This window comes from Ambystoma mexicanum, chromosome 2q, assembly GCF_040938575.1.
Source record: "Ambystoma mexicanum isolate Mex_15411 chromosome 2q, UKY_AmexF1_1, whole genome shotgun sequence".
Lineage (NCBI taxonomy): Eukaryota > Metazoa > Chordata > Amphibia > Caudata > Ambystomatidae > Ambystoma > Ambystoma mexicanum.
The window spans coordinates 1,245,905,577-1,245,977,665 of NC_090924.1; positions in this window are offsets into that span (position 1 = coordinate 1,245,905,577).

Genomic DNA, 72,089 nt, shown 5'->3' on the forward strand with positions numbered 1-72,089 from the left:
TGTCAAGCTATCAGAATGGCTTTTAAAGTTATCTTGACAATGGACTGGGCAAAAACACCAAATCTGGTCAAAATTGCTAAAATTATTATAAATTTGTATGGGAGCCGCTTTGGATAGTTGCACACAGACAGAAGCAATTATTTAATCCCAAGAAAACATTTGAAATCTTAAAATTCAAGTCGGAAGCAATCAAAAGCTGTTTTACACATGTAAAAAATGTCCAATACGAAACTTTTGTGGCAAACTTTCCAATACGATAACAGGAGAATCGCATTGATTTTAGGTGCGATGGATAGATATGAATTGTTAGCTACAAGCAAAAGTTTTGTTTCTTGCACAAAAACAGAGGGCGTTATAAACGTTTTAGTAGAGGTTGTTTTTTCGAGATAGGCACAAGAAAGGAAAACAGGAATGCGCTTTTAAAATGACAGATAGGTTGCTTACACTAACGTATGACTATGAACAAAACAAATACCCCACAGGAACACAGTCACTTCATCAGGGTGACTGCCTGCTAAGGAACTCGCCCTCTTTAGATGAGAAAAAGATCAGTGCAGAGATAGTTTTAACACTACTGGTTATGGAGAAAAGATAGGTTGGGTCTAAGATAGGGCTAAGACTATGCAAAGTACACATGCTAGTGACACAATTCTTGCTATTTATACTCAGTGGATAAGTTAGTTTAAATGGAACCATCAATTTTGGTCAGGGGATGGGATCTGGCTTAGGAAAGACGGCTGGGCACATTGGACGGGCAACAGCAGCAAGGCGCTCTGGTCACAGCACAGCACAGGACTAGATTTGATCTGCCCTTCTTGGTTCTGAGGATATTTGTTTTCGGCAGGCAAGCAGTACAGCACAGCCCGGCTGTAGTTTGATGCTTCCCCTTTTGGCTTGTAAGGTTCTGTTTTGGAATTTGAGGCCTAGTTGAGAATGGACATTTTGCTTTGCCAAGTTTCTGTAGTCTGGAGCAAGGAAGATGTAGAGTTCTGCAGCAGGGTGCTCTGCCAGCATCGGGATAGTGAGTGAATCTCTCTGTTTTATGTGTGGTGAGCTGTCTCTATTTATGCTATGATAAAGGGGGAGTGTGGACAGGGTTAGCCTAAGCTTCCCCTTTGAAAGGTGATTGGGTCAGAGTCTACTCTCCACCTACATAGGAGGAGAGAAACAGAGAGTCACCTTTATGGTGTCATTTTATGAGGCTGAATATCCACCCCTAGCCGCTGCAACACAAAATCTACTTTCGGCAAGATACATATTTCCACATGTGAAAGTTCTATAAAAATCACATATACAGATTACATATTTTACCTAGCCGCTAATTCTCAAAACCCTATAACTGTGGGATCTTGTCTCCGCTTTTCACAGAATTTTGCCATTTTCACTCGGAACACAATGTCCAATTTTTAAGCAAATTTCTGCAAGTGTGCGTGTTTAACATGGGCATAAGTGTATACATTTTCACAGTTTAGCGGAGATACATTTTGCGTAAAATCATATTTCTTGTCATTTTTGCCTAGAACATGTCACAGGGTTCTGGCGCCTCTTCACCCGTGCAGCCGCAAATGACATTAACACTTCTATTTTTTTATATTTTTCACAATTTTAAATAGTAAGTGATCAGTCTTTTTAAAATGTGTTGCTTTGTCCTTCTTAAGCAACACATGGTCGTTTAGCTCCACCCCTTTGGCATCTCCCTAGAAGCCCAGGAGCCAACCCCCTGTTTGCTCCTTGCAGAGGTCATTTACAACTGTCTTCGCACTTCGCATTTCCAGAGCTGGAGCTGGTCATTGTTCCCTTTTGCCTCTGTAGACCAGGTTCTTACATGCCCTGTAATTACCACTTCTCTGTGATTTCCTGCTGGGGGGGAAAGACCTTCCTTCTGTGAGAAACCTGCTATTCCAGTTTGGCAGCTTCAGCCAGGTTTACTTTAATTGTTAAATTCTGTTGAATTTTCCTTAGCACAAAACAACTGGTTGTATCAAAACACAGCTAGAATTCTCATTCAAGATTTTAAACCATGGAATCAAAACAATTACAATATGGGTTATTATCAGTAACAGACTGCTTGGATTGCAAACATTTGATTTTCAGTTCATACATGTTAAAGTTTCTCAGGCAGGCCCCTGACAGCTGTCATCCCAGCAGCCCTCTGCTACACAGAGATTTTTGACAGATCCACAGACAGGCCGCTCTCTGCTGTGGACATCTCTTTATGCTTTCAGCCTTTCAGGGCCTGGTAGGTTCACAATGATTTCTTAAACTAAGTGAATTGTAGCACCCAGCAAGAATTTTGAGTATTTGGAAAGGTGTTCTGTACCGGCATTCTTAAGTTTCAGCACAAAGAAAAGGTGATTTAAAGCAAGATTTGGGGTTTCATTTAGCAAAGCACTGCTTTTTCCTTCTGCACTCCACTTTTAATTGTTTTGGGGCCCAGTCAAACATTCTGGTTGTGAGAGCTCTTTTCCACCACAGACCACATGCGTGGCAGATTGGGCAGCCACCTTTTGTGCATTGTGAAGCGTGAATTTCGGGGATTTTGGTGCGCACAAGGGTTTCACTGCCATTTTGGTATTTCTGGCACCATCATAGCAGAGTGATGCGGCATAGCAGAGCAAAAGTGGGTCAAAACATCCCACAGCACAACCAGGGAGATTGCCTGATGTACATGATCCAGAAATGTTGGGACAACCTCAAGGCCCATAGCCATTCCAATGTGGTGACAGCCCTCATAAAAAGAGCCCACAGTGGAGGTGTACTGTGCGGGTTGCCACTGGATCCAGGTAGAACTGCAGGTCCTTGATAGGTTCTATCCGGACCTTCACATACAGATCTGTGCATGGAGAAGTCATCTGCTGGTGAGTACCCATATGGAGCAATACTCCACAGCATATGTGTGGCATGAAAATGCCACATTCTTATTGCAGCTTGTGTGTGGTGTGACATGCAACAGCTTGCTGCTTCATGCCAATGCTGGGTGTACGTGGCATCAGACATTGTATACTGGCATATGCATGGCTATTGGCAGAATGTTCCTCACTGACTTGTTGGACTCGGGAACATGCTGTGCTGTTATGCTCACCTGGTCTCTGCGGAGGTGTTGGGGCAAGGTTTCAGCCCTCCTGGGGTAAGGTCAATTGGGTTTGACTACACCCTCTGTGCTTATGTGGTGACTGGTGGTAATAAGTGATGCTGCTCGGGACTGCTCCTGCGTGGAGAATAGGGGGTGTGAGTATGTCAGCTTGTGTGCCTTATCCCCTTCCAGACCCCTTCTCCCAAACCGTGGTACCCGTTGGATGTGCTGTCCCTGGAAAGCTCACCTGTACATTTGTTTTGGCGTGCACTCCATCCTGCTGCTTCTGGCAGGGGTGCTTGTATGATATGAAACCGAGTTCCTTCACCAGTCCCTTGCACGTGGTAGTACAGTCCTTCTGCGACTAAGCCACTATACTTCAGGTAAGTGTTCGTGTTTGTCTTTGTCTTTCCTCGTCTGTTTTTGTTGTATTGTAAAGTTAGTTGTCTTGTATTGCTGTCCGTCCCACTTTTGATGTTTGCTCTTTTGCTTTCTTCTCTTGGAGGTGATGTTGTCAGCCCGGAAGAAGCTGCGGAGCTCGAGGCGACAGCCGGAGGGAATGAGGAACGAAGCTGCAGTGGTGCAGTAGCTTGTAAGTTGTAACTAGGGGACGCGCAGGGTTCAAATGTGGCACGGCGCTAGGCGAATGTTCTAACCTTGTCTTTCTTCTTCTTCACAGGGTCCGAATTCGTGGATGTAGAATGTGGTGCTGCAACTTCGGGCTCAAGATCACTGGATGTAAGCAGATGAGTTTGCAGATGAAGCGATGAAGCACCGGTTTCCTGGAGGTGAGTATGCAGGAGAACGCCTGGTTTCAAAAGTAACTAAACTGGTCCAAGTGGCGGTGAGCGTCACGTTGCATGCAAGTGCACAGTAACGCGAAGCACCGGCCTTAAGGCTGGAGCAGGTTATATAGCTGAGCTTCAGCCTGCCTGCCACACCCTGCCACACCCGATGAGTCAGCACATGAAGACCAGGCCTAGGGAGCCACACCCGATGAATCAGCACATGAAGATGTTTTCTGGAATCAAGGCTTTCAGCTCCTGGAAAGTTCTTGTAAAATAAAAGCACTCCTGCACTGAAATAAAGTAAAAGCACCACTGCACTGAAATAAAGTGTTCCTGCTCACATCTCTATATGAGCCTGGCGCCAAGGCACTAGGACTTAGTCCAGTGAGGGCCCCTGTGTTTATAGGTCCCAAAGGGACATGAGTGAGCCCAGTGACCCATTGCCCCCATCACTAGATGGTGTGGCTTTTGTGTTCTGGGGCCTGTGGCCATGACATGTGCGAGATCATGGAGCAAGTGCAGGCACAGTATGGATTTGAGCATGCTTTGTTGTGGTAGTGTGAGGGACATGCATGATGGATTCCTCCATGTGTAAGTGCATCCATACGGACACATCTGCTGCCAGTGACACATGTGCATGGATGTCTGTGAATGGAAAGTTGTTGCAGTGACATCTCCGGGATAGGAATGTGATGTCTCATCCCACTGCATTAGGAGCACAAGTGTACGTGTGTATATGCAATATGTGTATGCTTGGCCACGCAACATCAGCAATTGATTCCCAGATATATGTGGTGGTAAATGTTCATTGCTTGCAGGCCATGCTGTCACATATGCATGTTGCTGTTTGTGTTTGGGTATGCAGGTGCCCTGGTGCAGTTCCCATGCCGCTGGCTGCATGTCATACTTGTGCTGGTTGGCAAATGGTATGGTGGTGTTGCAATTTTTTGGTGATGTGTTGATGGCCGCACAACACTGTGTGCTATGCTGACATGTGCATGTGTCATGACTGTGATTCATCCTTCACACTAGACTCATGCACCAGTTGACATGCAGCTTGCATGGGCATGTACATGTCTGTGTGCATTGTGTGCCAGTTCCTGATTGCAACATGCTGCATGATTGTTGATGTTAATGCTGTTTGTTTGTTTGTTTATTTATTTATTTATTTATAGTGTGCACCAGACCATGGGGCATCAGGGCGCAAGACATAAGATACATTCATCTTAGTTACATAGGTACATGAAATACATCAGAGATAATGACAGTGTAATTTACATGAGAGACTCGAAACAAAGTAATAAAAGTGAAATACAGAGTAGGTGTCCAATGTGGACTAAAAGATAGTAATCAAATCAATATACAGAGGAGTATACCGTGAGGAAGAGTATTAACAGTCAGGTAAATGGTTAGCAGGATACTAGGACTGGTATCTACGTAGTAGAGGCAGCTGTGATATGGCTAAATCAAGTCAATTTACTTGTCATTTTCTATCAGCCAGTCAGTCGTGTTCTGTCTAACTTTAGTGAAGGATTGAAATTCTCTTAGGCAGGGAGGCAGGGAGTTCCACAGTTGAGCTGCCTTAACTGGGAAGCTGTGTCCCCGATGGTGGATAATTTGAAGCGTGGTACTAGGAGGCAGTTGGAGTTGGCTGATCTGGTAGGTCTGTGGGATGTTTTTCTGATAATATTATCAGTTAGGTATGGCAGTGCTTTAATCTGTAGGCATTTATAGGTAAGGGTGGTGATTTTAAGTTGAATTTTGTCGAAAGTAGATAGCCATTTGTATTTTCTCCCGGTGGAGGAAATATGTTCCTTTCTATTAATCTTGAGTGATGCTCTTAAGGCGTTATTCTGGAGTACTTGTATTTTCTGGATAATCTGTTTGCTCTCACCAATTTAAAGGGCATTACAATAATCCAATTTAGAGAGTATGAGGGCTCTAGAGAGAATTAGACAACTGTTAGTAGAGAGAAATTGTTTACTTGTTCTGATTAATTTACACGTATATGCATTAGCAGATGCCAGGGCATTGACTTGTTTAGTAAAGTTAAGGGTGGCATCTAGGTAGAAACCTAGGGTCTTCACCTCCTCAGCTACTTTGATGTCATTACCATCAATGGTGAAGTAGGCATAGTCCGTGCTTAGTTTAGATAGGTGAGCCGTAGTGCCTGGGATGATAAGCTCAGCTTTATCATCATTGAGGCATAGTCCATGGGTGTCCATCCATGCATGAACAATGCCATACATTCTATTCACCAAAGCCAGGTCCAGGGAGTACTCTCCAGTAAGAGGTAGGAGGATTTGGGTATCGTCTGCATAGTTTGTGTAGACAATACCCAAATGGTCCATTTCATCAAAGAGGGGCTTGGTGAATACAATATAAAGAGTCGGTGACACACAGGATCCATGAGGAACACCACAGGTTATAGGGATAGGCTCTGCTGATGCTGAAGGTGAAAAGACTCTCATAGTCCTATTGCTCAAAAATGACGTGATCCATATTATAGCCTCCTTAGAGAAGTGTGCTGCAAAGTCTAGGTGGCTACATAGGATGTTATGGTCTACCAAGTCAAATGCAGCCGAGAGGTCTAGGAGGAGGAGTAAGGCTGATTGGCCCTTGTCTCTAAGTTCATCTATTTGGGCCGTGAGATCAATTAGAGCTGTTTCCGTACCATGTTGGGGACGGAAGCCAGATTGGCGAGATCCTAGTAAGAGATTGGATTCCAGGAAGTTTTTGATCTGAATGTAAGCCACTTTATCTAGAACTTTTAAGAGAAATGGCACAGTTGTGATAGGTCTCGAGTTTGTGGGTATGTTAGGGTCAAGGGTTTGCTTTTTGAAGAGTGGTAGTACCCACGATTCTTTCAGATTATTAGGGACAGTGCCAGATGTGAATGAGGAATTAATACGTTTAGATATGATGAGCGCGAGTTCTCTAGCAGCGTCCTTGATAAGTTGTGCAGGGCCTTGGTCACCCTTACAGTTGGAGGGTTGGAGTCCAAGTATGACCTTCTCCACCTCAATAACAGAGACTTTTGAGAAGCTGAAACGTGTTTCTTGTTTGCAGTATGGCAACGGTACTATGCTAGGAGTAGTTCGAGGTGCTAGTGAGGCTTTCTTATGGGCAATTTGGGTTTGTAAGTTAGAATCTGTGTTGGTTAGTGCGTGCTGAATGCTGGAGCACCATATTTTGTCTTTGATACAGTTTTCTTGTGGTGAGATAGGTGTTTCCAGTTCTTTTAGAATAGTGAACAGTTCTTTAGTGCTAGATTTAGATTGTGATATTCCGTTATTGTACGTCTCCTGTTTGGCTAGGAGGGTGTCTTTCTTGTATTGGGTTGAGATAATGGTAAGGTTTATTTTATTTTCTGCTGAAGGTGAGAGTCTCCAGGCAGTTTCACATTTTCTTTTGAGTAGTCTTAGATTCTTTAAGTGAGGGGTGAACCAAGTGTTGAGGTGTTTTTTAGGTTTACTCTTCCTTAGTTTGAGAGGGGCAATATTGTCGAGGGCAGTGTTCATGACTTTGTTACAATGTTCAACTAGAGAGTTACGGTCCAAGTTATCAGGTAAGGAATTAAGATTGGGTAGTATGTAAGAAAGTAGTTTGTCCGCTGTCATATTTCTTTTGTTCCTCGTTGTGTGTGCCACTCATGCATTGACGACGATTACTGATGTCAATGTATTTTGACCCATTTTTCACAGTTTCTGCAGATCGTGAAGAGGGCAGAGGCATAGTTGAGGAGCAGAAGGGCAGGGACCAGACTACCAGGCTGAAGCGCACACACCGGCCAGCCACCATTGAGCCCAACTCTTCTGAGGGAGCATTGGTTGCGTGAGAGCAAGTAACATCGGGCAGAGCTGCTGGGGGTACCTCTCAGGAGGTTGTGGTGGGGGTGCTCCTAAGTGGCTGCGGGCCAGGGTGCAGAAATAGAGGGGCCATCAAGGGAGGAAGGATGTCTGGAGCCATCCAGGGCAATAGAGGGGCTGGTGGAGGAGGAGGCAAGTGAAGGCCATCACACAGGGTCTGATGGGGCATCCAGGATGGTGTTTAGACTGCACCCCTGGGCCAGGGACGTGAGGATGTGCAGTGCACTGTGGAGGTAGCTTCACAACCTACTGTCACTGTTCCATCTGCTGCAGCACTGCCCAGCTTTGTGGATGCCTCCACCCAGACGGAGCCCCCACTTGTGCCTGAGGAGACCAGCCCTGAGTGGTGCACAACCTGCTGGCTGGTCTGGCAAGGCGGACAGGCACGATTTGTGATGCTGTGACAGCTACTCATGATGAGCTGTCACAGCATCACTATTCAATGTACCTCTACCTTGACCATCTGCCACATGCACTACTCTCAGGTGGTCTATGTGCGCTGACACATTCATTGGCCCACTCTTCCACTGACTCCTCGCTGCCCCAGTCATCTCCGGGGAACCTTACTTGCAAGTTAAAATCAAAGCCCCCTCTTCACCAACTCCACCCACACCACCCAGTCTGGTGGTAAGCACGTTCTTGCTTCCAGTGGAAGTCCCACCTACTACTGATGGGGTGGTCACTGTGCCTGCCCAGGCACCAACACAGGGGCAGGCAGCAGTGGGACAGCCAGCACCACTGGACAGTGCTGGCACTCTACCCCCCAATGTTTAGCATCCAGACAGCGGGATACCTGAACAGCGTTCACTCAGCCAGGCAGCAGCAGATAAGGAGTGCCCGATGCAATCCTAGCACGGCCATTCAAAATCGAGATGGCAAGTCGGGCAGGACAGTTCTGACACCTGGCAGGAGGAACAGAGGAGACTTCTGGAGTTCAGAAGTTAGCTGATGGCAGAGAGGCAGCAGGCTAGGGAGGCGAGGATTGCTAGGGCCAGGGCAGAGGTGGTGGACAGATGTTCTCTGTGGCAGCCTGCCATTCTGGAGGAGGCTTGCAGTGATTCAGAGGGGGAGGGGTGGAGGATATTAGGGGCCTGCAAGCTGTCCAGGAAAAAACAGAGGCCTGCTTCCATGCCAAGGCTGAGGAATATGAGCCCACCATAGATAACGTGATGAGAGACAATTGTGCCCGCTCGTTGCCTTTGTACATAGTTATTTGCTTTGATTTTCTTTATTGCCTTTTGCTCATTTTTAATCCCTCGCAATTTCCCCCTTCAACATTGTTGTTTCTGTAGAGTACATATTTTGAATACAGAATTAGTTGATTGATCAGACAGTTGTTTCTGTCTCTTTGTTCATGTGCTGAATTTGGTTTACTATGGTTTTGGAATGCATTTGTTCTGTGACTGTCATGTGGGTTGGGGGTCTCACTGTGCATGTGTCGGAAATGCTCATCACTTGTACAGTCACTATTTGGTAGGTGTGTCCCTCCCAATGCATGGTCACCCACCTCTACACATCAGCTATCACCCAGTAGATGCTCTCATATCATGCTGTATATCTGCCACTCAAATGCTACATCTCACATTAGATTTTCTTTTTTAGGTCTGGCTGTACACATCTTCCCTCTCCTTGGATCCCACACTCTCAGACAACCTTCACATCACCCAAACACATGCCTGTTCAACTTGTGTTACTTCAGGGGCTTTGACTGCTAAGCTTTCCTACCTGACTCCCTTCATTCATTGATTTGTACATGCTACTATGCACACACACATTGCATGTGACCCTTTGCTATCAGTGATTTCTTTGATTTGTGACCTCCTAAGTCATTCACCTACAGCACTTTGAGTGGCTCATGGGCGCAATGATATGTTACATTGCATTATATTGCTTTACTATGTCAAATGTACATGGTGCGTTCAAAGTGTAGCTTGGGCTACATTATGCTGTCCTGTTGCTGTGCAACTGGTTGTGATGTACCAGGGAGTCCTGGGATGAGCTGCGGACATGGATTCTGCAGCAGTGCCCCCAGTTGCTCAGGCTAGGGGTGGATATGTGTCTGTTGTGCTTCATGTTGGAGGCAGGCCAATGGAGTTGAGGTAAATTGTTGGTCAACATTGAACTAATAGATGTAATGTTTAATGGACAGGATTTGGTTTTGTCGGAGGTGAGGGTTCTGGTGGGTGGTGTCATGACCTGAGGGGCTGCCTGGGGTGCTGTTGCAGGTGAGAGGGGCTGGTGGGTGGTGTCAGGGCTGCCTAGGGGTAGTGTCAGAGGTGAAGGGGCTCGTGGGTGGTGTCAGGACCTGAGGGGCTGTATGGGGGAGGTGTTAGAGATGAGGGGGCTGGCGGGTGGTGTCTGGGCTATCTAGCGTAGTGTCAGAGGTGAAGGGGCTGGTGGGTGGTGTCAGGACCTGAGGGGCTGTATGGGGGAGGTGTTAGAGATGAGGGGGGCTGGTGGGTGGTGTCAGAACCTGACGGGCTGTCTGGAGGTAGTGTCAGCGGTGAGAAGGACTGGCGGTAGGTGGGTGGGCTTGATGGGGCTGCTGTGCAGTAGGGGTATATGCCAGCAGTTTAGGTGTGTTGGGAGTGGAGTGGATGGGACGCAGTTTTGCAGGGTACAGCGGTTACTTAGATTAGACCTTGAGCAGAATTGCATGGGTACAGCTGCTACTTAGGTGGGACCGCGTGCAGATTTGCAGGGGTGCAGCCATTACTTACGTGGGACCTCATCCAGATTTACAGGGGTGCAGCCGTTTCTTATGGGGAACTTGTGCAGTTCCCCGGGGTGTAGCCTTAGTTACAAGGGGACCATGCGCAGTGTCACCAGGGTGCTGGCTGTTGGGTCAGAGGTGGATGCAGAGGTTTGGAGAAAGGTTGGTCTAGGGGTATGGTTTTGGTTTGTGTGTTGGCACGATGTGGGCATTCCTTGCACAGGTCGGTTTTCTTTGCAGATCAGGGTGCTTTGCGATTTGGATTCCATGAACATGCGGTATTGTGATTTTTGTGTTGGAAGTGTCCTTTAGTAGGTGCGGCTTTACAGATTGTTGGAGATGCTAGTAGGTCCTTTCCTCAAAGGCGACGTCTGCAGCAGTGGTGCTAGCTCAGGAGTAGGAGGAAAGGAGACACTCGGTGACCGACACGACACAGTGTCCTGGGAGCCAAAGTGAGGACTCTAGGCCGGGCTGCCTGAGTCTAGATACACTCCTGCTGAAGGTTAGCGGTGAGAGTGCTCATTGGGTTGGAAAACCGCGTTCGCAAAGTTCCAATTTTTGGTTAACTTTGCCGCCATTTTAAGACTCATCCGCCATTTTGATTTCAACACATGTTCCATGTTCTAAAATGGTGGACTGTGTTTTCGACTTGCAATCGTGCCGAACGACCTTTGAGTTTTGTTAATGTTTAGGTTGACCGAGAGCCGACTGTTTAACCTATGTAAAGAAACCTTGCGCTTTATACGAACTGCCATTTAAGTGTTGTCTGCGCTCACAAGCCTCATCCTCGTATAAACACCGAAACAATGAAGAGTAAACGTCGATCGTATGCTTTAGCTGAACTGCATTGTAGTGACTCTTGGAATAAGGCTTACTGTGGATTCGAGAACCAACAGTACCATTGAATGCTCATGGACATGTATACCTGTTTAATCCTTTGCATAATATTGTAACATCTGTCATGTGAAGTAGGCACAAACTCTAGCCCCCGAAATTATTAACTTAGAGAGAGCCTGGACAATATTGCTAAAATCATATAAATATGTCTGTGTTTAGATGTCCAGCACTCTCACTCCTGACGGTGTCTGCTGGTACACACTGTTAGGTTTTGGGAGCCAGATAGCTATCTGTTTTGCTTTGTAAACTGTACAGTAATAAAACACTGTGATTGGTGTATTTCATTTGTGTTACTAAGCGTCGATATTTCTTTGGTCTTTCAGAAGGCGCCCGAATAGGGACCCCCAAGATTGATGCCACCTCGTTGAAGAGAAGACGCGGCCATCGAACCGGGATCAGACGGTGAGAAAAAGGGGACCCCTTTGTATGAGATGCGACACCTCGACAGTACTGCACGATCCGATCCCTGGACGGTGAGCACGCAGTCCGAGAAGGCATCTTGACATGAGTCCACATATCGAGGTCGACAGTTTTGCTGAAATCACCAACCACGAGGGTCCTTTGTCCTTTGTAATCCGATCGGACCTCCTCAGTCCTTTGTAATCAGGTGAGTCGTGCCCCGATTCCTACATTTCCTGATATTTGGTCGCAGTTTTGTCCTCATGAACACAAATGACGACAGGTAACACCAGTGATCTGATATGCCTGGGAAAATGTCTGCCTGTTTCAGGGTTTTTTTCTGTAGAGAAAGACAATCTTTGGAATTTGGCAGACCGGCACCACAGGAGGGGTCACCGGAATGTACTATATACGGTAAGTACAGCATTGGTAGTATAGTATTCAACAATATTTGGCACAGACAAACTAGACATGCTTCCGAATTTCAGTGGCCAGTCAATGGTAGTTTTGAGATTGCCCGTATATAGTAGTTAGAGTCCATATTGTTAAAGAAAAAAGCTAGACCTGCAGCATTTGATGTAATTCAGAATTCGAAAGAAGACGCTATGCAGCAACTTAAGAGTAAAGAGACGCATGCACCTCATCATATGTCTAATTTAGAAAAGGCATTATTGTATGATCAACAGAAACAGTCAGAGTCTGTTAGAAACATGGATAGGGCTTTTCAACTTGGTGTACAGAAAATATATCTGTCTAAAGATGTTCATGTCTCAGATGAACTAATTGATAAACCTTTAAATGAACATAGGCCTGGTGCCACTGCACCACCTCCTTATGTACCTCTTCCTGCTGTTTTACCTCTTCCTGTTGTTGCACCTCCTCCCATAGCTGTCGCTGTTCTTCCCGATGTTCCTCCGCTGCCAGCTGTTGCTGCCCTTCCTATTGTTGCTTCTCCTTCCATACCTCTTTACCGACTATTACTGTTCCTGTAATTCCGTCTTTGTTGCCAGCGGTAGCAAATGAAGGGGCGAGTGCTGAATCAAAAGTAGTGACTCGTAGTACAGTGTCTAAAGATAAGAAGGGAGAATTGTATGCGTGCGCTAAGAAAAGTATAGAGAAAGGTGAAAAATCAGCTGTTTTGGCTACACTTCTCGATCTAGAAAGTATTCCCGAGCAGAATGTTTTTAATGAGAGGATGGGAATACACTTGGCCATAATGTGTAATAATTTGACGGACATGGATGTCCGACAAGGGTTGAGAGATTTCAATGTCTTAGCTTATTCAAGGGATACTTTGGAGAAAGTAAATGAGCATGTCGATTGGGTTTTTGAGTTAAGAGGGGAATTAGAATGGTTACAGAATGATGAAGTAGATGGTGATAGATTGGACGCTCTGTATGTGTAGAAGCGGTTCCTTCCTCCTTGTAAATCAACGAGTGAAGAGACGCGATTTTGCACAAGGGATGTGCTTAGATGGATTTGTCAGTCTAGAAAAATGGATACTTCTCATATGTGACAGCAAACGTATTTTGGTGGCCGTGGGCCAACCGTCTCATGCACGATATGACAGACATATAGGTTTCCGAGTTTGCCAATGAACGGTCATTTTGATGTAACAAGGATCGCCATTTTGTTTTCTAACCATTGCTCATTGCTTTCTGTTCTTATTGCTTCCCAGTACATTTTCTGGTTACACTGCTCGACTGTAAAACATTGTTGTCTGCACGTGAAAGGACAAGCCCGAAGGACCGCAAGGATAACAAGAGTTTGTTGAAACACAACATAGGCAGTGCCAGGAAAGAATGCCCGGCTCCCTCCCGAATGCAGCCTTGAAGCAGAGCTGCAGGGTATTTAATCATTTCGCAGCTGCCACCTAGTCTCGGTATATGGTAGAATATGTTTAGATTAAAGCAGCTAAAGGCTTGAATTATGCTCTTTTTACCGCCCCCCTTTACTGAGCCCTGTTAGAGCGTGTCGGCTCCCAGGACACGAATAGCACCTCATAGATAGAAAGGTCTGGAATGCGACTCTTCCCCTGTATGTAGCTCGCTTCCAAGAACAGCAGCACTGTGTTCTGTTCAACAACTCAAAGATGCCTCCGCACTTGCAAATTGCATATTGTTACTAGAATAGATATTTGAAGGTGTCATAATTGTCTAAAGTGTCCATCATCACACCGAGTTCAAAGAAACCCAATAAAGGGGGGTGTTAAACATGTCATAGCTGATTGTTGGATATGCATTTTGTATATATGTAACTGATGTACGTAATTCACTCTATTGCGTCCCTCGAGGTCTAGAGATACACGTCGCGGGGCGTGAGACCGAGATGGCCAACTGAGACTATTTGCTTTGCAATAAACCGTAGCTTTGGGAATACAACCTTGTGTCTGGCGTATGTGTGTGTTGACTTGCCTTGTTTCCACAGACGTAAGGGACCCCTAAGGGCCCCTTTCAAGATGGCGCCCGAATAATGACCCTCCCCCACGTGTTCCATCGCATACGTTGTAATTGAGTCAAGGCGGAGAACGGCGAGGACGGGATGATCGAGCCGGGATCAAGAGGTGTTCGGGACGCCCTGTAGAAGTGAAGAGAGATTCGTTTGCAGATCTGCACACATCTTATCCCTGATCGACGTGCCTTGCTAGAGAACAAGGAGGCGAGGGTCCCGAAACGAGGCGGAAGCCAAGAAATGCAGACACAACGTCATTGGTTGCTTCAGTATACAAACGACTTGTGTGATTTATCAGGTGAGTCATTCACCTATTCAAAGTAATCCTGATATTGGTTGAGAGTTGACTTTGCAAAATCAAACGCCCTAGGTAAGGTTGATTAACCAGGGGGAAGGTTGAAACATGCCTGGGGTATTGTCCACCCTAGCGGGGTTTTTCCGCTGTGGTAGACAATCTTTGGAAGATGGCCAAATTGCATCACCTGGGGGAACGCCGGCATATGAGATATATGTGAAGCATGGAGTGGGTGCAATAATATTCTGTGAGACTTGGCATAGGCAAACCAGAAAGCAACAAGACCATCAGTGGCCGATTAATGGTAGTTTTGAGATAGCGAGAATAGATAACTTGGAAAGGTTGTTGATAAGAAAGAAAGCGCGTCGTGCAGCATTTGATATCGTTAAGGACTGGAGAAGGGAAGCAATGCTCCGATTTAGAAGTAGAGCGAAGCATGCGCGCAGGCATAAATCAAAAGCTGAAGAAGCGGAAGAAAAGGAAGAGGAGGAGTGGACTGAGCGTCTAAGGAGGTCAGGTAGATGTGACCAGTTGAATATAGAAAAAATATACCCACAACGAGAATTACACATAACAGATGAATTGATAGAAAACATATTGACCCATACAAAACAAGGCCCAAGATCAGAAGTGAGGCCAAACACGTCAGTAATTAGTGCCCAAACCCCGCCCACAGCCCAAACTCTCCCTCCTGTAGCTCAAGCCCTCCCACAGCTACAGACCGTGCACGTAACACTTCCTATTAGCCAACCAGGCCCACAGCAGACACTCCCTGTTCCCATTGTCCCATCCGCACCTCCCGCCTTAGACACAGACTCGGTACCATCCGTTCCTCCCAGGGTTGAAGTTGAAACCACGGGGGCGAGAAGCGGGGCTGAACAACGGGGATGCACGAGGGTAACTCGCAGTGCGATCAGCAAAGAAAGGAAGGTGGAATTGCAGCAACATGCAGAGATGTATATAGACGGGAATGATGGGAACGACAACATTGGCTTCGATATATGGCTTCCGAAGAAGCAACGAAAGACAGGTAGTGTTGGAATGCATGGGTGAATATTTGGTGGAGAAATGGAAACAGTTAATTGGGAAATTACCACCGCAGCGATTGTTAGATTTGAATGCATTAGCATGCTTTAGGGAGAGGGATGAAGAAGTGAGAGAACATGTATATGGACTTTTTGAACTTAAAGATGAATTAGATAACGATTATACCGACATGTTTACTACACCTGGGTACAGGGGTAAGGATATCGGGAGACATAGGAAGGAAGCTGTAGAGCTGTATATACAACAATGACATTCAATGTCGTCAGTGCAGAGGGGCGACAAGTTGAAAGTATGTATACGAGAAGCGTTTAGATGGATGTCGGATCCCAGTATCCCCACAATGGAGATACATGAGATATTTGATGAATATTCCATGCCCATGAAAAGAAAAGCACTGCAGTCGATGGCTGAACATTTACTAGACAAAGATATAAAAAACGATAAGGCCAGCCCACCCGAAATAATGGCAGTATATAAGAGAGCACTAGAGCGAGGGACAGGAGAAACAGCCCTACCGCTTGATCTGGGAATATTGTTACACATGAGAGAAGGGAGAGGGACAGTAAGTGGGGCATTTCCTATGAGAGAGGTCCCACCTACCTTTGTGCCCAAAGTAGAGGTTCCCGCAGCAGGCAATGTAGCGGCGCAGGTAACACCAGCCCATTATACCGCCCAATATGTGCATGTCCCCTTTTCGAAACAGGAGGTGAACAACATAAAGCAGATAATTCCTGATATAAGAAAGAATCCTGCAGGGTTTTACAAGGAAGTAGAGTCCTGCCTGCAATCATCCGTGCTTACCATGGGTGACATAGACCTAATATTCCCAGTGATCCTGCCAACAGACAGACACATGGAAGCAAATAAGAAAGGTGGATGACATAACGACCTTTGGCGCCACATGGGCGGACTTGATAATAGAAGACAGGAATAAAGCGGTTGGAGGAACACCGGGACCGAACCTGGTAGCATTACCAGCACGCATAGTACAGAAATTAAAAGAAATTGTCCCAGAGAAAAGAATTCAATGGGACAAATTGACTGCATGTGTACAAGGCAAGGATGAGTTAGCTACAGATTATTTTAACAGGTTTGAAGAAGTATTTACAGACTTCAGTGGGCAGAATGTGAGCTCGGAAGCGGGAAAGAGGATATTTTTTGACAAATATGTGAGAGGGTTAAAACTTCCAATCAGAACCTAATAATGACATCAGAGAGTGCATGGAAAGCAAAAACGCTGGGCGAAGTATTACACATGGCCCAATATTATTAGAACAGAGTGACTGCGGAGAAAGAAAAAGAGGAGAAGGATAGGGTAAATCTAAAAACACGGGTGCTATTGCAGCAAGTAGCAGGACACAATAGAGGGAGAGGGAATGCACAAGGGAGGAGTAATTCAAATATGCATGGGGGAGCAGTGGGACCAAATCAGTGTGCGTATTGTAAGGAGGAAGGACACTGGCGAGCGCAATGTCCGCATCTGCAGAATAGAAATGGGTCTGGTCAGAGGAGACAGCATAGAGGGCACCAAGGAGCGAATGGACCAACTAGGAATAGTATGCAGCAGCAACACAATAATGGAGGTATCAAAACCAAGACTAAAACCAAAGTGCCCCTACCAGAGTCTGGGACAGCAAAACCAACAGTATGGAAACGAGAGTGGGGAAATAGAGGAAAGAGTGGGAACGTTTTCGATACACATCCAAACACGTATTACAGTAACAGTAATGATTACACATCGGACGATGTGTTATTTCCCCAATAGGACAGCCCAGGACAGGGGTCGGAACCAGTGTCTATTCCTGTGAATCATAGAGGACCCTACGTAGAAATGAGAGTCGGGAATGAGGAGCACCGCTTTCTTGTAGATACAGGAGCGCAAAAGTGTTCAATAGACCATCACTTGGTTCCGGATATACCACTGTCAGGGCAAAATAATGCTTCCGTAAGGTTCGTAGGTACACCAGTCATAAACCCAGTGTCCCAACCAGTCCCAGTTACTATAGGACCATTCACTGAACATTGTCCTTTCCTTTTAACAGAAAATTGTGGGGAGAACCTGTTGGGATTAAATTTGTTGAAAAAATTAGGTTCCGTTATACATTGCACGGCAGACAGGGTGTTCCTAGCGATTTGGCCACAAGATGCCCCTGTGTCAGAATTCATGTCTGAAACTTTACCAGGAGAACTAAGTAAAGTGCCAACCTGTATATGGGCAGTGCATGACAACGATGTAGGATGCTTGAAAATAGAGCCAGTAAAGATCATTTTGAAAGAGGGTGTTACCCTACCGCGAATTCCCCAATACAGAATTTCAACTGAAGGTGAGAAAGGATTGAAGAGTATTGTTACAGATTTGGTGAAATTACGGGTAATTGAAGAAATTACAGGCAGTACATGCAACAGCCTGATTCTTCCAGTTTATAAAAAAGGAGGCAATGAAGTACCATACCGTTTCATAATTGATTTGCGCGCGCTAAACAAAGTAGTAGATCCACAATTTACCTTAGTGCCAGATGTCACTACAATATTGACAATGATACCTGTTTCAGCAGAATACTTTAGTGTAGTTGATCTAAAAAATGCGCTCTTTAGCATTCCTGTGGACAAGGACAGCAGATATTTGTTCGCGTTCACATTAGGAGGACGATCATTTACATTCACGCGGATTCCACAAGGTTACACGGAAAGTCAGAGTATTTACAGTAGAGCATTGAAAGAGCAGCTAGACATGCTAGACTTACCAGTGGGTTGCGTACTCTTGCAATACATAGACGATCTATTATTAGCTGCTGACACAGAGGAGATTTGTAAAGAAAGCACTGTATTACTACTGTCACACCTAGCGGCACATGGCCATAAAGCTAGTTTGAAGAAATTTCAATATAATCGAAAGGAGGTGGCTTATTTTGGCTACCTACTTTCGAAAGAAGGGAGAAGGCTAACGCCAGAATGTATAGAAATTATTTCTTGTATGCCTATTCCAAAGACACTGACTGGAGTCAGAGCCATAATAGGCATGGCTTCATATTGCCGACAATGGATCGGTAATTTTGCGTTAATTGTGAAACCGATGGTGAATTTGACTAGAAAGGATGCGGTTATGCCTTTACAGTGGGATGAGGAATGTCAGAAAGTATTTGATCAATTGAAAACTGCATTATGTTTGGCTCCAGTTTTGGGCACACCAAATTATGAGAAGGTTTTCAGACTGTTTGTGTGTGAAAGTGAAGGATGTGCATTGGCGGTTTTGACACAGGAACAAGGTGGAAGAAATAGGCCATGTGGCTATTTTTCTTCTGCGCTGGACCCTGTAGCGAGTGCACTACCACGATGTTTGCGATCTGTCGCGTTGACTGCTGTGTAAGTGAAACAAACGGAAGGGATGGTATTGGGGCATACTTTAATTCTTATGGTGCCACATGCCATAGACGTTCTATTAAATAGAACACAGACGCAACACCTTACCTCTGCTAGATTGACAAGATATGAGATTATCTTGTTTGCGCCCCATATCCAAATTATGAGGTTTAGCGCTTTAAATCCTGCCGAATTAATGCCACTAACCATAAAAGAAGTGGGGTGAATGAATCACCCCCCCCCATGATTGCTTAATGGTCACTGAGAAAGAAACTAAGGGGAGAGTTGATTTAAGTGCTACCCCACAGAAAGAGCCAGATGGAGAGTTATTTTGTGACGGCTCTTGTTTTAAATTACCTGATGGCACTACAACTGCCCCGTGTGCTATCACTACCCTAGAGAGAGTTGTAGAAAGCAAAATAATCCCCTACAACTCGGCACAAGCCGCAGATATAATAGCATTGACCAGAGCCTGCGAGATTTCTGAAAATTTGAATGTGAAAATATAGTTACTGATAGTCAATATGCTTTTGGGGTGGTTCATAACTTTGGTCGACTCTGGGCTGAGAGAGGGTTTTTGACATCACATGGTGCCAGAATTCAACATGGCCCTTTGATTGTACGATTGCTGTCTGCCCTCACGCTTCCAAAGCTCCTAGCAATAGTGAAATGCGAGGCACACAAAAAGGTAACATGCAAAGTAGGAGAGGGAAACGCGTTTGCAGACAGAATTGCGAAACAAACTGCCACTGATTTAAATACCAAAATGATGACGGTTCAGACTGAGGAAGTACCCTGTATGATAGAAAAGTGAGTTGCCATTGTCAAAGAAATGCAGGCTGAAGCTACGGCCGATGAAATACAAGGGTGGGCAGAGGGGTCTTCTGAGTTAGATCTGGAGGGTTGTTGGGTGGACAAGGGAACTAGAAACTGGATGTTGCCAAATTCGTATGTGACTGCAATGGTCACAATGGCCCACAGCCCTACTCACATCTGTGCGAAAAAGATAATACAGCACCTATCTACAGTATGGCAGAATGTAAACATAAAGAAGAATGCAGAGAGGTTGGTGCAGAACTGTATCACGTGTTTACAACACAATGTAGGAAAGGGAACAGTGACTCCAATAGGCAGTTTTGGCCCGCCCTTTATGCCTTTTGAGGTGATCTATTTTGATTTCATAGAGATGGAGAGATGCCAAAATGTGAAATATGTCTTAGTGGTGATCTGTGCATTCAGCAAGTGGGTGGAGGCATATCCCTTAAAAGACTTAACAGCAATGAGCATGGCAAAAATAATGCTTAAAGAATATTTTTCCTGTTTTGGCTTGCCCCGTGTCCTATGGTCAGATAATGGCCCACATTTTGTGGGCGCAGTGGTGTTACAGATATGTGCGGGTCTTCAGATTGATAAGATATTCCATAGTTCAAGGCATCCGAGTTCGGCCGGTCTTGTGGAGAGGCACAACGGGATTCTCAAGTCAAAAATCAGCAAGATATGTGCAGGAAGCAAGTTGAGTTGGGTGGATGCATTACCAATAGCGCTATTATACATGCGTACGTCTGAACAGGCTAAAACTGGGCTCTCCCAGTACAAAATCATAATGGGGAGGCTGGCAAATGTTTGCTGCGCACCTCAGCCAAAACGACTTAGAGAGGTAGAACATCTTGTGCTTAGTACTTATTGTGGCCTTTTAATGCAGAAATTGCGTTTGATTCATCAGCAGGTGCAGGAGGCTTTACCAGTGAGATACACCGGTCGGGGGCACACACTGGAGCCAGGCGACTGGGTGCTGCTTAAACATTTTGAAAGAAAGTCATCGTTAGCACCCAGGTGGCGCGGCCCCTGTCAAGTACTCTTGGCAACTCATACGGCGATACGGGTGGATGGACGGAAGTCGTGGATCCATGCCACCCATGCCAAAAAGATTCCAACTTCACTGAAAGACTTGACTGACCCAGATGACCGGAAAGAGACAGCGGTCCCAGAAACGGAAGAAACTGTTGCCAGTAAGCCGCCACCAAATCTGCCCAAGTGAGAAGTGAAACTCGAAACAAAGCCTGAGACGATTGCCAAAAAGGGGGAAGGGTAAAGAGTGCCCCAATGTTGCCCAGCAGAATCTACATCACTGTTGGCCGACACAAAATCTGCCTCGCAAATACCAGCAGAAACTAAACGTGTACCCCTTTGGCGCCCACCAGCACTTGCCAGCACGCCAAAGACCGAATCTGATCACTGGCGCGGCGCACACCAGTACCTGCAATAGCGCCACAGGCTGACTCTGAGCCTGAATCTGGAAGTGCACCGGCACTGTTCACGGATCACACAATACCAGGAGTGAGGCAATACAATTTGCGACCTCGAAAGACAAAGTGATCCACAGTTCTTTGGTGTTTATGTCAACCTCTGGTTCTGCTCATGGACAGAGAAGGAACTAGAGGTGTGGAGGAGAGAAGCGTGAGAATTGTGCAAGTCGGAAAATTCAAGACTCGTGACTCCTCTGTGCGATCATAAAAAGTACATGTGTCTGGAACCAGAGCGGACAAGCTGAGCGCACATGGTACTAAGGCAATAGATAACTGATCAAAAGTCCTCTGAGCAGTATGAGAAAGGACTAGTGATCTTGCCTAAAAACAAAATAAGCAAATCCAGGCTACAAAGGACTCGCAGAACTGAACTGTGACAATTCCGTTGAACTTATTGACATCAGAACAAGTGCAACAAAGAGTGAAATCCACACAAACTCTAATAAGGAAGAAGAAGGACAATGAGAAACATGTCGGGACCGGTTCCAGCCTTCTCCTGCACCACGAGAATTAGTCAATTGTAAAGACTGTAAGCTTAAGAAAAACGCATGGTAAAAAGAATTGTATGCTGGCACTGACAATATGAGCGTGGTAGCACCAATAACGACAGCCCTAGTATTATGGTATGTGGAATCGATACACCCATTGGGAATGTTTTTACCAATAGTTAATATATCCACTACTGAAAGCCCGGTTCAGGTGATTACTTTTACCCTGTCCCCAATGGAAGAAAGACACAGGGAAGGGTTTGGGAACAACACGTTTTTATTAATTATGAATATGACACATGCATTCTGAAGAAAACAAATTGCTGGTTATGTGCCCATTTACCGCAGCATGCTGGGAAAGGAATAGGTTGGTATGTACAGTCATTACCATTAAGTTCTGCATGTAGTGCATCTTTAAGTAAATTAACAAGGGGGTCCTGGGAGTCCCTCTGCCAGACATTAGTCCTGGTTACGAGAGACTTACCCAGAGTATTTAGCTCACCATCTTTCACAGAGAAGAAATATCCCAAACATATCAGTCTTTGTCCTGCCCTGGGGCAGACCAGCACCGAAATGCTAGGCAATTCTCCTCTGGACAAGAGTACCAACAGAAACCCCAGACACATGTTTCGGTCTGGTTGGACCTCATCAGCAGGGTGGATCTGTGCCTCTCTAAGAATAGTGAGCAAGGGGTGCATGTCTGGATTCCCCTAGTAACTTAGGGTGAGACCCAAAGTTACTTAAATATGCAAATTAACAAGGGGGTCCTGGGAGTCCCTCTGCCAGACATTAGTCCTGGTTACGAGAGACTTACCCAGAATCTTTAGCTCACCATCTTTCACAGAGAAGAAATATCCCAAACATATCAGTCTTTGTCCTGCCCTGGGGCAGTCCAGCACCGAAATGCTAGGCAATTCTCCTCTGAACAAAAGTACCAACAGAAACACCAGACACGTGTTTTGGTCTGGTTGGACCTCATCAGTAGGGTGGATCTGTGCCTCTCTAAGAATAGTGAGCAAGGGGTCCACGTCTGGATTCCCCTAGTAACTTAGGGTGAGACCCAAAGTTACTTAAATATGCAAATTAACAAGGGGGTCCTGGGAGTCCCTCTGCCAGACATTAGTCCTGGTTACGAGAGACTTACCCAGAGTCTTTAGCTCACCATCTTTCACAGAGAAGAAATATCCCAAACATATCAGTCTTTGTCCTGCCCTGGGGCAGTCCAGCACCGAAATGCTAGGCAATTCTCCTCTGAACAAGATTACCAACAGAGACCCCAGACACGTTTTTCGGTCTGGTTGGACCTCATCAGTAGGGTGCATCCGTGCCTCTCTAAGAATAGTGAGCAAGGGGTCCATGTCTGGATTCCCCTAGTGACTTAGGGTGAGACCCAAAGTTACTTAAATATGCAAATTAACAAGTGGGTTCTGGGAGTCCCTCTGCCAGACATTAGTCCTGGTTACGAGAGACTTACCTAGAGTCTTTAGCTCACCATCTTTCACAAAGAAGAAATATCCCAAACATATCAGTCTTTGTCCTGCCCTGGGGCAGTCCAGCAACGAAATGCTAGGCAAGTCTCCTCTGAACAAGAGTACCAACAGAAACCCCAGACACGTGTTTCGGTCTGGTTGGACCTCATCAGTAGGGTGGATCTGTGCCTCTCTAAGAATAGTGAGCAAGGGGTCCACGTCTGGATTCCCCTAGTAACTTAGGGTGAGACCCAAAGTTACTTAAATATGCAGATTAACAAGGGAGTCCTGGGAGTCCCTCTGCCAGACATTAGTCCTGGTTACGAGAGACTTACCCAGAGTCTTTAGCTCACCATCTTTCACAGAGAAGAAATATCCCAAACATATCAGTCTTTGTCCTGCCCTGGGGCAGTCCAGCACCGAAATGCTAGGCAATTCTCCTCTGAACAAGAGTACCAACAGAAACCCCAGACACGTGTTTCAGTCTGGTTGGACCTCATCAGTAGGGTGGGCCTAGAGACCAAAGCTACTTCTCACTGATGACGCCCAACAAGGTTGAAACATGTCTGGGGATGCCTGTGGTCTTGTGCAAAAGGGATGTGACCTAGCAGTTTGGGCTGGACTACACCTTTGGGGGTGGGACCAAGCCTGATTTACATATGGTCTTTCCCCTTTTGTAATGGCTTGGCAGGCGAAGAACGATGGTCTGGAGGGTTGCCCAGAGCAATGCCAGAGGTTAAGATTTATTCTAAACCTTCCAACCATCACCTCTTTTGTTTTGCTTTTGTCACCCCAAGTGGGACGGGTATGCCCAGGTGTGGGTCCCGTGCCTGCTGGGCCTAGAGACCAAAGATACTCCTCACTGATGATGCCCAACAAGGTTGAAACATGTCTGGGGATGCTTGTGGTCTTGTGCAAAAGGGATGTGACCTAGCAGTTTGGGCTGGACTACGCCTTTGGGGGTGGGACCAAGCCTGATTTGCATATGGTCTTTCCCATTTGTAATGGCTTGGCAGGCGAAGAACGATGGTCTGGATCGTTGCCCAGAGCAATGCCAGAGGTTAAGATTTATTCTAAACCTTCCAACCATCACCTCTTTTGTTTTGCTTTTGTCACCCTGAGTGGGACAGGTATGCCCAGACGTGAGTCCCGTGCCTGTTGGGCCTAGAGACCAAAGCTACTCCTCACTGATGATGCCCAACAAGGTTGAAACATGTCTGGGGATGCTTGTGGTCTTGTGCAAAAGGGATGTGACCTAGCAGTTTGGGCTGAACTACGCCTTTGGGGGTGGGACCAAGCCTGATTTGCATATGGTCTTTCCCCTTTTGTAATGGCTTGGCAGGTGAAGAATGATGGACTGGAGGGTTGCCCAGAGCAATGCCAGAGGTTAAGATTTATTCTAAACCTTCCAACCATCACCTCGTTTGTTTTGCGTGCATCTTTAAGTGCAATGTTCTATGGGAAATGGAATAAGAGTAGTACAGGTCAATTAGACAAACATGAATGAGTTTGAGTAAATAATAATGAGGCCTGTGGGTTGTTCCATATTCCATAAAGCACAAGTAATGACCCCAGAGCCCACGAGGAAAAGTATGCGAAAGATAACACGACAAAATAGACAAGATAGAGTGTCCCCACCAGTTAAAACATCTGTGATGACGTTTCGTGTAAGAACAGACGGGAACAAAGATACAGTTCCCCCTTCTTACACAGTGAATTCTAACCCAAGAACTGTCCCTTTTTGTCTAAAAAAGAAATGCTCCTTTTCATTCGGTACATTTACTGGATGCATGAATACAGTGGTATTGAAATTGGAAATAGAACCAGTGTATGTGGGAGATCCAGTTTATTTTATATGTGGAGAGAAAGCATATCCTTGGTTGCCCAGAAACTGGGGAGGTACATGTTACCTAGGTCTACTGTTCCCAGGAGTGTTCCTCTTAGAAACAGCAGATATGGCCAGACTATCCAGATCTAGAGCCAAAAGGAGTAGCGAAGGTGTTTGGATAGCGACTGACGTAACAAAATCATTCATTCCATTCTTGTCCCAGATAGTGAACTCCTATAATATAAGGCAGCTGTCCAGAATACTAAAAAATACCATAAACACAACGACAGATATACTATTTAACAACACGTTGGAAGAAAAAGGAATCAGGTTAATGATGCTGCAAAATAGAATGGCTCACGATGTGATCCTGGTTGATCGTGGGGGAATTTGCAAAATAGTGGGATCAGCGTGTTGTGTATTTGTAGATGACTATTCCCCTGCAATCTTTGAAGCAATAAAGAAAATGCATGTCCTAAGTTCCAAACTCCCTACTGGAGAAGGAGGCTGGGGAATAGAGTCCTGGTTTTGGTGAATACTGCGTTCTTGGGGATGGAAGTTGATTTCAATATTAGTAGTGGTGTTTGGAATATTCATAATGTGCTGTTTTTGCATACACTGCCTACCAATAGTTTGCACTGAGGTAACTGAGGGATGTACTAAGGGATGTATGCATATGATGACAAAAAGAAAACAAACTCATGGTCGGGCTGACCAAGACACAAATGAGATGAAAACAGTAAAAGAATTGATGGCTATAGATATTAATGAAGATGATGATGCTTACAATAGCATGCAAAATTCAGATATAAGTACTTCAGACTTATCGTCATTAGAGGAGGATACAATGAATGGGTGAGACGTTTGGTATACGGCCAAAGGAGTGTTTGTCAGTCTAGAAAAATGGATACCTCTCATATGTGACGGCAAATGTATTTTGGTGGCTGTGGGCCAACCGTCTCATGCACGATATGACAGACATATAGGTTTCCGAGTTTGCCAATGAACGGCCATTTTGATGTAACAAGGATCGCCATTTTGTTTTCTAACCATTGCTCATTGCTGAGATTGAGGGAAATCAATTCCTGGTGTCCATCCTGGCACAGCAGGGTTATTCCTGCCGTACATCGGGTTACTGGTCCAAAAGCAATTTGAGTCCCATCTACTGTGGTCACCTTTTCTGTGTTTGGCTTAAAACTTAAGGGAAGCCCCATCCGTGCGGCCAAATCTTGATCAATATAATTCCCAACTGCCCTGCTGTCTATGTAAGCTTCAATGGAATGCATCCTTGAAGGTTGTTGGTAATTGATTAGGATTACTGGTATTGCAAAATGTGAGGTTGGTTGCTCATTCTTCTCACTCGACAAACTGACCTCTACTTTTGTGAGCTAGGCAGTTTTCCGACTCCTTACTCTCATCCTTTTCTGTTGCTCCTACAATTCGCTTGGGAGGTTTTATTGGACAATCTTTTAAGAAGTGCCCCGATTGTGCGCAGTACAAACATAACTGCTGTTGCCTTCTCTTGTCTATTGCGGCTTTTGTTAACGGTGGTCGTATGCCTCCAATTTGCATTGGCTCTGTGGTATTCTCTGACGTGCGTGGAGTAGCATCTTTGGTTCATAGATACACGGCCCGTGTGTCGGATTTGGACTGATCTACTTTCCGATCTTGTAATCGATGATCTAATTGCACCATCAGATTGATGAATTCACCACAGTCTCTAGGTGGATCAACTACCTGAGCCAAGACGTCCTTTAATTCCCCTCGAAGGCCTTGGTGAAACAATGTGGTTCTCTTGTCTTCAGGCCACCTGGTTTCAGCCACCAACCTATTGAAGTTTGCTATGTATGTTAGCAAATCCTGATTCCCCTGCCGGAGTGACAAGAGTTCATTGTCTACAGCTTGTTCATGGGTGTGTCGGGCAAATCATTTTCCATTTCCCTTTGGAAGCCCCCAAAGTCATGTAATAATGGATCATCATAGCTCACAAGCGGCACTGACCAGTCTGCTGCACAACCACTTAGATATGATAAAATAAATGCTACATGTGCTTGATCGTTAGGGAATGCAGCCGGTCTGCAGAGAAAATGAAGGCGACATTGATTCATGAAAGCTGCATATTTTCTTGGATCTCCTGTAAACCTTTCTGGTGATGCTAAGGTTATTGTTCCGGGTACATTTATTTGCACTGGAGGGGTAGATGACCTGGTTGCCTGTGCCGGTGTAGTTGTTTCTGGTAGTCGAGCTTGCCCGGCCTGTGATTGCAGTAGTTGCCTGCTGAGTTCTTCAGTGCGATCCTTGGTGACAACAAGATCCCTTCACAGGGCATTAGTCTCTTGCCTAGCCGAATGCACTTCGGCGCGTAATTGCCCTAATAACTGGGCAAGTTGGTCCATTTCTGAGGTCTCCATGGCACCCAGGTGGATTTTGTTATGAGTCTTTGCATTCTGTTACACTCACCTGATATCCACAGGGACGCCTGTATGCCCTGGTTGCCGGATTTACCCCAGATGTACTCAATTCGGGATGATGTCTTCTATGGCAGGTGGGCCTTGTTATGATGTCTGCCGTGCTCTCCGTCTGCTTTCTGTGCAGGGGCGAGTAGTTTCTGCGGGTTGAAGCGACCAAGTTAACTTCACTGATGCCAACCCATTCATGTTTCTTTAAAGAGGTAAGTTCAATTATAGTAGTCTATGAGGGCCTTTACTTTCTTGCGGGCTATTAATGTCTTTCCCTGATTGTTTCCCCCTTAGGTATGCAGAGGTTCGTTGGGTGCGCTACTTGGGTTCGGCTCCTGCTGGGATTTATGGACGCGGAGCGTATGAAGAAAGCTAGGTTCAGAGTGAAGTGTGGCACGCTAATGTCTTTTTGGGCTAACCGATATTCTTTATTCCTTTTCAGGTTACGATGGTCTTTCTGGACGTTCAGTATTTTCCAGAGTGGAACCGGCTAAGATATGCCCAGCCAGGTGAGGAGATTTTGGTTACTGTTAAGCTTGCCGTGAGTAACCTGTTTAACGTTGTCCCTTTTTCGCTCCTCCCCAGGTGCTTCGTTCCTGTGCGAGCGCGATGTCCTGAAGATGCTGCCAACGGGATGGAAGACCGCAAGCAGCTGGGATCGAAGGATGGAAGACTGAAGGTAAGCTGGAACTGCTAATAATGTTCTTTTGTCTCCTCTGCAGGTCCGCGATTCCAACAACGCTGGGTGCTGGTCTCTGAACACGGTGAGCGTGATGCTGCTGGCTGCAGAATAACGCAAAGCACGTTATTTAGCTTGGGTGTGGTTTATATAGCCTACCCTGTAAAGTAGTCCGGGCTACCACACCCTAAAACACTGCACCGCACAGTCTGGTTCTTAGCGACTAGACTGTGTGGGTGCCTCCATGTTGGCTGCAGGCCTCCATATGAAAAGTAGTCCCTTCAAGTCCCATTCCAAATATGAGCCTGGCACCAAAGGCACCAGGACTGACTCCAGGAGAGTGTCCGGTGACAATGCAAGGCCCTTGGGGCCCCGAATGAACCCCGAGCCCTAACCCTACCTGGCATGTGACCATGCCAGTGGGGTTCTGGGTCATGGGTCGTGACACCTGGGGGGACGCTCGTTTACATTTACTCATGTGCCACAAGGGTACACGGAGAGTCCGAGTATTTATAGTAGAGCTTTTAAGAGCAGCTCGATACACTTGAGTTACCTCCCACTTGTACATTGTTGCAATGCGTTGATGATCTTCTCTTAGCTGCAGACTCAGAAATTGCTTGCAAAGAGGGTACTGGGTTGTTGCTTATTCATCTAGCAGAGCCTGGGCATACGGCATCTAGGCTATCTCCTATCAAAGGAGGGAAGAAGATTGACACCTGAACGGATAAAAAGCATCTCTAGCATGTCTGTCCCAAATATACAGAAAGAGGTCAGAGCCTAGATAGGAATGGCTTCTTACTCTAGACAGTGGATCCCTAATCTTTCACTAGTGATAAAACCAATGTTGGCATTGCCAAAGAAGGGCATTTCTTTGCCATTACTGTGGAACTTGGAACACCAGAAAGCTTTTGATCTGCTCAAGGCTGCACTGTGTTCAGCACCAGTTTTGGGCACACCAAATTATGACAGGGCCTTTGTGTTATATGTGCATGAATGTGAAGGATTTGCTTTGGCTGTGTTAACGCAGGAACGTGGGGGGAAGAATAGACTGCGGTTATTCTTCCTCCACACTTGATCCTGTTGTATGCGCTTTGCCGAGATGTTTGAGAGCTGTCGCTGCAGCGTCCGTAAAAAAATGTGAGTGTATGGTTTTAGGTCACTCTATAACCGTGATGGTACCCCACTCTGTAGACGTTCTATTAAACAGAGCACAAACACAACACCTTACTTCTGCACGATTAACAAGATACAAACTGATCCTATTTGCACCGCATATTCAAATTAAGAGGTGTTGACTATCGTATCCGGCTGAATTATTGCCTCTTCCACAAGACATTGCTTGCAGTGACGGAATATCACATGACTGTCTGTATACCACAGAGCAAGAAACCAAAGGCAGAATTGTTACGCTCACCTGATTCCCACAAGGGCGTCGATCTGGACTGGCCCGCTGTTGCTTCCACCAGAGTAACACATAGAGCCGAGATGACAGACTGGACAGACCCACTTAGCTTCGTTTGTTGGACTCGTACGAATATCTTTCTGCAATGGAGTAGGGGAATTAACCTCCCGTAATCTGAGTGTTAACCCGCCTTCCCACTCCCCTTGTCTACCCACAGAACACTCCTGAAGTCCCTTCTTAATCTCACCTGATGATTTGGAAAGATGAGCTCTCCATCCTGCGTCGAGCGCAGGGGCGCGTAGACGACCAGTTACTTCACTGGCGTGGAGGAATTGGCGAGTTCCAGTATTGACTCTAAGTCCAATCGTTCGTAAGAGTTCAAAAGTCTGATCTTCACTCTGCCAGATTCCTTGCAGGTTGCAGATTTAAACCACTAGAAGAGTTCCATGTGGCAATTGGTAAGATCCTGGTAAGTCTATTGTGGTTCTCCCCTTTGGTGCCGGGGTACAGCGATGATGAAGAATAAACTGCGCCGACCCGAAATGAGGTGAGTACCCCCCTGTGGTAAATCAGGTAAGTCTTTGGGGTTAGGTTGTATTGTCCTCGTTTTCCAGTTTGGGGCCGGGGTGCGGCGGTGATGCAGAATTGACTGCCCCGACCCGAGATGTGGTGAGTACCCCCCTGTGGTAATCAGGTAAGTCTTTGGGGGCAGGTTGTATTGTCCTTGTTTTCCCCTTAGGGGCCAGGGTGCGGCGGTGATGCTGGATTGACTGCGCTGACCCGAGGTGAGGTGAGTACCCCCCTGTGGTAATCAGGTAAGTCTTTGGGGGTGGTTTGTATTGCCCTTGCTCACCTATTTGTTCTTGTCTCCCCCAGGTGTTGAAGAATGGCCTGGGGATGCTGGGTTCGCGATGGAGTAAAGGAGTGCAGCCCCGGATGGTGAGTTCAGAGCGGCGCTGTGAGGCACTGTGAAGGCTTCTCTCTTCCAGATCGACGATGTGCTGGATCAAGGATTCAGGTAAGGGTTTTGCTCTGATCTCTTCTCCTTCTCCTTTTCTTGTTCCAGGTGTTCCAGGGCTGAAGCGGGCGTGGCTGAAGACTGGAGCTGCTGAAGACACGGTGAGCGTTACGCTGCAGAACAACGCGAAGCACGTGTGGCTGTCCGGGTGTGGCTTAAATAGCCTTGGAAGAAGTTCCAGGTAAGTATTCTTCCAAGGCCCCACCCGAGAGGAAAGGAGTCCCTCAGGTAAAATAGTCCCTCTAAGCCTCATTTGGCTTGTGGCTTCGTGCAGCATGGTCTGCATCAGGTAGGTATGCAGCATGGTCTGCATCAGGTAAGTTTTCTGTAATGACTTTATTCTTATAAGCCTGGCACCATAAGCGCCAGGACTGTAGCCAAATAGCCCCTAACTGGGGTTTTTGGGCATGCTTCAAGTGGCATGATGCCTGCTTCCAGGGTTGCTGGGCCTGGTCTGGCTTTCCGGGGGCAGGCATCGTGACAGAATTGACTTAAATGATACACCATTGAAAGAGCCACAGGGAAGCTGTTTTGCGATAGCTCCTGCTTCAAACTTCCGGATGGTACATCCACTGTTGCTTATGCCATCACTACATTAAGCATGCTTCTGGAAACCAAGAGAATCTCACATAACTCCGCGCATGCCGTAGAGATTATTGCATTGACTCGAGCTTGTGAACCTTTACAGATAGCCAGTATGCCTTTGCGGTGGTTCACAATTTTGATAAGCTATGGGCAGAATGAGGTTTCTTGACCTCACACAGAACTAAAATCCAACATGGTACCTTGATAGTTCAGCTACACTCAGCACTTGCTCTTCCTACTCAACTAGCAATCATGAACTGCGCCGCACATCAGAAAGTAACAGACGATGTAGGGAGAGGAAACGCTTTTGCTGACAGGATAGCTAAACAGACTGCCACTGATTTATGTTCAGAAATGTAAATAACGAAAGAAGCTATGCATATCTGTATAATAGATTAAGGAATTGATTGGATAAAAAAATATTCAAGCTGATGCCACTCCAGAAGAACTTAGACACCGGGCTGAGGGTTTAGCAAGTTTGGATGAGGAAGGTTGTTGGGTGGACAACGAAAGAAAAATGTGCATGCAACCCAATGCTTATGCCACCGCCATGGTTACAATGGCTCATGGTCCTACTCATATGTGCGCTAGGAAAATCTGTAAATTGTTAGAACCTGTTTTGATAAATGTAAATATTTCGAAAACTGCTGAGCGTTTGGTCCAAAACTGTATGGTATGCTTACAGCATAATGTGGGGAAGGGTACAGCGGCACTGAGAGGCAGTTTTGGGCCCCCCTCTGTGCCTTTCGAGGTAATAAATTACGACTTCATCGATATGGAACGTTGCTACAACTACAAGCATGTTCTGGTAGTCATTTGTGCCTTTAGCAAGTGGGTTGAAGCCTTCCATGTGAAAGATGCCACAGCAATGACAACAGCGAAAACCATGCTTAAGGAATATTTTCCTAAGTTTGGTTTGCCAAGAGTCATCTGGTCGGATAATGGTTGACATTTTTTTGCTGCTGTTGTCCTGCAAGTATGCACAGGATTGCAGATCGATAAACGGTTCGATTCGGCTAGATACGCTCGGAGTGCCAGACTTGTAGAACGCCATAATGGTATCATAAAGAACAAGTTATCTAAAGTCTGCGTTAGCAGTAACCTGAAATGGCCAGATGCCTTACCAGTAGTTTTATTGTCCATGCAGACGACCCCACAGCCTAGAACTGGATTTTCCTCGTACAAGATTGTGATGGGGAGGCCAATTAATATTTGGAACCTACTTAAACCCAAAATACTGAAGGACATGGAGCATTTGCTTCTTGCTGAATACTGTGACCAGTTAACTCAAAACCTGTATTTGATTTATCAACAGGTGTGAGAAGCCCTCCCAGTTATATACGAGGGTCCAGTTCATCGACTTCGACCTGGGGGCTGGGTGCTAACAAAAGCTTTCGAAAGAGCATCCTGTCTTGCACCGTGTTGGAGAGGACCGTTCCAGGTCCTGTTGGCCACACAGGCCGCTGTACGAGTAGCAGGAAAGCGACACTGGATATGGGCGACTCACGTCAAGAAAATAACTTTTCCTTTGCCACTCGACGAAGAAGAAAAGAAGGAAATTGTTTGTTCGGCTTCGTATGACAACCTGTCTTGAACAACACCAAGGGTGTCTCTGAGATTCTTCATGAGCCCCTGGGGCCTGGGGAGAATGCTGCTTTGTCTTTGAATTCTTCTTCAGATCTTTCTGCACCATTGAGCAATCTTGCTTCAGTTTCACCACTTCCTTCAGGAAGCAACGATACTCTGTTTGCAGATCACTCCGTACCGGGAGTCTTGAGGTACTATCTGTGTCGACGGCACTAGTCTTACAGCACAGCGTGACTATGCCGACGAGGAATCACTGTTGAGCTAGTCCCTTGCCACTATCTCACTGAAACATAAGTAAGTGCCCGGGACCGGCAAAGTTACCTTTGAGCAAGATAAACCACGTGGTCAGGAGATCACCAATGAACAAACTGAAAGAGTCTGTTGCTGGAACTTTACGAAACGAACTTTGAGGAAGAATGGCTGTCGCTAACTCTACTTGTACGAAGCAACCGATCGGTCTTGTGGCTAACAAAGACATTGAGCATCAAAAGTCATGGTCCTTGAGGATTTACTGTTTTCTTGTAATAATGTTAACTGGTCTAACAGTTGTATTTGCATTTGGGATTTGGTATATTGAGGGGGTTTGTCCACTTGAGACTTTGTTACCAACCAACATTTTTCCCACTATGGCTTCTCCTTTTGTGCATCTGCACAAAATAATACACTTCTATTAATTATGAATGCGACCCATGCGATTCTAAACAGAACAAATTGCTTGATAGGTTTGCATTTGCCACAGCACGGGGAAAAAGGGTTGGGCTGGTATATTCATCCTCTTCCTTTGACTACTGCATGCTATGCCTCTCTAAGGGTACTATTCTTTGGTTGTTGGAATGATAGCATCTCTATGACCTTCGATGGGACGAATGTGAATGAATTTGAAAGACGAGTCTTGACGCCTCTGGGATGTTTCCTTTTTGCGAATAGGACAAACTCAATGTTGCTTCTATTAGGCCTACTGATAGACTTTCTAGACCTATCGTTTATTTCTTTTAAGATGGCTCCTGTAGGCAACCAGGATGTCACGCCTCATTCTTACACTATCAATCACAGCCCCAGCTCTGTTTCCTTCTGCATACAAAGGGATGGTTCTCAGTGGATGGGTACTTTTGAGGGTTGTACCAATATGGCAAATCTAACTAGTGAGGACAAACCTTTGTATGTAAGTGATCCCGTTTATTTAGCTTGTGGCAATGAAGCTTAGCCTTGGCTACCTAGAGATTGGCAGGGTACTTGTTATTTGGGTATCTTGCTACCAGGGTATTTGTAGCCAGCACCTCTGAGGTCTCTAGAGCTCGTCCAAGGCGGGACGAGAATGGTGATACTCCTTCACAGGTCATGGGTGATGTAGCGAAATCCTTTGTGCCATTTTGGGGACAGATCATGAACTCCGAGGATATAAGGAGATTGGCAAGAGTATTGTAGAGAACCATCAACAGAACCACCCTGTATAGTATACAATATGACATTGGAACAGAAAGCAATTAGATTAGTGGTTGTACAGAACGGAATGGTTTTAGACGTCATCCTAGCTGAACGTGGTGGAGTATGGAAATTGGTGGGATCTGCTTGTTGCATTTTTGTGCCTGACTCCACCCCTACCATATTCAAGGCAATACAAAATCTGCATGTCCTAAGTACAGAAGTACATGTTCCAGAGGAAAACTGGGATCTTAGTGCTTGGTTCTGGGACTTTCTACGGTCTTGGGGATGGAAGCTATTTTCAGTCTTAGTGGTAATCCTTGGTATTCTATTGTTCTGTTGTTGTTGCATACAATGTCTTTCTGCCATATGTTAGATGTTAGGGGGATGTTTTGCGCAAACAGTAGGTACATTGGGACCAAAAATACATTCACCTGAGAAAATGACTAATGTTTTTGTAATTAAAGATATCACTATCAAGGATCTAATGGCGATTGATATATCTGAAGAATGTGATTCAGGATGAACAGACATTGAGACATGGGGTTTTGAGTAAAGCGAATGGTCAAGTAAAGCTCTTGACTTAGGCCCCAAAAGGAGGGTTTGTTAAACTGTAATCATATAGTGCCTCCTTATTATAAATATTGGCCTAAGCCCATTCGCGTTACGCAGAAAACCGTGTTTGCAAAGTTCCGATTTTGGGTTAACTTCACCGCCATTTTAAGACTCATCTGCCATTTTGATTTCAACTCATGTTCCATGTTCTAAAATGGTGGACTGTGTTGTCAACTTCTAGTCAAGCCGAACGACCTTTGAGTTTTGTTAAGGTTTAGGTTGACCAAGAGCCGACGGTTTAACCTATGTAAAGAAACCTTGTGCTTCATACGAACTGCCATTTAAGTGTTGTCTGCGCTCACAAGCCTCATCCTTGTATAAACACTGAAACAATGAAGAGTAAACTTTGATTGTATGCTTTAGCTGAACTGCATTGTAGTGACTTTTGGAAAAAGGCTTACTGTGGATTCGAGAACCAACAGTACCATTGAATGTTCATGGACATGTAAACCTGTTTGATCCTTTGCATAATATTGTAACATCTGTCATGTGAACTAGGCACAAACTCTATCCTGCGAAATTATCAACTTAGAGAGAGGCTGGACAATATTGCTAAAATCATATAAATATGTCTGTGTTTAGATGTCCAGCACTCTCACTACTCACTGTGTCTGCTGGTATACACTATGAGGTGTTGGGAGCCAGATAGCTATCTGTTTTGCTTTGTAAACTGTACAGTAATAAAAGATACTTGTATCTTTTCGCCCATGATTGCTGTATTTCATTTGTGGTACTAAGCCTCGATATCTCTTTGGTCTTTCAGGGTGTGTTGACTCCCAAGGTCTCTTTTGCCTGCCTGGGTCTACAGCGGCAGGGAGGGTCGAGGGGCTTGTGTAACTTGTATTGTAGCTTGTGGCTGTCAGAAACCAACAGTGTGCACCACTCCAGTGGCTGAGGAGTGGCTGAGGAGCTCAACGCCCCTGTTTTTAGCCTGGTTGGCGTGCATTAACTGTGAGGTGCCTTGGGGACATGCTGCAATAAGGAGGCAAAGAACCTGCCTGGCTGTTCTGTGAATGACCAATTAGCAAAGTTGGGCTAGCAGCCTGCATTTTATTTTTTATTTTGTTGCAGATCTTTTTGGACTTGAGGGCGCAGTCCCTATTCATCCTTGCCTGCACTTCTTACTTTCTAACTTCTGGTCATTTACCTTCCCACCAACATGCCAAAAAGACATGCAACCGGAGGAGGGTGGTAACGAGGGCCTCCAAAAGACTTGAATTGGCATAAAAAGGCGGAATGGAAGGTATATTACATGCCTCTACTGTGTTGGGGCTCCTGTTTCTGTTCCAAAGGGTACTGATGCCAATGATAAGCAATCCATCTGGATGCAAACAGCTGAAACAGTTCAGGAAGTGGCAGTCAATTCCCTAGTCACTAGTGCTCCCCTAGATGCCCCTGTGCTTAGCACATGGCGGCTCTCTAGAAATCACCTACTGAAAACATTTCAACTTGGTGTAAACACTCCAGGGTGCTTCTTAACAGTTTATAAAATCACAGACTACTATTCGGCTCTGAATTCAGCTCCAACTAAGTCTGAGGCCATAGAGGCTTTTTAGGCTGTTGAGGCCACTGCGGCGGTTGGAATACATACCTGATTTCAGTGTTGATTTGACTAATGATTTGACCAATCAAATGATGTCTTCTATTCCTTGCCTTGGGAAGAAAACGATTGAGTATGTTGTTAAGGGTCTAAATACTTGTCCTTTGAAGTGACGGGCAAGGGCTCTGTGGTAAGCACTGCTGCCTTTCAGCCAGAACCACTCGAATCAGTAGCAAAATCACCTCCTGTATTGCCTACATCTCATGTGAAACCCTCGCCTGCAGAAGATCACCTTTATCAACCATGATCCAGCCCTATGGTGTCCAATTTGAGGCCTGAATCTATGAAGGTTATGATGGTGAGAGAGGACACCAAAGTTATTGATTGTCCATCTCAGGCTTTGTCCCAGACAAAGTGTCTTTTTGGGCCTGTGGTGATTACCTCCATGGTTTCCGATACCTCTGAATTTTCTGGGGCAGATATTCTGTCTGAAACAATAGTGGTAGTATCCCTGGAGGCCAGCTGCAAGGACGCATATGGCCTTAATGACTCAGTTCACAGTGAAGCCGGCACAGAAGATGTGACTTTTCTTCAATAATGTTCTCTGTCTTGGAGGACTACTGATTCAGTTACTCTTCAAAAGTGACGCGGCTGCTCAAAAGTTGGAAATGCACAATATTTTCCTCAGTGCCATTTAGCGAACCTTGCACAACTTTCCAAGAGATCAAACAACCACTCAGACTGCCTAGCAAGCATAAACTCTAAGGCTACAATGCTGATGTCTACCATTCCTCCCACTGATCGAGCAAGTGGCCCCTCCACGCAAGATGATCTTGCTGCCTCTGAGCCTGGCCTTAATATTTAGTATCAACGTATGAAAAAAAAGCATCAAGGGTGGCATTTATGCACAAGGATTTGGCAAACAAAAAGAGAAAAAGGGTCCAACCTACTGACAAACATTTGAGTACTAATAAGGCAGAGGTTATCTGTCTGCTGGAAAATTTGCCTGTCCCCTTAGGTGATGGTTTCCGGATGATAGGCACCAAATCGAACAATTGTGCATCAGACATCCTGCTGCTTTTGGAGGAGATGAGCAGAAAGCTTACTGAGCCTTTACTTCCTAACATAGGGGCGCCAGTCCCCATCATGCCCCTGGCACTCTAAACCTGGCTCCAACTCTAGCACCGGACCAACCTGGGAATAAGCCTTGTGTGAAGCAGAGAGCTAATAAACAAAACCTTGATCCACTTACGAGTAATAACGAAACCCATAATTTGAAAGAGTAGTTCAAGTGGTTCAGGGCTGAGGCACGACCTTTGGCCGAAGGCCATACTGTAACCAATACCTTCGTCCAAACGGAACCCTGCAGATCCGGCCCTCACAATGCATTGTCTACCTCTAATCATCTATGCTCCAAATACAGAGCCTGTTTGGGGATGGTAATCTACTGTTCCTGAACTGCACCAGACTGTTGGATCATCTCCATCTAATCCTACCACTTAGTTTTATCAACAGCGAAGACAATCAAAATTGTCGATATGTGTGAAAGTGTTAACCAGGCTACCTCACTTGTGTTCTTTGAAATTAATTATTTTATTGACTATGTGGTGGACTAGTCTTCTTCATTCCATAGACTAGGATATGAGTGCAGTGTTGTGGAAGTTGATGACTGATTTGTACTACAAAGAGAAAATTCCCCAAAGACATCAATGGAATCAGGGGTCCTCCTGCTATGGTCGGCGATGTAGATGCCTTGACCAAACCGAAATGCCAGACATAATTTTTCTCTTATTGACACTTGGGCCAGGGCCGTGACAGCATCTCAACAAGAACCTAGATCTCCCAAAAAAGCATCTAACATTTTTATCTAAGTTGGGGCGGACGTCGCTGCAGAGGAAGGGGGCGATGAGTGCCACTGGGAATGGCTGGCTAATCTCGTGGAACAACCTAGATTGCAGTACTCCTAGCCTACCTTTCCTCTTCACTCAGGGAAATCAACATCTCTTTGCACATGACGGCATGCACAACCACATTGACACTTTTAGTGTAATAGCATTACAGGAGATTTGGCTCACCAAACCACTAGTGATGGATGGGTGGAACGTCCTTTCCTCTCTAACCACACAGGGACTCAGGGGTCGACCTAAGGGTGGACTGGCAGTGGGAGTTAGGATATCTCTGGGTCTGATCCATATTCCAACTACATCGAAGAATTCATTCATTGGCAGAGTCCAACTCCTGGGTGATTCCTCCATGGTAAATGAGCTAATAATTATTAACATCTACGATCCACCTTACAACAGCTCACATGAGGTCATCATGAAAGAGGTTGAGGAATTTGCTACCGCTTGGGTTGGCTCACCTGCCACTATCTGTGGGGACTTTAATGCTAGGATCCCTCAAAATGCTAACTGGAAGGAGCTACAGGTTGATCACTCTCACTCACTGAGTGACAGCCAAGTCAAAGCCTGCCAATGCAGAAAAGCATGGGCCAATCTCCAATACCTGGCTGGATTCAACAGTGCATACCCATCAGATTGTCCTCCTCACTTCACCAGAATGGTGCCTAAAAGTGGAAGCATCATTTGCTATATCTGCTTTACCAACGCCTTGCATATGCCGATTGACATGTGCGTATTTCACAGAGGAATCAGGTTCCCCTCATCGCAAGCTTGGATTTTCTGTCTTCTCCAATGATCCCAGTTCCATCGGGGTCACTTGAGATTAATGCGCAATGTAACCGATTATCTTGGAGCGACCCCTACATTAAGGTAGTATCTATTTTAGCTCGCTCCACACTTGGAGACTTCACACAGATTAGCTTCTCTATTGTCGCTGGCAAGCACCTGAGGTAGCCCATCTGATCATTAACATCTATGAAACCTGTGTGTAGGACATTTTGAAGCAAACCTGGACTAAATTGGCTGCCCGTTCCTGCATCAGTCTTGACGGAAAAAAATACATTGATTCAATCTTGACAAGTACATCATGAAAAGAAAAGGGCCTTGTGCAAAGACCTTCAGAGACTGGCACATGCTGGACTCTCTGTGTTAGTGCGGCTCGTACTGCAAAAAAGGACTACTGCAGATGGCTTAAATTGCACAAGCATCAGGTGCAATGTGCCTTATGAAGAGACCTGATCTTAGCATCTCTTAATAATAACACTAGCCTATTTTGGAAAATCATCAATGGGAGAAAGACCCTGACCAGAGATCTTAATTGGGGGCCTGATCAGAATTGGAGTACTCATGTCGAATCTTCTCTGGGGGGAACTAAACGTGCCATCAATATGCCAGAGATTGACTCTGGGCTTGGACTTTTATCAAGACCCCCAATGACATCTATAGGGTTATATTGGCTAGTATGTCATCTCGAGCACCGGGCGATATCTGTAATCGGCTGATAAAATTTGACCGTGAGGTCTAGGCTAATGCCCTGTATTGGCTCTTTCATTGGATCAGTGAGATACAGAGTATTCCTGCCTCTTGGTGGGACAGTATACTTGTCCCAGTTCACATGAAGGGAAGTCACCTGGGCTCGGCCAACTATTGTATGCTTGCCATGATCAATTCCACAGCCAAAATATTTGCTAGAGTATTTTTAGAAGACCTTCGGTCCTGGGCTGAGAGTAAAAACATCATCCCATATAATCAAAAACGTTTTTGAAAGGGCCTGAATACTACCACTAATGGCTTGGCCCTTGCTACCATCATACAGCAGTCGGGCCATATCCGCAGTGCCCCTGTCTATGTGGCTTATATTGATTTTAGTTCAGCTTTTGCCACTGTGGCCAGGGGTAGGCTGTGGAGAAAGTTGCAATAATGGTGGATCCCGCCTGGCGTTTTAAAGATAATCATTGTCTTGCACCAACAAACAAGGGTCAAAGGTCAAACAGACCAGCGTGGCACCCTTACTAGGTGGATCCTAACCAGAAAAGGGTTCAAGCAAGGTTGGACCCTAGCACCTATGCTGTTTTACCTATATTTGGCTGACCAAGGTGAGACCCTTGCTAGTCCGTCCACCATCCCTCCTAAACTTGGAGACACTCTGACACAGTGGATGGGCTACGCAGGTGACCTTGTAATCCTTGACTTGACCCTGGGTGGGCTCCAAGCCTCAAAGGATTCCTTGCAAACATTTGCTGATGAAAATTTACTCAAAGTGAATATTACTAATTCTAAAGTTATGATTTTCAATCCTCAAAATAAGAAGTCCTTTAGAATTAAGGAGAACATGAAGGGGAGGACACTCGATGTAGTCTCTGATTACCGATATCTTGTTTTTCAATTGTACTCTAAACTCAGTGGGAAGAACCATCTTGAAGTTACCAAGGCCAATATCTGCCAGATTACGGTTGCCATTGGGTCCTTCGCTCGGTTGGGTGGTGGGTACTCTATAGGGGATCTGCCCAGACTATACCAAGCTAAAATGTTTTTGATTATTCTATATGGAGCAGAGACCTGGGCCCCCCATCTCCAGTCAGAGCTTTCTAAACTAGAATCCAGGCTATTAAAAAGGCTGTTTAGATTACCTTCCCATACTGCTACAGTGATGATATATTTGGAATTTGACTTCACTCCATTTCCGATCAGCTACCAACTGGGCATTCTATCAACATACTGGAAGCTGGTAAATGCTGCTGATGCCTCCCTGAATAATCTCATGTATGGTGTCTTGCAGTCTAGAGCAAGCTGCATGTCCCCTAGTTCCATCATGCTAATCAACTGTTTTGCTGATAGGTGACTGGCGATGGCTGACGAAAATGTTCTTGGCATGCCCTATAAGCAGTTCAAACTGACCATGAAAACTATACTCCTTACCATAAACAGCGAGCAATTGTCTGTGATCCTTGCCTGTAAAAGTAATGACTCTCTGCACATTGAGTACATTCAAGATAGGGGTCAACTTCCTAGTTACATCTATCATTCTGTGGGCAGTTCACTTGTAGGGACTACCTCAGAATAAAGTTCATTGTTGTTAAGTCTTGGAAATCATGGAAGCCTGGCAAAAAAATCCTAGACATGCTAGAATCTGTCGATTGTGTAGGGAAAATGACTGGAGTCTGCCAAACATCTCTTGGTCAACTGTAACTACTTGACAAAGCTGCGAGAAACAGCGCTGAGATCAGACGGCTTGAACCAGACGAGCTCTAGTCACTTTTCATGGTTGGGTGTCATGAAGCTTGCATTACTTACCGCACTATTCTGTGGAGGATGATCACACAAATGTTAGCATCTCTGACGGATTGAAATATTACTGTAATTGGAATGTGTAAACGGAATCTGATTCTCATTTTAATGTAGTATTCATTGTGGTTAAACGATTTGGATGGTTTGATTTAAAAGTTGACAATTGTTAAACATTAAATACTATACACAAACAAACAAATGAAAACGCGGACCACACATTGGAAACTTTACGCGTGGGGCCACACAGAGGCGATTTCGGCACAAGGACTTTGTGGGATCAATGCAGACTTTTCTGTCAATCGGGCCCTAAGTCTGAACTCATGTATATCCAAATGTTATAACCAAAAAACATGCTGGGTGGAAGGCACTACCCTTGGTAACCTTCCACACCACCGTCTACACAATTGCAAAAGGGTGCCAGCCATTTGCCAGTCAGGCACTGCCACCAATGGGAGCAACCCAGCCCGCACTCCCAGGACAGATCCCCGCTGCACACAAGCAGAAGCCATACCAGACAGGTTTCGGCCTTGTGTGACCACATCAGTGAGGTGTAGTTTGGTTCCCTATGGCACACCAAGCAAGAGGCACACATCTGGGCATACTCTCTCTCATCCAGGGAGAACCAAAAAAGTATTGGGTTGAAGGTTTTTGTCAACACTTAGTATACACACAGTTAGTCTGAACCCATGTTATATTTTGCCCGATGTACTGGGGTGGAAGCATATTGTAGACCTGCTATCAAAAACAGCAAGAAAATCAGCATTACATAGTGAGGAGGATGCAATAACGGACTAAAACTAGCCCCACCTCACCAGTCACACTAACATTTCAATTTCCTCTCTCAGGTTTTTAATGCTGATGTGTAACATGGCCACCTAAGGCACCTCTTTATTTTCGTTTCAACACTGCCACTGCAATCCTTCACCAGGTGTCGCAGAGGCAGTGCCAGAGGTTGCAGAGAAGTCTCCAGGGGTTGAAGCTGCAACCCCCTGCGGGTCCACAGATGACGTGCTTTACAAAAATGCTCGAGAGATATCAGGTGATTTACAGATAGGGCGATTTAATAAATAAAACCAGCTATTCAAGTCCTCGTTGTGGTTAAAGCCTTTTTTTTATGGTTGCCAAAAAATTGTGACTAAATCGACAATCCAAGCATGGATCCATCCGATGTTTCCTTTGAGACTTCCATGACCTATGTGGCTTTTAGCTATAGGTGTACCGAAACGGATATGTCGCATACCATTTTGGTTGAAAGAAAAAAATATTGTCTGCAATATATTGAGTTTACTACACCAACCCTGCTCATTACTTTTTAACTATAAGAGCATTGTTTTGTTCAGGGCTCATTTGTTTGTAAAATTACGTTGGGAATGTTAAAAAACAAACGCAAAAAAAACAACAATCTGCGAAGTAATTTCATCCCTCTTGACAGCTCCTATTTATCCTTTGCTGCATGCTTCACTGTTAAAAATCTGCCACGGAAAAAAATCAAAATATAGCGACAGCTTTCAACATAATAACCACGCTTAGTTTTAGGAAATGCATTGTTATTGAATAGCACATCTGCTGTTTAAGATAGTTGCAGAGTGAATGCGGCGTTTATCATCAAAACAGCAGACCCAGACCGTGTTCCTCGTGGAAATGCACACTCTTTGACCATCAGAGGAACATGCTTTCAACTTGTGTAGACATTAAAAAAGGGATTCCTTAGATATTCTATACGGATGACTTTCATCAGATCATTTGGACTTAAAAGAACACGACCGGGTAGATTTCTATTTTTAATTGTATAAATGGCTGTAAAATGTTCCCGTGATTGGATTCTGTATTCCAATGTTATGAAAAAATACTGTATTTAATCAATTAATGTAGCTTACTAACTAACTGAAATTGGTGCTATATGATTTCCAATAGTTTGTTTTACTTGTAAGTTGTATGTCATTTTCAATTGATTATAAAACCCCGCATTTGTCGTTAAAGGAAGCAACAGCCCGGTTTCAGAAGTAGCTTGCCCATGGAATATTGATTGTTTAGAGACAGGTGTACAATTACACAATGTTGTGCTGGCGTGGACTAGCTGCCAACCCTCTCACCCCCTTCCCATTATCTATTATAGTGTGGGGTTACTTTGGATCCTCTTGCTAGTGCAGGAGATCCTGTGACAAGAACTGCGTAACAGCGCAGCAATCAACACCACATGCACAGGGGAGCCATTATGCTGCACTGATCTTACTCTTGCTTGGGGTCAGTCCCTTCTCAAAATGGTGCATGATGCCCAAATCCTGCCTCTGCATTATCCTTGACAAAGTGAAAATAATCTGCAGGGATCACACAGGTAGGTAACTGCTGAACCCATATGCATGCATTAGTAATGGCCGAACCCCAAACCCTCACCCATAATGATAGGCTCACAACTTGTTTCAAGTGTTGGCAATAAAAAGGCCCTAGGATTTTATTGTACAGATATGGGTTATGACAATAACAATATCACATATCATGATGTATCATACTTTTGGGCACCGGGTCCTGAGGTTACCCCTTCGGACCCGTGCCACCACACACGGGTAGGTTCCCGGCTGACCGTGTTCCCCCAAGAGTATGCCCTAGAGACAGCCCCTGTGAGCAAGCGTTGTATTGATTTCCCGAAAGAAATGCTCCATGCCCTGGTTAGACAGATGGGTGCGGTCATGCAGAAAAAGGTCTGGGTTGCCTAGTGTAATGGCTGGGTGTTTTATGAAACCCAGTCCTCATGTCATACAGAATTTCTCTATTGTCCTGTTCAGTTTTCTTCTAGATATGTCTATAGATTTGTAGCAGTTGGCCCCTAGCCATATCTTTCTTGGTAAGATGGCTGAGAAATATATTTCCGTCCCCCTCCAGTTGTGTGAAATGCCTGCCAGGGAGGAGCAGATTTCTTCGCATAGGATGTGTCTAGCTGTGTTAACTAGATCGTTGCCCCCTAGATGGGTGATCAGGAAATCTGGGGGGTCCCTGTATGCCACCAGGTCTGCTAGTGTTTCGTGGACATCAGCTGTGAAGGGTTTTGACCCATGCTGAATCAATAGACTGGGTAGATGTGGGGATGAGCTGCCGCCACCCATCATTCCATCCCAGAGTCCAGGAGAACTGCGCAGTTGGCACAAGACCACTCCAAAGATACAACCTTCTTGTGGGGGGTTCCACATCACCACTCTACTGTAAGGATGCCATCAAAACAATGTTAAGCAAGGGTCCTATTCTATCAAGCAAAAGACCACTCTATTGAAATGCAGTAATTCAAGACAGATCCCAAAAATGGATGCAGTACTGACAAATTCCACAAGGCGGCGCTAGCGGTCTAAACTCACAAAGGGACCTGAGTCAACTGGACTTCAAAGCCTGTTGGTTAATTAAAAAATCTTAGCCACCTGCTGTTCCCAGAGGCCAAGAGGCTGAGAACTCTTAACACCCCAGAGACTCACAAAAGGAGGCAGGGTATCACATGGCCCTTCTGAGTGAGAGGGAGGGGGTTTCCCCTTCAGCCTGGAGGAGAGAGACAATAGCCCCTTTCAGTTGAATGGGGTATGCTCATTTTGAGTATTGACTGTCAACAAAGATCTGCCTGTGAGCAGAGGCATGTGTTCCCTGGCCCACCCAAGCTTCTGGGGGCAGACCCAAACACTTTGGGGAGTTGAATTGAATGCAAATATATGTTTCATAAAAAGACTGATAACTCTTTGTAACCAAATGACAGAAATGTGCAATTTGGAGACCCTTAATCTAAGAAATGTACCTTTTAAGACTAGATTCAACTTTGTACCATGTTCTGGGGCAAAACCCCGCTATTTATCAATATTCCAGACACTGTGTTTAAGCTAGAGACATGGAAAGCTACTGGGATATATGTGGAAGGGGGGTGTACCTTTGTATAATTTTTGATGAAAAACCAATGTTGCAAAACCCACTAAAATCGAAAATAAGTTGCCATTTTTTAATGCAAGCTCCTAGAAACGCCAGAGTCGGAAAAGAGACTACCTTAAGCAATGTGTAATATGCACATGTAATGTCAACCACTTGTGTACATGGGAAATATGTATTTGGATCAGAAATAGATTTGTGTGCACATTGACCAGGGGAGTGTCATTTCTGCAGGTCATAAAAATGACATCACTCTGACACACTATCCCTTCCCAAATCAGGGACCAAAGAATCTATTGACCTATCAAATTAAGAGAGGGGGAGGCTTAGTGAAGCTAGCCTCTCCACCAACTTTCAAAACACATAAAAGGAACAATGAAACCCAGGTAGAGACATTCAATTCCATTTTCTGCGGGACGCTCTGCCGGGAGACTCCAGACTTCAAATTCATCAACCTCCAGAGACCAGAGATCCAGAGAGACCAGAGATCCAGAGAGACCAGAACTGTGCAGGGCGGAGAGCAGTACCAGAGACCAGACCGCTGTTCAGAACCACCCACCGGAAGTCCCGTCCAACCTGACCAGACCTTGACGGCTTATTTCAAAAATATAGTGTGAGTACTCACTGTGCAAAACCAATTTCTTAGTTTAAAATAATCTAATGCAAACTATTTTAACCTAAGTAGAACTGCCTCCTAGTAATCCTGTCATCTGTCATTCTAAAGCTGCGAGCTGTCATCTGTCATTCTAAAGCTGAAAACTGTCACCTGTCATTTTGAGTTTTACTTTAAATCCGAAAAACTACCTTTACTAAATCGTCCGTATCTCTGGAACCGTTTGTCCGAGGAACATGGTTTAACTTTCATTTAAAAGCTAAGATTCTATGCTTTCCAACGAACCTAAAACCGACTCCTTATATTTTTGCCTTAATCACGATTCACGCAGTCGCGAACCTTACCGCGATTTGCGATTTGGCCTGATTTCTTCTCCAGTAAAAAAGTCAGCAGCTTCTTGCTTTCCTTTGCTAAAATTCGTTTAACCTGCTAGTTACTCATAGAGCATTGCTAAAGTGAGCCTGAACTAATATAAAGTAGCCATCACCTACCCTGAACCTCTAGAGGGAATTAAAAGCAATTTTAGCACCTTTTCACTTCCTTGCAAACCACATTAAAGTAATTTGCCTGTGTTTCAAACTTCTACCTGTTTTCCTCTAAGCTTGCTGGGGGGAACTGAATTTCGTATTGTATTTGAGTGCATTCCTGAGAACTGTGTGCTCGTCCTTCCATTTCTTACATTGCAGAGTGGGGGGGGGGGGTGAATTGCCAGAGAAATAGTGATTATATTATCTTTTGCTAAAATCATATCAAGTTATTTCTGTACTGCATTTCATTCCTCATTGCATTGTCCTTGAAGCCATAAAGCATTCTCAGGTACTTTGTCCTCTCTATATCACTTCTAAGCCATCAAAAAGAGTGTACCACTGTAACATTATCCATTGTTGATCACTATCATCTTCACAAGTGTGCTATCAAATATTAATTTACTATAAAAGTGTGATATATATATATATATATATATATATATATATATATATATATATATATATATATATATATATATATATATATATTGTTTAATTTGTCAAATAAACCTTTTACATTTGCAAAACAAATCTACTTCTTGGCTCAGTGGGGTCAGGGGGATTCTAAGAGAGGGGTGTTATACAAGGGTTCATCATCCAGATTATAACTTGCCATAAAAATATATAAATAAGGGCTTCCCTTGGGCATCCCAGACAAGGCACTGACTTAGTGGGATTGCTTGATTGGAGTTACTTACACAGCCCAGCGTAGGCCTTTGTAGCCCCACCATGAAGTAATGGTGTTTCTGGACGGTGGCCCTTCTTTGGTCTCTTCAGCCCATCTGCCTGTCCTAAAAACGAAAGAGTGGCCAACTATCCATGCTGATCGTAGTGTGGTCCTCGATTCACCTGTTGTTTCTGTGGTGGTGGGAGAGGGGAAAAGAAAGAACATTTTTAGGGCGGAAGGCTATATCAATTTTGGTCTGATATATCTTTTATAACAATCTGACTTCCATCCCCCTATGTTTTTTAGTAGTTGCGGTGCTAAACCTCCGAATTGTTTGGGATCCCACCCTGCTCTGCTGATTGCTTTAATCAGCACTTCTTTAAACTGGTAGCGGCTTAGGGCCGGCGTATCCTAGTGGATTAAAAAGGTCCCCCCTACTTTGGGTTGTTGCGCGTAGTAGAGGTTGGTGATACAAAGTGGGCAGTTTGTTGCCTCGTCAATGCAACAAATATTGATGGTTCTTTTCGCACCCGTTTTCGACTGTTGCATTTCTATGTTAACACTCTCTTGCCTCACCCTGATTTCCAAGACACCCAGGCCATTTGTGGCCTTGGTGCTGGAAGCGATGAGTTCCCCCACCCGGAAAGCCCCGAAGTAGTCTAGGAGAAAAGCTGTTTTAAATAACGTTATCTCGTATGGGTGCCAACATATGGCTTCCAAATGGCTTGCTATCTGCACCAGTTTGCTGAAATCAAGGGGTCGGTGGGTGTCCACTTGTGGACCCTCTATTCTGCCCCACCCCTTCATTGCGTAAGTGATGAGGGCATTCTGGGTGGGGTCTGAATCGCCCTGAATTTTTGTAAAGTATGAAATTCCCACCAGGTGTCTTTTTGCCCAATCCCTTTTGAAACCTTGTTCCCGGGCCCATTTTAAAAATACTTCTATATCTTTAATTGTTATAAGTTCTACGTGGTTTACACCTGTGGCCTTAAATACTGTTTGCAAACACTTACTGTACTGCATTGCAGTGATGCTTGCCACCGCCCTCTCTGCCATCTCTGTTAGGAAGCCTGTGAGGTTGTTGGCACCCGTTGTTGATGCGCCTGATTCTTGTTGGGCATCCCGGCCTGGGCTCTCTGGCGCAGGCGTTGATGCCAATGTGTTGTTGGCACCCATTTTAGAGGTGCCTGCTTTGTATTGGTCATCCCGGCCTGCACTCTCTGGTGCTGGCGTTGATGCCAATGTGTTGTTGGCACCCATTATAGGGGTGCCTGGTTTTCGTTGGGCATCCCGACCAGTGCTCTCTGGCGTTGGCGTTGATGCCATTATTCTTGTCTTCCCATTATTGTCCATTATTCTGCTGGTATTGGCGTCATCTGTTCTTGGCTGTGCGGCGCTAGCTCTCGGAATCTTGTCCACTGGAAACAAGATAAGGCATCAGCAATGTTATTATCTGCCCCTGAAATGTGCTTCGCTTTGAGTACAACATTTACTTGTAGTGTGACTGTTGTAATGGCTCGTAGTACTTTTAGTACTAGAGGGCATTTTGTAGCCCACTACAGCCATGTTATCGCATCAGATCAAAAGTTCCGTATTCGCTAGTCGCCTGACCCAGATGTGTAATGTTAGCCAGATGGGGAATATTTCTAGTAGGTTGATGTTTCTTGTCCACCCTTCTGTTTGCCATGAATTGGGCCAGTGTCCTGCCAGTGTCCTGCCACCCATTCGGAGTCAAGTATGGCTCCAAACCCCTTGCTCCCAGCTGCATCGGTGTATAGGACCCTGTTTGACCGGGTATCTCTGAGGAATTCTCCCCATGTTTCCAGGTCTTGTTTCACCTCTCTGCCTAGCCGGATATGCAAGTGTGGTTTGGTGAGTGATTTGATTTTGAACTCAAGGCTTCTGGAAAATATCCTTCCTTGAGGTATAATTTTGGATGTGAAATTGAGGCTGCCTGCCAAGGATTGTATTTCCTTTACGGTCCCCTTTTCTCTCATTATCAGGTTTTGTATTTTTGCCAGGAGTTCTGATATTTTTGTTTTGGGGATTCTGCAGAGTCCCTTTGCTGAATCTATTTCGATGCCCAGAAAAATTATGTTTGTGTCTGGTTTGGTGGTTTTTTCCCTCGCTAGGGGAAACTCCCCACTGTGCGGCCATGTGCTCGAGTTTTGCTAAAGCCCGGCCGCATTCCTCGGAGTTTGGTGGTCCTATGACCATGAAATCGTCAAAGTAGTGCACTATTTCTGTCCATGGTCTCTGTTTTAGGAAAGCCCATTGAAAAAAGGAACTGAATTGTTCAAATAGTGCACAGGATACTGCGCACCCCATGCAGAGGCATCTATCTATGTAGAATTTGCTGTTAAAGGTGAAACCTAACCACTGCTGTGACTCTGGATGGACTGGCAAGAGTCTGAAAGCAGATTCAATGTCCAGTTTGGCCATCAGCGCATTTCTGCCGCAAGTCTTGTATGAGCCTTACCGCCTCTTGAAAATGCGTGTAAGATACCGCGGATTCTGTGTGTGGGATGCTGTCATTTAAAGACTGGCCTTTAGGGTAGGAGAGGTGATGAATTAGTCTCATTTTTCCGGGTTCTTTTTTGGAGACCAGGCCTAGTGGAGATATTAAATAGTCTTTTAAAGGCATGAAATCCCAGGGACCTGCTACCCTTCCAAGTTGCAGTTCTTTCTTGATTTTGGTTTCTACTATCCGGGGGTTGTCCCTGGCTGACATTAGGTTCATCGGGATGTGTTGTGACCCAGTGCCCTTAAATGGGATGAAAAACCCTTCGGTGAAACCTTGCAATATTATCCTGCTGGTTTCCTTGTCAGGATAGCTGTTTAGGGCGTCCCTAAAATTGCCCGAGTTGATGGGCGTTAGTCCTGGTTCTAAAACTGGGATATCATTCTTTCTTGGCTGGTAATCTGGTGCAGTTGCTTGCTGCATGGTCGCCGTTGCAGTTTGTGCAGGCGTGTTTGTACCAGCATTCTTTGTCCCATGTACACTGGTTTTTCCCAAAACGTCTGCATGGGATGTTGGATTTGACAGCCTGCTGTTTGTTCTGTCTGTGGGCATTATATTTAGCCGCCAAAGGCTGGTTCCTCCGAAAGGGCTGCTCCCCTTTTTTGGATTTATCATTGTCATGGGATTTGCTTACTTGGGAATTTTTGCTATTTTTGGAAGAAGACTGCATGGTATCTTCTTCATGGAGAGGTTCGGCGTTGAGGGTATATAAATCGTTCTGGACTTCATCCCACTCAACGGCTGGCCTTTCTGACATGCTCTTCCTAAATCTAATGTTGTATTCAAGCCATGTCTTCCCCCTCTGTGTTACTTTTACTTCCTGTATTTTATCAACGTATGCCCAGATCTTCCTGCCATCCAAAGGGAATTTTTCTTCGTATATTCTTGCTAAGATGGCAAAAGCCTGTAACCAGTTGTCCCAGTTTTGTTCAACCTGGGTGTTTCTGGCAATAGCTTTTTCTTCTATTTTTTTAGGGTCTCTGAAAGCGTCTTTCCCTTTGCGCTGGGCTTCTATTAGGGAAAAGATTTCTATAAATTCTTTGGCCCATATGGCTTCTTTGATTGTGGTATCAATGTTCCATGCCAGGCATCTTTTGTATCTATCCAATATCTCTGTTTGGAAGGATTTCATTTTCTGGTCTAATTGTGCATTACAAATTGTTACAATATCAGTTGTATTGCTGCTGGGTGTCCCTGTCACGCCTGTGTTGTCTGTGCCTGGGGTTGTCCAAGCTTTTAGGGCACCTGCTGGATCAGTTGCTGGAGTTGTGGGGGCTGTTGCATTTATAGCTGTAGGGGCTATTGGCAACTGCTGCGCTTGTTGTGGCGGGATTGCTATAGGTGGTGTTACAGGTGGGTTGACAACCGTTATTGTAGGTACTATTGGGATGGTGGGGTTTGAGGGCCCAGGTTCCCTTGTGGGCGGTCTCTGCTTCCCCCTTATTTCTACCATTAGATGCTGTAATTCCGCTACATTCTTGCATAGTTCTGACAATTTTTTGGTACCTTTTCTGGCGCCTTCAGATCTTTTTCTCCTTTTTAATGGTGCAGAAACCTCCTCCTGGCTGGGTGGGCTGGTAATTCCTTCCCTGGGTAGGCCGTACATGTTTTCTCTAACCCATGCCCATCCGTAGTGCTCTGCCGCTTCAATGGCTGCTAGCAGTTGTGGAGATTTGGGCTTCTGCGCTGGTGTTGGGGGTGCCCGTGTTTTCCGTTTGGGCCCCATGTTTTTCTATGCCTGCTATAGGAAAAAGAAAAAAAGGGGTTTATCAAGGAGTTAAACCGTTGTTATCGGCGAGTTCTTTGCGCCTGTTGCATTTGTTGCCCGTGCTGGGTAACTGTTGACTGGTGCCTTCTTGCCCGGATTCAGAAAATTGGGCAGCCCCCAGGTTTGATTTAAATTGGTTTCGCTGTGAGGTTGCTGTGCAATATTACAGAAATTATTTTAAATCTGCAGTCTTTCGGCCCGCCGCGCTTGGAACTGTGTTTGTTAGCTGTGTGTGGTTGTAAAGCAAAGACGAGGTCCCAAGCTGGCTTGTGACTCTGCCCGAGTTTAAAAACTGCCTTGTGTTATCTTGCCCCATCTGCCTTATAACGCGGGGGTTCCGGTCCACTGTAATCAAAACTTCCGGACATAAATGTCTATTTATCCTCCATCATAGCCCCAGCGCGGTGGCTCACCTTAAGAGTGTTGAATCTTACGCCGTCCGCGCCGTGCTTGTTCATGTGCAGCTTCTCCCTCGTTCTCACTAGTTTTGGGGATGATTCCGCGGCACGCGTCTTTGTTTGCTTTGTTTCGGACACGCTTGTTGCTCGCTTTTCGTTCTATGCCGAAAATGTTGAAATTGACAGCGTCCGCAATGGCCGTTTGGTTGCCGCTTCTTCGTTCGTTAAAGCTGTATTGCAAATGCTTTGAACAGTACAATGTTCGGGCAGGAAAAAGACACTGCGATGTACAGCAAACTTCACGAATTGCTAAAGAAGCAAGAAGATTTGGAAGACACTGAGTAAACAGTGAACCTCCTGTTTGCTTGGGTCCCCGTTCAGGGTCCACAAACAGATTGCGTTTACTCTGAGCATGCTGCTCTCATTTATAGGACCCAGGGAGGCCCTGGGTCTTTGTTGTGTATGTGATGGGGGCCGCTGTTGTAACAGCCCCCGGCCGGATAGCCGACTGTCTGACCCCCTGGTGGGGGCAGATCTTTGAACCTGGGCCCTGCCTGATGGTTGTTTCCTTGTGGCGCTTTAGCACCTTGCTGTTTGGCGGAAGGGTGCGATGACTGTTCGCACCTTACCCTTCCGTGGCTTTTGTGCTGCCGAGACTGCGTGTCTCCGTAGCTGTGGGGAAGGAGAGAAGCAGGCACGGGGGGTTGGGGCTGCCCCTCTCCCAGCTGCCGATGGTAACAGCAGTTACCCTGCCTCGCTTGTGGGATGCCCATGCAGCATTGCCCAATACTGACGTCACCAAGGGAGCTCTTCACTGATATTTTGAGGGCACGTGATGGCTTTCACCTTCTATACATGAATTGCCCTGGGGACTCCTCCATGTATGTGGCTCTCCTCTCTCCCAATCCAGGTGCATTCCAAATTCCAAAATTCACTGTAGAGTAAATCCAGATGTATCGCTCCCCGTCCACTAAACAATATCCCTGGAATCTCCTTCACCTAGGCATGTTATTGATTACAATATATGTGAATGCCAATCGACTCCAAAGGGAATGATAGCCATCCCATTATTTAGTTGCATCTTGTTGGATTTGGAAAGCTGACACCTCTTGTAATCAGCTTTAACAATGGGAACGAAGTAGGCAGGCAAAGTCCACTTAACACCAGTGTGGAGGTTTTTCGTTAGAGGAAGGTTTTAATTATTTGATGTATCACTTCCTCTGCATTCCATAGAAGTGTGGACGTATGCCTTCCTAATCACAGGGACAGGAGACATATAATGTCACCCTTCTCACCATTGCTGGCTCTCTTCAACTTTGGGATGTAGAGGAGTAAGCAAGCACTTGCTTTTGTCATCTGCCATGAATGCTGCTCGAAATGTACCTTACATCTGGTCAACCAACAAGATAGACAAGCAGTAACCAGTGAGACTGGGCGGCTGGCTTGAGGTGTCAGACTCACTGTGAAAAATGCCATCTGAGCACATTGTGTTCACACCATATATATGTGCTGCTGTGGCCTACACAATTCAAGTAGTGGCATAAGCACCTCACACGTGGGGCCACTGAACACATACGTAGAGCATCACCACCCACGAACAATGTAACTTGCGGGCGTGGTGCCTCCAGCCCGCGCAGCATGGACCACAGGACTTGATTTGCACCAACATGATTTGGAGCGGCACATGCCCCTATTAGGGCATCTCAAACGGGTAGGCTGCAGTGCATTGCGACATTTCCGCCCTCCCAGTGATACCGCTTCTGGATGCACTCTTGGACACCCTGTGACAGGGGATCTGTTCCCACTCCTTTTGACTGGTGTTACATTCTCCTGATAGTGCAGAGGGTTTGTCCTCAGAATTGTGTAGCAGTAGATCATGAAACCACCATGAACATGGGCCCCTTACAAGACTCTGCTCTCAGGCTTTGACTCAATCAGTGCATTATTTACATGTATATTAAAGAGTACACCATCTTCATGCATGTACACTTTCACATGCACGTTGCAGTGCACAGAGCACAATGCACTAGCTAGTAGAAGAATCATTCCAACAGAAGCAGATGTCCTTCTTAGTGGATGGGCATGCTTTGTTTTTTATTTTCCGTGGACTGGGGGTGCAGCTGGATAAGAGGGTTCTGGGGCTGCATCTCACCTTTTCCTGGACAGCGCTAAATTGCAATTTGAATCCCATATGAGCTGATTGGTCCTGTCCTCAAATATAACCTGTGTTTGCAGCAGTGCAGTTCAGGGCAGAGTGCTGCATTGCACGACAGGGAACTTGTCTGCCTCCTTCTTTGTCATGTCTGCTGTGGTTCAGTGGCAAATCCTGCAAGTGAGACAAGCTGTGTCGCTGTGCAGCAATTTTTTTTTTTTTTTTTTTATTGGTTTGTTACAAACCTTTAAAAAATGATGAAGATGAAAGGGAAAGAAAGGAAAGTCTCAAAAAAATAAAAAGAAGGGAACATAACATTAGAAATGTTCATTCTCGAAAAAAAGAGATTTACAGAGAAGGATTTACATAAAGAGATTTACAGAGAGAGGTCCAATCGGAGTATTAGGGCAAGGATCGACAGATAAACTGGAAGAAGGCAAAGGGAGATGCATCAATCTGAGTAGGGAACGTTTGCAGTAGGCACGCTTAGGTTGCTCATATTCAAGCAGAGTTTATGGTGATTTTGGTGTCGTTTTCATGTTTTTCTAACTTTCCGATCTTCTTTTCAAGAAGGAAAGTCAGTTCGATTGTTAGACTGCGTTCCACGTCTTGATGCATCATAACCCACCAATCCTCAGCAGATAGGGTTGGTCTTGCCACAATATATTTTCTCAAATTAATAGATCGTTCCTGTCGCAATTGATTGCAGTACAAAACAAGATGTTTCAATGTTTCATTTGCCTCCCCGCATAAGCGACAGGTCAATATTCGAGCTCCATCTTTTTGTCGAATTTCCAGCAATTCTCTCGTTGGGAATTGGTTCAAATGGAATTTTATGTAAAGGAGTCTGCGGGCAGTGTCTGGAAACTTAAGCAAGTAGGATTGAGGGTCATGTAATTTTCTTGCTTCGGCTGGGCATATTTTCATGATTCTGTGAGTTCCTCTTATGTCGCCTGTGTCAATCCAGTCTTGCTGCCATAATAGTGATTTTACTTTAACAGGGTTCATATGGAGTAGCTCTCTGTTAGTGCATAGATCACTGAGGATGGTATCGCAGCGTGTTATCCATTGGGACAGAATACAGTTTGTCGAACCTGTGTCTGCACTTGTTAAAATCGGGTATTGGGGGGCAGTTGACTCAGAGGTTATTTTTCTAAATTCATTTAGCGTGGTCCAGGTGACAATTGCATTGATTGACAAGAGACTTAGCTCGTATCTTATGCAAGCTGTTGGTACACCCATTGGAAGGCGCAAAACTTTAGTCCAGAATTGATGTTCAAGCGATGACCATAGCGTGTCTGGACATCCCAGGGCACTATTATCTCCATGTGTGATTGCCGGAATGAATTTCATTTTGTAGAAGTCCATGACAGGTTTTAATGAATGTTTACCGAATTTCTTATTAAGTATACAGGCCTGTGCTGTTAGTTGTTTGCATTTATCTTTTGTTGTCGCAACCCAAGGGGACTCGTTGATGCTTGAGCTAATGCACATGCCAAGGTATATGGTCTGGTCAACACATTGTAAGTCCTCTTTCCCAATTCTCCATTTAAATTTTTTCAGGCCCTCTCTCTTTTTGTTTTTTTGAAGATCTTGCAGAGTTAGGATTACAGATTTTTTAGAGTTCACAACTAATCCATTTTGCGTGACATATTGATTAAGAATCTGCAATTTCCGTTGCAGTCCTATTGGTGTTAAATCTAGAAGGAATAGGTCGTCCGCATACAGGAGCCAATTTACTTCGTTTCCGTTTATTTTTGGAGCAAAGGCATTAATATTTGCAAAGGCAGCCCCCAGGTCTGAGATGAACAGATTGAATATTATGGCAGCTGTTTAACTCCTCTATAAGTATTTATAGGTTCGGAGAGGAGTCCTTGTTGGTTCAGTCTCACCCTTATCACTGTGTCGGTGTGAAGTGCTTTAATAGCCAAGAGTAGACTGAGAGGACAGTTCCAGGTCGCCATTTTCTTCCATAATAATTCCCGGTCAATACTGTCGAATGCCTGGGATAAGTCCACAAATGCAAGATAGATTTTTTTGTTTGCTCTTATAGTTTCCATTTTCAAAATGTTCAACAGTAGCAGGTTTAGGCCACAGCCAACACCTCGGACAAAACCAGTTTGCCGGAGGTCTAGATGTTTTGTAGATTCAATCCATTTCATTAGTTGAATTTGTAGTTGGGTAGCAAAGATTTTTCCTAGGACATCTAGTAATGCTATGGGTCTATAGTTTTTCGGATCTGCTCTGTTTCCATTCTTGAAGATTGGGATTATAATTGCTGATTTCCAGCTAGATGGTATAGTGGCTTCTTCCGTGATCTGTGTGAACAGTAGCATGAGGAAATCAGACCAGTCCTCTGGGTTTTGTTTTATTAGGTGGTTGGTAAGTCCATCGGGACCCGGTTCTCTTGAGGAAGAAGCTCGTAGGATGCTTTGTGCTATGCTCTCCTTGTCGAACCTTAAATCCCACTTGGTCAGCTTCGTAAATTTCGGTTCAGTTGTTGAGCTGCTTTTTCTGTAAACCGAATTGAAATGAGTAACCCATTCCGCTTGTGGGACCATGTTTGTCTGGATTGCGCTTTGTTGACAGTTCATGTTGTTGATCAGGATCAGGTTCCAAAAGTCGGCTGACTTCTTATTACTGAGCGTCGCTAACATGGCTTCGCAATCTTGTTGATATTGGATGGTTTTGTGCGAAATTAGCCAGTTTTTGTATTTCTGCATAGAGGCTTTTTTTGCAAGCTGTCGTTGATCGATATTAAGTTGTGCTTGATGTCTTAGCTCTTTTCTTAGTTGTCTCTTTCTTACTGCAATTTCATGGTTATAACAGTGTTTAGGAGCACAGTCCGGTCTTTTTGAACCATTATGACTGGTCATAAACTGATCTAATACAGCAGTGTATTCAGGGTTAACGTCTGTTGAGTTTGTTATGAGGTTGTAGTATAAATCTGTAATCTGCTTCACCTCAGATGGCTTTATTTTCAGGCGAGTTCTATTAGATTCCACTTCGACCTGATTCCTCCAGATGTTTGGTTTCGCTACAATCGGGGAAAGCAGAGTGAGTATTAATTTACTATGATCACTGTTTGGATCTTCTAGTATCGTTAGTTCCACAGCTCGTTGGCTCAGATTGTCAGAAATAAAGAAGTAGTCTATAGTGGAGGAGGCCTTTCCGCTTTTCCATGTTGTTTGTGCTGGAATGTCTCCACTAGTGTTCCCATTTGCCATTGTTATGTTTCTTTCTTGTAGGGCCGAGCACCACTTTTCTGCCAACTTTTGCATTGTGGTTGTTGCTGCAGAATCTTGCACGTTCCTCAAGCATGATAGGTTGAAATCTCTGCAGCAGATTATGTTGGGTACCTGTTGCTCGCTGTTAATCACATCAATTAGATCCAGTACTGTGTTAATGAATTTGTGTATACCGGCTTCTTTATGGTGCCAGTATAAATTAATTATACTGAGTTGGATTTTTTTCCCGGAATTCATTGAAGTAGCCTCTGCAATTGTATGTTGGATGTAAGGAGTGTAGTTACAGTCACTTTTCACTGTCCAACCCGAATTTTTTTTCACCATTGTTATTAAACCAGCTGATGGACGACCTTTTTTTCTCGCTATGGCTGGATTCATAACTATTTCATACTCATCTGATAATGGGCACAGAGTCAGCCACGTTTCCTGCAGACAAATCACTGTTTGATTCAATGGATTTATTTTTGATTCCTTAAATAAATGCATGAATCCTCGGGTGTTCCATGAGAGGACATTCATGTGGGGACTACAATGTCCCTGGTGGTCGTTAACTAGATTGCCCTCCCAGAACGCCAGCTAACCAATTCCAATTTTTTGTCGTGTTCTTATTATCCAGAATGTGTGATTCAATGTTTTGCTCGCTTACAACTGCAGGATTTGATCCAGTAATTGTAATTTTGATGTTTTCTCCCATGTTACAAAATTTTCCTTCCTGTGGGAGGCTGTTTAATTCCTTATTGATTTGTGGCTTGTTGTTCGATGTCTTGAAGGCAGCTTTAGAGAGGGGATTTGGATTATCATTGTTTCCAAAGGTAACCTTGTGGGCTGAAGACTGATTATTATCTGATGCTACCGTTGCCTTTGTGGAGCTAGAATCTGCAGTTTTGTTTTGGAAAACCTCATGGATATCAAAGTCTAAAGATAGCAGGGACGAGACTGCATTTAGGAGTGAATCACAGACAAGTCTTGAATTTATATGCAGGGCAACTTTGTCGTTCTGATGATCATTGATAAAGGCCACTGTTTGAATGTCGTTGGACTCGATTGACCGGAGTCCAGGAACATGATGTAAAAGTCTAAGGACATTGTTTCGGTTCAAAGTTAGGCCATCTTTAGTGTCCAATATTCTTTCCAGTATTAGCATGTACTTTGCAGATTTTGCCAATTTGTCTTTGTTTTCGATAAAGTTTTGTTGCGTGCTTCGTTGGTTTTTTTTAGCCACATTTGATGTTGTGGTTGTTTTGGGATCCTGCAGGATGGGCTGAGTTGTGCGAAACGTGTCTGTCATATTAAGTTTTTGTTTGACAAGTTCTTCAGCCTGCGTTTTACTATGATCATTCCAACAAGCCAAGCTATTTTCAATTCCAGATTTTGGGGCTTCTTCTCGAGCTCCCAGACGTCTTCTTTTTTCTGCCATAGTTTCAAATTTGTTAAAGGTCTCAGTAGGGGACAACACAATCACTTCTGTTGGCGGGGGTATTAGTTCGCAAACTCGCCCGTTGCTGACTCTGGGAGACCCATTCATAGAGTTTGGCTGGTCAATTTTTGCCAAGGCCTCAGGGCTTGTGATTTTGTGTGCAGACTCCCCATCGTTTATTTCGTCAGTTGTCACATCATCATAAATAGATAAGTTTAAGAGCTCTTGGTCAACAATTTCGACACTTTCATCTGTCACAATTGTCGGTTCAGAAACGTCCGGGCACTTTTGCTGGACCTCTGTATTGGTATTTTTAGATGGTTCATTTGCTTTTTCTGTATTGACGAATACATTAACTAATTTTAGATTTCTTAAAAATTTCCTTGATCCCATATTATTACCTTTTCGTTTGCATTTTTGGTTCTTTGTTTTTTTTTCCTGCAGTTTTTTAACGTCGGCAATATGTGCTTTTTGGAATATTTCATAGGTTTTATCTTTTGTTTCAGAACAGCGGTTTACTTCATGTTCTGAAAGTCCAGTAATTCCTTCAGTGTTAGCAGACGTGGTTGGCACTGAAATAATTACATCCAACAGGTTGTTTTCAGGTTGAGTAGATAGAATACCTGAGGGGGATTTCATTGGGGTTTCTGTTTGCTCGATATGAGATGATACGAGGTTTTTGTCTTTCATACGATTAGCGACATCTGCAGCCCAGATAGTCGATGGCGGCTTCTGTGACGAATCTGAATGAGACACGTCCAAAGGATTGTCTCCCTTGCTCGTAGCTCTTTCATCACCCAGGGAAATCCTCTGTGGACTACTCCCAATCATCTGCATTATTTGAGAACTAGAGGTATTAGGCTCCTCTTGTCCATTCATTGTTGAGGATGCAATTAGTGGAGCCGTCTCAGAGTCCCGTGAGGCTCGCTGGGACTCATCGTACATTCTCCTTGGAGGTTGGGCCTGTTTCAGCAGGCTTAACGCTTCCAATGTTATTTCAGACAATAGGCGTTTCTCATCAACGTTTGAGCGTTTCTGATCTGCAAGATCCTTAGTTAAGGTTTCAAATTTTTGGATATAATCCTGTATTTTGGGATTTCCTCCATTGTGCGATAATTCTGCTGTTGCCAGTTTAGAGTTTGTCAATGCTGCAAGTGTAGATAGGTCTTTAACATTATCATTCAATTGTTCGTACAGTTTGAGCATTGGAGCCATGGCTATGGTCAGTGAGGACAAAACAAACGGTCTAAGATCGTTTAAGGCTTCATTCACTATGTTTTGCAGCTTGAGATCTTTCAATGTTTGGGAGGCAGATTTTCTGTAGTTGAGTGATTTCCCTTTGGGAGGCTGTTGTCTAATAGGAGAGGCATTCAGCGATTCGTCCAAAGATGAAAAGTCGGACAGCTCCTCATTACATGAAGATGTGGGTATCCTTGAAATGGTTTTTGTGTAACCTCTCGGTGTCACTGGAGAGGTTTGATACAAAGAAATTCGGTTCCGTTGGTTTCTATTTTGGGAGTGGAGCATGGAATGGGGGGAGATGCACTAGAAGCCATTCGTCTTCTTTTTCTAGGACCCCTTGGCCATTCGCTACTGGATCGTACATTAACCTCCAGCTCATTTGCCATAGGACGGGTTTCAATGGTGGTCAGTCCACTAATTTGATCACTGTCGTTTGATGTTGATTTGGCATTCAGTGAGCTGTTCATTTTTGTCAGATCTAAGAGGAGTTTGTTCGCTATGGCCAGGGAATTGGTTTTTTCTTCGTAAAGAGTTTTCGAAGCATTGGGGTTGATACATTTAGAAGAAGGATAATTGCGTTTCACTTCTCTAACGCCTCGTTCCTCTGCTTCTGTCATAATTTCAGTCAAGTTACTTAACGGTGCCTCATTGGCGTGAGCTCTTTTCTCCACATTGGAGGAAGTTTTATTGGGGGATGAGGGGCTGGTGGCGTCTGGCAGTGGGTGAGTGACACAAGACTTGGAGGGCAGTGAAGGGCTCCCAGTATGGGAGATCATAGTTATCAGGGAAGTGGTATCAGAAATACATTCAAGCCATGAACCAGTAGCTTCCGAGGTTAGTCGTTGCGATTTGCGGTTCATTGGACCCCGCATATCGACAGCTGGTTCTTCATCTCCCGGCAGGCATGAAAGCCCTGCCAAGTCAACAGATTGTAGGCAGGGGAGTTGAATACCATCAGAGCTGGCAACATTATCTACACATGCGGATTCCCCCAGCGCTTGTGCACCACTCTCAGGAAGATATCTTGCACTCGTATTCATGTTGCTTAGTGGGACACCATTACCCTCTCTCCATACTTCATTATCACAAGAGCCCCCTTCTTCATTTCTGCAAGCAGAACTATTAGAAACACTAGTAGAAACTGTTTTTTTTAAGCTCAATTGGCTATCGCTAGAAAGGCAACAGTCTGGCTCACTGTACGTTCGATTTACGCAAGAGACAACAGCATGCGTGGTTCGCATGTCTCTAGCACAAATGCTCGTGTCTTCCAGTGACACGCGCGGCAATGATATTGTGCGTGCGGCAGGAGAAGAATGAGTTTTAAATTTCCTTACTTGATTGCTCCCCGCTGTTGTGGTTCCCTCGGCACAGCGGTTCCAAGACACAGGTGAAGTTCCTTCAGATACTTCTTCAGCACGCTTCAGCTGCATACGAGTAAGGGGGTGATGTACGATTCTTGTCGGCACTTTAGATGTTTTTCCTCGATCCATGAGGGTTTATCCCCCTTGAGCCTCGGGAGCCTCCAGAGACTCACGAGACTCTGCACCGACTCCGCGCCGCTCCGCGGAATACTGGGGTTTATAAGCACACCCCTCTCAGTTGGTAGAGGTAGAAAGGGGACTATAGAGTTCCAACAGCAGTCCCAACAGTACAGCAGGCAAAGCAGACTCACTAGACTCTGCACCGACTCCGCGCCGCTCCGCGGAATACTGGGGGTTATAAGCACACCCCTCTCAGTTGGTAGAGGTAGAAAGGGGACTATAGAGTTCCAACAGCAGTCCCAACAGTACAGCAGGCAAAGCAGACTCACGAGACTCTGCACCGACTCCGCGCCGCTCCGCGGAATACTGGGGGTTATAAGCACACCCCTCTCAGTTGGTAGAGGTAGAAAGGGGACTATAGAGTTCCAACAGCAGTCCCAACAGTACAGCAGGCAAAGCAGACTCACGAGACTCTGCACCGACTCCGCGCCGCTCCGCGGAATACTGGGGGTTATAAGCACACCCCTCTCAGTTGGTAGAGGTAGAAAGGGGACTATAGAGTTCCAACAGCAGTCCCAACAGTACAGCAGGCAAAGCAGACTCACGAGACTCTGCACCGACTCCGCAGCAATGCTACATCAGACAGAGAAATGCATCCTGACCTTTGTAACAGGTTTCCCCATGCTGGACATATAGTGAGCAACCATTTTCAATTCAACTCGAATTATGTTCTAGCACTATCCACCTCAGCAGGTCTCTTCCTCTTTTGCAAATGTGGTTTAGTAGTACTAACTTTACAAATGGACGCTTTGGTGGGCGTACCTCCCCATTCGTATGCCTGTTCATGAACGGTTCTTCTCCAATGGTTCCACGTCCTCTCCATGTGGCTGACCTTATGGTTTTCTGGTTATTAGGCGTTATGTGAGATACAACAAAGGAAATCGGCTGACGGTCTGGCCCTAATCAGTCAGGGGTACATTGGATTCTGGCTGATCCAGCATTTTGGCTCCCTTGTTCACCAGTGTGTTAATTTTATAAATTGCAGTGCTTTCATGCTCAGAAAAGACACCTCCTCTGTGTGCATTTCCCAGTTGACGTACAGAGTCCAAGTTGCTACAGTGCAAGATTCATGCCATGTTTTGCTCATCCAATGTGAGCTGTTTGCTGAGTCGTGCTCTGAGCATGGAATCATTAACAGGGTCCAAACTGGATGGTAGATCACCCGCTTACCTTACACAAGTATGCAGCCTCTCTGAGGTCGATGTCTTTATGGTTTCCATGGACTAAGGCTGACTTCAATTATAGAATTGCATTTCTTTACCCATGAGATGAATGTCTTCTGGCTGTGGTATATCATTTGACCTGCTAGATGCTGCATCGTTAGGTACCAGGAGGAGGACCGTAAAAGCTCTATGGTATCCTCTGTACACCACCAGCAGGGCCTGAATCCCTTAATGGCAGCTTCCCAGACCCGGCTCCAGGAATTTTTAGCAGGGTGGGCCAGGTTTGTGATCAGGGGGGCTAAACTTTTCTCAGATTTGTGATCTGGCAAAAAAAAAGTCTTCCTGGATCTGAAAGATCCATTTTCCCTTAACTTGTCCTTAACTTCTTTAGTCTGTTAGTCTGCTTTATAAGGTACAAAAGCATGGATTCAAACCCAGGTTATTAGGACCAACGTTGACATATGTACCCGCAAGACTACTTGAATGTCTGATAAAGATGCTTGTTGGGATTGCACTCCCTGGCATTTTAAGCCAAATCAATTCTTGGGTAAGGCTGACAGATGGTCCCGGGTAGGTGGGACATGGGTGTGGAGGTTATGGTGGGAGTCGTTAATCGCTGTCATGAGTGCAACAAATGTTACATGTTTTTTACATTGTATGTTTAGGGGTAAGACTCTAGCTGCCAACAGCCTGTTCACCTCCCCAGGTTTCACTGCCAAGAGGTGATTTGCACAGGTTCACTCATTTTGCCTGCTCATCTCCTCCACAATCACAGGCTCCCCAGTACCTCTTCCACAGTCTTCTGCTATCTTCTTCCATTTGCTCCTTTGTTTCCTTCCATAAGCTCCCTCACTACTTTACCTTTCATTGGCTACTCACTTCATCTTCCATATGCTCCCCCGTCTCCATATGGAAAACATTTGGTAAAAAATTAAAAATGAAAGCTGTATACTGCCCTCAACAAGAGTCTAAGAGATTAATACCAATTATTCATGGCCAAAGAAATATGTTTTGTACTTTTTTTCAACTTACTGCATTAATTGAGATATAAAAAAACAGTACAGAGCAAAATAGAAGCGGAAATAATAGTGTGGCAATATCACCCTCTGTCACCTTCCATCAGCTCCCCTTGACTACCATTCCCATTTACACTCACTCCCACCTACTGCATCCTCCCCCACCATGTCTTCTTGGCCTGGCTGGGGAGACTTGAAGATGATGCCACCTCCTCCTCTGCAGGGGCTGAGCTACGAGGACGCCACTCTTTATTCCATCTATCATAGTGTGCGCTCAATAATAACTCCCTGAATACTGTGGCTACTAACAGGAGGCCACATAGGAGGTGCTTGTGGTCTAGCCATTTTGTTGTGAAAGACAACCCCCTCCTCCTTGAAAAATATTGAAGCAAGGAATATGATATTTAGTTTCTTACAAGTTACATTTTGAAGCACAACATTATATTTTTGTTGCAATTTTGCAGCTAGTTTTAATTCAGTTGAGGCTGTATGGGAATTCTAGCATGCAGGTGAGAGTGGGATCAGGAGGTAGACAGTGGAGGTTGAAGGGATTCCGGCCCTCTGGGATCACTCCTGGTTGGATGTGGCAAGGAGCATGGGCCGCTGCTCCCCTGCCACGCCCTATGCATACTTTTCTGGTATATACTGTTTCCATACTGTTTATAATATGCAATTGTCCATGATGACTTCTTATTTGACATGTTCACTTTGCTATTTTGAATGTCACAATTTTGATCAATAAATGTGGCCTTATATTTTCCAAAGAAAGATGTGTGTATGTCTCCTTGGTGGGCTCTCACTCCTGCACTGCCCATCTATTAAACTATACTGCAAACTGGATCAGTTCTGGGGCTCCTAATTTTGGCAGGAAACACACAGTGAGATTAAATGATTTTCCCAGGATTACACACTTTGGTTAAGTAGTAAAGCCAGAATGTCATCATAGCCTGAAATGTACGTACTTGACTACACATCTTCCCAGCTAAAGTAGCTACAAATATGTATTGAAGTTTGGTTTTAAATACCGAAAATAATACAAGTCCAGGTCTTTGCACACAAGTCACGTTTTGTACAGATTTTGAAATGGTACTTATACCCTGCTTACCATAGCTGTTACTCTGTATATAAAAGAAACTTTAATTGATATGAATGATTTATAGGAAAAAATGTTTTATTGTTATGAATTGCATACTTTTATACCAATGATTGTAAGTCATGAAAATAAAAATGTTGTTTAATTTGTAAGTTCCTGTATTCGATTTTTCTCTTTACTTTGGTCTTTACATATATTTTGTTTCTTTTTCTTACTTTGCTAACTTTTTTTTGTAAAGTTTTGTAATGAGTCACAAACAATAACAAATAATAATACTTACTTTTATACAGATTACTTTGAAAATGAACCAGTCACATGATAACCAACCCGAAATTGTGTTCAACATTAGAGAATCGGGTTGATGAAAAAGAGTATTGGGGAAATTTTGTTTAGAATCCTAAATTGCATAGAGGGGACTGCTATTCTTTGCACTTCTTGGCAAAGGGGCCCCTACCAGCAATTTGAATGGTTTCAACAAAGTACTGGAAAAGTAAATAGCAAAACATAGGCAAAATCGCCTTTCACTTCCAATTTTTACCAATAAAGGTACAATCATAGGTGGTCATATTCTAAGTCCTGTGGAGTGGAAAAAGTGGTGGTAAAATGATTTTGGAATGTAACTTTATTTTCCCCATTCTGATTGGAAGCCTACAAGTTCCAGAATGCTAATTAATCAGAACTTACAAAAAACTCCATACAGATACAAACTGAAATGATTTGCATAACAACTTAATTGTTTCACGCAGCTTGTTCTGTACCCGCATCATTTCTAATCAACCCAACAGCCACGCTTAAATAGCTATTAGAAGCATATATAATTTAAAGAAAAAAGTACCTTTTCCTATCTCTAATAACTTCCTATTTTAGATAATCTGCATTTTAGACATATTAAAAAGATAAGGACTCACTGGGAGGGCCTGTGCAGCCCTGCATGACTTTGAGGGGAGAAAGGCAGAGCAAGGGTACCCCACAGACATTTGTCCATTGTCCGACTGTTAAATATTTCAATACCCTTTTTTTATGTTCAACAGATGTGCACCGTTTATACGTTGCCAGAAATATATTAAGAAATGCTCTTTTGTTGTGCTATTTTCAAGGTTTCACGATCAATCTTCTGAGAACCAAATGTTTATTGGGGGAAGTGGGAACAATCCTCCATCCCGCACCCCCTCCCACTCTGTCACTGGTGGGATCCCACAGTAAATAACTTCAATGTCTGGTACTTCCTAAACACCTACCAGTTATATCATACTTTTCAAACAAGACCCACCATACACATGATGGATTTAGTTTGCATACAGACAAATATGCATACTATTTAGGTCAGTACCCCACTGGTAAGTATGCATGAGAAGATGATCTGAATTTGGTCCATACTTGCCAACCTAGCCTTGTTATGATCAGGTAGGTTCTTGTTGGACCAACTCAGTGAGGTGCAGTTTGAGTCCCTAGTGGTTGCAAACAAGACTCCCAAATCAGGGCATATATACTTTCAAATAGGGAGATAAAGTGAAACCAACACACATTGGCAACGCCAATAGTTAGGGCTTTTGAACACACATGGCATTTGCCAGGCACTGCCATAAGGGTACCACCTAGCAATAAGGTAGGAACATTTAGAAAATGGTGTGAGTACCTATGCATATGATGTCTTTGGGCCTCATTACAAGGTTGGCGGTAGTCATGGGGCTATTAGCACCATGACTACCTCCAATACCGGTACTGTGTCCGGTCCCGTTCAATGTGGACTTACCAGTCTATTCCGACCTTTGCGGGACCGGTAAGTCCCCATTGAAAAAGCCATTCCCCATTCCCATTTCAGCCCCCATAGGGCTCAATGGGAAGGTGCTAATAACGGTACCGCAAACTGGTAAAACCAGGCGTTAAGGAAGGGACATGCTAAGGGACCTCGTAGTAGGGCGGTAAGGGATTACCGGCACCGGTGCCCTTACCGGTGCCGGTAATCCCTTACCGCCCACCTCGTAATAAGGCCCATTGTCTGTAAAATGCCTGTGTAATACTTATGCACATGTCAAAATGGTTGACTTTGGGATTGCTTGTTTTAGGATTCCAGTGCAAGGAACAGATTTGGGGATGCCATGTTGCTTTTAAATCTACTGGCTGAAAACACACTACTACAACACAAGCTCATTTACAGAGGCAATTAAGTCATTGAACACTCAACATAATGCTTAGATATAACACAAGCAGGTCCAATAAAGCACAAAGTTTGATGTTTCTTTGTGACAGAGCTAGCTCAAAGAGTACCCAAGAGGGTATGTTTCAGCAGGGAGGGGGCAGGTAGTTGGTGGGAATACCATAGAGATTAACATGGCAATGTATGGGTAAACAACCAAACACATCCACTGAATGAGTATCCGTCCTAACATCCTTTCTGCATCCTATCTGTGGTCCAATGGAATTGTTCTGGCTTACACCTAATAGCCTACTTCAACGCCTTACATCAAATCACTTTGATTTTACTACACTATCCCCTCAAGAATTACATTGTTCTTACTACCAACCTTATTGTTTCACTTATACTCAAGTAGTTCATGAAGCAGAATATATACTTTGAATGGAATTTGTAAAGGCTCTCCGTCTGATGGATGTAAGTTTCTGAATCAATCTTAACCACTGCCATTGCTTCGGTCTGGCTTCCATATTGTTATTTACGAATTAGCATTGGCCTGCCCTGCCCAAACTGCTGGACCACAAGGCCTAAAAACGCTTGCGTTATCTTCTTTTCCAGTCAATGTAACTTGTCAGGGTCCTCAGCCATTTATGCACCTGGTGTAGAAATCTGTATTCAAACATCATAACCTGCCATTTATTGTTTTCTACAGTTAACCATCTTATTAGGCATGATTATAACAACAGTTATATTCCCACACATAAAAACCTACATTCAATTACAGAAATCTATTTGATAGGTTTGAAACAATAGCTACCTTATAAATCAGAGGTTTGACATATAAGAAAGATTAAAAGTGCAGTTAAAAAAGCAATGCAGGATTTTCCTAGATAGTTTTAGGCCGCCTGCTTGAGCAAGTGTTCTATTTTACTTAGAGGTGTGAATGACCCTTCATATTCCTGGTCATTTATGCTATTATGGCTGTGGGGAATAAATTATTGTCCAGAGCATGCAAACAAATCCTGACTGAGCCACCTTCAGTGCAGCTCCTCAGAATGCTAATCACAAAATCCCCCCAGTCCATTTTTGTCCTTGTAGTATCCCCCTCCACCTCCCAGGTCCCAATGGCGGTAAACGTTTATTTTTAGTTTTTTGTTAATTGTATATAGTTAAAATACATTCAACCTTTTGATGAAAAAAAGAAAAAAAGGAAGAAAACCGCACACCACTGACAAGGCCTCCTTTCTAGCAGTGATGGATTGACCCACCGGCCCACCGGCACCGGGAGTGTTCCTGAGGGGCCTTGGGCCATAGGGCCTCTTTTCTTGGGGTAGGATACATGGGGACTCAAAATTAAACTATCACTCACCATTCAGGGATATATATCCAAAAAGGCCAGCCTGGGTGTAGCCGTTCGCTGCCTGATTTGTTTGCCTGCCAGGCCCGCCCCTGCCCATGGATTTTGGGGCTTGCGCTCTCGTTGCACTAGGGCGGATGTGTATTGAAACCGCACATGCCCTAGTATGCTCTGTGCTGTCGAGTCGCATGCGCAGGTGTTGCTGGGACCTTGATTGAACGTGCCATTGATACCTGAGAGACACTGCCGACAGACAGTCTGAGTGCTGTGCTGGTATCGGGCCCATGCCTTGTGCTGGGCCCGTCTTCACGGTGTGCTCTGACAGATTCAAGAAAGACAACCAACCAACCAGGTGAGGCGGTCCACGCTGTCTTCATCTGCAGACAGCAGCAGGTGACCCAAGTGAGGCTGGGGCTGGGGCTGAGAGCAGCTGAGGGCAGTAGCCAGACCTGATAGCTAAGGGATTATTTGTACGTGCGTGCCCCTCTCCCATTCTGCCGAATGCTTCTGACCCTCACTCTCACTAATGTGCTGTAATATTTTCTAGCCATCATGCTACAATGTTTTCCTTGTGTTGTTATCCTGCATGCAAGTACTGAACTTTGTTCTTATTGTGATGTCATGGACTGTAATATTCTCCGCCTCTGCTGCAATGTGTTCCTCCTGTGCTGTAATCATTTACCTGCCGGGGTCATGTAATATGTTCTCGATAAGCTCTAAAATTCCCATTCTTGTCCTTTAATGTTCCCTGTCGGAGCTATACTGTAAAACAGCACCCTGTTGACCTAATATCCGATCCTTGTGCAGTGATCCCTGACCCCGAACTGAATGGGGATGGTTATCAGGGTGTAGTGGGAATACTGGCTACCCGTAGAGCTATTAAAATGCACTTCAGCTCTGCTATGCAAGAACAAACTACACTGCTAATCCAGTACTGCCACTCACACCCACCTCTCCAAATGTACCTTACCATGACCTAAAGAAGCCCCTACCTATGTCATTGTACAGGCTGACACACCGCTCTGCTAATGCACCTCTTCCCAGTCCTGACCTTCCACACCCCTGCAATTCCAGTACCTTAGAGCCATACACCGATCTGCTAGTGTGCTTCAGCACTGACCCCCATTGATGCCTGCTGTTCATTACAGCAACTAACAAGCTCATCTGACTGTCACTACTACTCCACCCTTACCAGCAGTAACCCCGTTACTTCTATTACAGCTATTCACAAAACTGTGCTAATGGACATCAATCCTAGCCAGCAGCAACCCTGTTGTTCCATAACAGAGGCTCACATAAAGCTCTACAAATGAACATCAATCTGGCTAGCTGCTACCTCCGTTGTTCCATTACAGTGGCTCACACACAGATCTGCCAATCGAACCTCCATCCTGGCTGCAACACTTCCCGTTATTCCATTACCGTCAGTGGCTCTTTCACACGCAGCTCTACCAGTGTAACTCAACCCTGGCTAGAAGCAACCCCCATTCTTCCATCACACTCACTCCCACAAAGCTCTGCCAATGGACCTCAATCCTAGCCAGCCGCTGTCTGATCTTTCATGCTTGTGGTAGGTGGTGAGGTCTGCATGCTGCCGGAGTTGGCCAGAATAACCAGGTCTAAGGTTATGCGGTTTCTGGACAGGGAGGAATTGTGTATGTGGTGTTAGGGGGGTGTTCCAGCACCCCCTTCCGCCAACCCCTTATCTTATCCGGTCGTATTTTGGGTATGTCAACATGGCAGCTCTGCTTCTGGGCCCCTCTGTCTCTGTGAGAACAATAACACATTCCAGCAATTCCAGACTTTCTCTGGCTGAGGAGGGGGGCTGCAGGGCATGCAGATGATGGCCGGGCCCACAGGTGGCACTAAGCAAGGTGCTTACCCCCTTGTGCTGGAACATTCTCAGTGGGAAAATTGTGCTCTCCCAGTGCTGTACTCTTCCAGCCACGTGCTGTAATATTCTCACTGTCTGCTGCACCATCCACTTCCCGCTGTAACATTGGCCTCTTCTGCTGGTACAGTCGCTCCCTGTGGTGTGCACCTCTCTTCCTGCACTTTATCGCCCCAACCTGTGTGCTGTAATATATCACTGTGGTGTGATTTCACCAAAACACCTGCAGTAAATATCTCCTTGCTCAGCAATCATCATCTGGTACGTTATGCCCTGCCCACCCCCTTGCTACACACACTCTCTGTCCTCCTCTCCACCTCCTCAATTCTCTGGACTCTGATGTTAATGTCATATCTGCTTGGCTGATTCATGGGTGCCTTCTAGCTGCGCTGAGCACCCCTCCCCACCGCTTGTGCATGATGTTTAATCCTCCAGCCCACCACTGCTCGATGGTTCCCCTGGTGTGTAAAAGCCCAGCCCCATGCTGTAATTTTTCTTCCACATAAAAAAATCCCCTTCCATATTATGTAATTCCCTAGCCCTGCATAAAGCCAGCCCTGAGGTGTAGCATGACCTACCTATTATTAAACAAACACAATTGTGTGCCCTGATGTACTGGCAGCAGAACACGCAAAAGTAATGTTAGGAATACACAAAGGGGACTGCTGCCGGTGTTGGTATTAGTGTGGTTATTGATTTTTAACCACCCATGACATAATATGTATGTGCGCCAAAATCGTGCAGTCCTGTGCTGTAATATTTCACCCTCTGCTTTAAAAATCACTTTGCCATCACACCCCCATGTCGTGGGATTCCTCTGCTGTAATATTTACTACATGTTCTCTTATCCTCATTACTGTGCTGTTTTTTATTAGTTTGGGCTTCTAGATGGTGCTTGCACCAGCTATAAACCAAAACTATTGCATTAAAGTATAGATGGGAGGAAATCGGCTATGAGGAGGGACACCCAGCATGCAGGTGTTGTTTGGTTATTTTGTTACCATATGAGGCAGGTGAGTGTTTGTAGCTGCTGAGGAGCCCCCTGGGCCCTAATTTTCTATATTTGCAGGGTAGCCTTTGCGCCGACAGTGCCGTTGTTGTCCCCCTCCAACTCACCCCTCTCGCATCCATTTCCCTGATTCCTCCTGCTTCCTGACCCTCCCACCTCCCCTGATTGGTTGATACTGCCAATGATTGCAGGCCTAGAGACCTGCTGCCCTCACCGCACGCCTCTTACCATCTGAGGGAGGTGACTTCGTGTAGCCGCTGAGGAGCCCCCTGGGCCCTTATTTTCTATATTTGCAGGGTAGCCTTTGCGCCTGTAGCGCCGTTGTTGTCCCCCTCCACCCCACTCCTCTCGCATCCATTTCCCTGATTCCTCCCACCTCCCGACCCTCCCACCTCCCCTGATTGGCTGATACAGCCGGTGCTAGCAGGCCTAGAGACCTGCTGCCCTCGTCGCACGCCTGTTACCATCAGAGGCATGTGAGTGCGTGTAGCTGCTGAGGAGCCCCATGGGCCCTTATTTTCTATATTTGCAGGGTAGCCTTTGCGCCTGCAGCACCGTTGTTGTCCCCCTCCACCCCACCCCTCTCGCATCCATTTCCCTGATTCCTCCCGTCTCCTGACCCTCCCACCTCCCCTGATTGGCTGATACCTCCGGTGCTTCCAGGCCTAGAGACCTGCTACCCTTGCCGCACGTCTCTTACCATCTGAGGGAGGTGAGTGCGTGTAGCTGCTGAGGAGCCCCCTGGGCCCTTATTTTCTATATTTGCAGGGTAGCCTTTGCACCTGCAGCGCCGTTGTTGTCCACCTCCACCCCACCTCTCTTGCATCCATTTCCCTGATTCCTCCCACCTCCTGACCCTCCCACCTCCCCTTATTGGCTGATACCGCTGGTGCTTCCAGGCGTAGATACCTACTGCCCTCGCCGCACGCCTCTTACCATCTGAGGGAGTTGAGTGC